Source organism: Rissa tridactyla, chromosome 6 (assembly GCF_028500815.1).
Source record: "Rissa tridactyla isolate bRisTri1 chromosome 6, bRisTri1.patW.cur.20221130, whole genome shotgun sequence".
NCBI lineage: Eukaryota > Metazoa > Chordata > Aves > Charadriiformes > Laridae > Rissa > Rissa tridactyla.
Window position 1 is genome coordinate 244677 of NC_071471.1, and position 72089 is coordinate 316765.

A 72089-nucleotide genomic window follows, 5' to 3' on the forward strand; every position below is an offset into this window, starting at 1 on the left:
GCTTTTGCCTCCCTTTTCTCCTTCGGGTCAGGTATGACAGCTTTTGAGAATTTTGAATATCCTTGGGATACTCAAACTAGCGTGTTCGTAGTGCTATGTCTCCTGAATACGTTCCAGGTCTTGTTTAGGGTTAAGCGACTATTTAAGACTACCACCCGGAGATCTGCTCCGAGGCTGGATAGTCAGGGGTGGCATGGCATGTGGGAGAGCATGGGCAGGTACCTAGAGAACTACTCACCTCCAATGGTCTGGGACTTCACCCCTGAACAATTACAGGACCCTGATAAAGTGGTAGAATATTTGAAGGGAAAATGCTGTGGCTATTCTAGAGAGGCACAACTCACCGCGCTGTGCTGGGCCCTGGCCAGTATCTACCAGGCACTGCTCAGAATTATGCAGCACCCTCAAGGGGAAGAGATGGAAACCAGACCTGCGGCGGCCCCTGCGGCTGCTGCAGCCCCTGCTGCAGCCCCTGCGGCGGCCCCTGCGGCTGCGGCGGCCCCTGCGGCTGCTGCAGCCCCTGCGGCGGCCCCTGCGGCTGCTGCAATCCTTGCGACGGACACTGCGGCTACTGCAATCCTTGCGACAGACACTGCGGCTACTGCAACCCCCGTGGTAGCCACTGCCACTGAACCAGGGAACCAACCCATGCCAGTATCAGTTGCCCCCATACAGAAGAAGAAGTATACAAAGAAATCAGTTCGCTTAGTAAGAGATGATGATGAACCAGGGCCATCACGAGAGCAGGAGGAAGAGGCAGAACCAGAGATAATTACTCGATCCCTATCCTTGAGTGAGCTGCGGGATATGCGAAAAGATTTTAGCCGACTTTCAGGCGAGCACATTGTCACCTGGCTGCTCCGGTGCTGGGATAATGGGGCCAGTAGCCTGGAATTAGAGGGTAGGGAGGCCAGGCAGCTGGGATCCCTGTCTAGGGAAGGCGGCATTGACAAGGCGATCGGGAAAAAGACCCAAGCCCTCAGCCTCTGGAAACGACTCCTGTTAGGCGTGAGGGAGAGGTACCCCTTCAGCGAGGATGTTGTATGTCAGCCAAGCAAGTGGACTACCATGGAAAGAGGTATCCAGTACCTGAGAGAATTAGCCGTGCGGGAGATGATTTATTATGACTTGGACAATGCAGACTTACCCACAGACCCTGATGAGGTGCGATGCACAAGGCCCATGTGGCGGAAGTTTGTACGGAGCGCACCATCGTCATATGCCAACTCCCTGGCAGTAATGGAATGGAAAGGTGAAGAGGGACCAACGGTGGATGAGGTAGCTGGCCGGCTCCGGCGATATGAAGAAAGTCTCTCTTCCCCCCTTGTCTCAGCTGTGGAGAAACTGTCGCGGAAGGTCCAGCAACTTGAAGAGAATATGTCCTACTCCCCACCTGCACGGGCCAGCATCTCAGCTATTAGAAGCAGGCATTTCCCCACTCAAGAGAGAGAGTACAGAGGGTACACACCACGAGGCACCCTGTGGTTCTACCTGCGGGACCACGGAGAGGACATGAGGAAGTGGGACGGACAACCTACTTCGATCCTGCGGACACGGGTACAGGAGTTGCAAGGAAGGACAACCACAAAAGGGGATCCCTCCAGGAAAAGTGCCGCCCCAGTTTCCAGTGGGCCGTTCCCCAGACAAAGCAGAAGGCTTGATCTTGCTTCTGATCCTCTTGAAGGAACTTCCAAGTCATTTATGCAAGAAGTGAGTAATGGATACTATGACCAGTATTAGGGGGGCCCTGCCTCCGGCCAGGTGGAGGAAAGGGACAACCGGGTTTATTGGACGGTGTGGATTCGATGGCCTGGCACATCAGACCCACAGGAGTATAAGGCTCTAGTGGACACGGGTGCGCAGTGTACTTTAATACCATCAAGCTATAGAGGGGCAGAACCCATTTGTATTTCTGGGGTGACAGGGGGATCCCAAGAGTTGACTGTACTGGAGGCAGAAGTGAGCCTAACTGGGAATGAGTGGCAAAAGCATCCCATTGTGACTGGCCCAGAGGCTCCATGCATCCTTGGTATAGATCACCTCAGGAGAGGGTATTTTAAGGACCCAAAAGGGTACCGCTGGGCCTTTGGCATAGCTGCTTTGGAGACAGAGGAAGTTAAACAGTTGTCTGCCTTGCCTGGTCTCTCGGAGGATTCTTCTGTTGTGGGGTTGTTGAGGGTCAAAGAACAACAGGTGCCGATTGCTACCACAACGGTGCATCGGCGGCAGTATCGCACTAACCGAGACTCTCTGATTCCCATCCATGAGCTGATTCGTCAACTAGAGGTTCAAGGAGTGATCAGCAAGACTCGCTCACCCTTTAACAGTCCCATATGGCCGGTGCGAAAATCTAATGGAGAGTGGAGGCTAACTGTAGACTATCGTGGTCTGAATGAAGTCACGCCACCGCTGAGTGCTGCTGTGCCGGACATGCTAGAACTCCAGTACGAACTGGAGTCCAAGGCAGCCAAGTGGTATGCCACGATTGATATAGCGAATGCATTTTTCTCAATCCCTTTGGCAGCAGAGTGCAGGCCACAGTTTGCTTTCACTTGGAGGGGCATCCAATACACCTGGAATCGACTGCCCCAGGGGTGGAAACACAGCCCCACCATTTGCCATGGACTGATCCAGACTGCACTGGAACAGGGTGAAGCTCCAGAACATCTGCAGTACATTGATGACATCATTGTATGGGGAAACACAGCAGAAGAAGTTTTTGAGAAAGGGAGTAAAATAGTCCAAATCCTTCTGAACGCTGGTTTTGCTATAAAGCGAAGTAAGGTCAAGGGACCTGCGCAGGAGATCCAGTTTTTAGGAATAAAATGGCAAGATGGACGCCGTCAGATTCCAATGGATGTGATCAACAAAATAGCAGCTATGTCTCCACCAACTAGTAAAAAGGAAACACAGGCTTTCTTAGGTATTGTGGGTTTTTGGAGAATGCATATCCCAGATTACAGTCAAATTGTAAGCCCTCTGTATCAAGTAACCCGGAAGAAGAATGATTTTAAATGGGGTCCTGAGCAACGACAAGCTTTTGAACAAATCAAACAGGAAATAGTCCATGCAGTGGCCCTGGGGCCAGTCTGGGCAGGACAAGATGTTAAAAATGTGCTCTACACTGCAGCCGGGGAGAACGGCCCTACCTGGAGCCTCTGGCAGAAAGCACCAGGGGAGACTCGAGGTCGACCCCTAGGGTTTTGGAGTCGTGGATACAGAGGATCCGAAGCCCACTACGCTCCAACAGAAAAAGAGATATTGGCAGCATATGAAGGGGTTCGAGCTGCTTCGGAAGTGGTTGGTACAGAAGCACAGCTCCTCTTAGCACCTCGACTGCCGGTGCTGGGTTGGATGTTCAAAGAAAGGGTCCCCACCACACATCATGCAACCGATGCTACATGGAGTAAGTGGATTGCACTGATCACGCAGCGAACTCGAATGGGAAACCCCAGTCGCCCGGGAATTCTGGAAGTGATCATGGACTGGCCAGAAGGCAAGGATTTCGGAATGTCACCAGAGGAGGAGGTGACGCGTGCAGAAGAGGCCCCACCATATAATAAACTGCCAGAAAATGAGAAGAAATATGCCCTGTTCACTGATGGGTCCTGCCGGATTGTGGGAAAGCATCGAAAGTGGAAGGCTGCTGTGTGGAGTCCTACACGACGGGTTGCAGAAGCCAGTGAGGGACAGGGTGAATCGAGCCAGTTTGCAGAGGTGAAGGCTATTCAGCTGGCTTTGGACATTGCTGAGCGAGAAAAATGGCCAGTACTTTATCTCTACACTGACTCATGGATGGTGGCAAATGCTCTGTGGGGATGGTTACAGCAGTGGAAGCAGGGCAACTGGCAGCGCAGAGGCAAACCCATCTGGGCTGCTGACCTATGGCAAGATATTGCTGCCCGGATAGAGAATCTGGTTGTGAAAGTACGCCATGTAGATGCCCACGTACCAAAGAATCGGGCCACGGAGGAACATCAGAACAACCAGCAGGTGGATCGGGCCGCTAGGATTGAAGTGGCTCAGGTGGATCTGGACTGGCAACATAAGGGTGAACTATTCATAGCTCGGTGGGCCCATGACTCCTCAGGCCATCAAGGGAGAGATGCGACATATAGATGGGCTCGTGACCGAGGGGTGGACTTGACCATGGACACTATTGCACAGGTCATCCATGAATGTGAGACATGCGCTGCGATCAAACAAGCCAAGCGTTTGAAGCCTCTTTGGTATGGAGGGCGATGGCTGAAATACAAATATGGGGAGGCCTGGCAGATTGATTATATCACGCTGCCACAAACCCGCCAAGGCAAGCGCTATGTGCTCACAATGGTGGAAGCAACCACTGGATGGCTGGAAACATACCCTGTGCCCCATGCCACTGCCCGGAACACTATCCTGGGCCTTGAAAAGCAAGTCCTGTGGCGACATGGTACCCCAGAGAGAATTGAGTCGGACAATGGGACTCATTTCCGAAACAGCCTCATAGACACCTGGGCCAAAGAGCATGGTATCGAGTGGGTGTATCACATCCCCTATCACGCCCCAGCCTCTGGGAAGATAGAACGATACAATGGACTGTTAAAAACTACACTGAGAGCAATGGGTGGTGGGACTTTCAAACACTGGGATACGCATTTAGCAAAAGCTACCTGGCTAGTTAACACCAGGGGATCTAACAATCGGGCTGGCCCTGCCCAATCAAAACTTCCACATACTGTAGAAGGGGATAAAGTCCCCGTAGTGCACATGAAGAATATGCTAGGGAAGACAGTCTGGGTTAGTCCTGCCTCAGGCAAAGGCAAACCCATCCGTGGGATTGCTTTTGCCCAAGGACCTGGGTGCACTTGGTGGGTGATGCGGAAGGATGGGGAAGTCCGATGTGTACCTCATGGAGATCTGATTTTGGGCGAGAATAGCCAATGAATCAGATTGTGTGCTGTTAATTGCTAAGTAACACTGTCACTGTATGTCCTCATTGCTATCAGTTGTACTACAAGTAAGGCACAGGGATGATGGGATAAGAACTGATCTCAGCAGCCGGCGCCCAGGAGTTTCCTCAAGATCTACATCTTCAGCCTACAGACTGCGTGCATGAGCCACACCAGGTGCACCAGTCACAAGCTCCGAAAAATACAGCATGCAACAGACCAGCACCACCCAGCATCTCACCTGCCCTGAGAGACTGTTCTAACAGATGGAGCCCAAAGCCGTGGATTAAAAGAACTCAACGGACACTTTGGAGGGATGACCCATAAACTAAGGGCATTATATGTGTGTATATATATATATATATAACAGAGGAAAGTGGTGGCAATTCATTGGAACCTGCTGGGCATGGCATAGATGGTATGGAATAAGGGGTGGATAATGTCCTGGTTCCGGTGGGGATAGGGTTAACTTTTCCTGGTATTCCATGCCGTGTGAGCCACGCCCACCCTGAGCTGCCGGGGGAGGGGGCAGGAAGTTGCTGCTTAAAAGCGGGCTGGGGCGGCCCGGGTCCGGCCGGCGAGCGGCGAGCGGCGGGGGGAGCGGCGGTTCTGTAATCGCGTTTGTATATTCCCCTATCCGTGTTGTTGTTGTTGTTGTTTGCCTGTTCCCTTTGCTGTTCTATTAAACTGCCTTTGTCTCAACCCAAGAGTCTTGCCTTTTCTTACGATTCTTCCTGTGTTTGGAAGGCACGAGCGAGCGACACGTGGTTCTTTGTTACCGTCTGAGGCTAAACCACGGCAACGTGACAGCGCTTCACCAGATTGCACGGCCACGTACCCCGGGTTATTTACTGCCTGGGGGCCAGGGTCAGACGAGCTGTCAGGGAGACCCTCCCCTTGAGTCACGAGGCGCGGAAAGGACCCCCTTGCTTTCTAAACTCCTTCTCCGAGAGGAGTCTAGCTGCGGCTGGATCCCATCCTTGCCCCGGCCTTGGGCAACCCTTTCCCTCTAAAGGATTCTATCTGCGCCATCAACCCGTTCTATCACTCAGCTAAGATTGCAAAGCTCTGCATGCTATTAGTCACTTACCCAGATTCTGCTGCGGCAAGGCGTCTCTCAGCCTCGAGGAGCAGAAACTTACGTGAGCGTCCCCGCTCAAGCGGAGGAGGTGGCGAACAGGCCGCTGCCGGGCAGAAAGGCTCCAAGGGCTCTCTTCCTGTCCACTATCTGTAGAGGCAGCTAATTGACTTCTAGTCAGATCAGCCTGGGAACAAAATAGCTCAGTCCCCACTCCAGAAGGAGTGTTGACTCTGTTGCCTGCAGGGAGGAGAGAAAGGGGGCTTGGGGGGGTGACGGGGTGGGAAGCGGCAGGGGGCAGGGCAGCGCACCACCACACTGGTCAAACAAAGAACAACCGATTCAATAATTCACAACACAGTGCAGTACAATCCCAGACAGTCTAAAACAACAGTCGAAACAATGATAGACCAATACAATGCAAGACATAACACACCACGGGGCAGCATGAGGCAATACGCAGCCAAATTAAGAACAACCGATCAACACACCCACGATAGAGTGCAGTCCTGCGACAGAATGTTTCAAGTGACCGTCAAAACAACGATGGGGCAATGCAATGCAACGCCTAACAATACAGGACGCTACGATGGAACACACAACCCAAGAACTCATTCAGAAACTCACAATACAGCGCAGTACAATCCCAGACAAGCTAAAATAACAAGCAAGACAACGTCAGGGCAATACAATGCAAGACAAAGTTACACAGGGCAGTACAACGCCATACACAATCAAATAAAGAACAGCCAAGGAAAGAATTCACGGTACAGTGCCATACAATGACAGACTATCACTCAGACGGCAGTCGAGACAACGACACAGCAACACAACGCAAGGCGTAACACAATACGGGGCACTACAAGACACTGCACGGTCAAAGAAACAACAACCTATTAGAGAAGTCACAATACAGTGCAGTCCTCTGACAGAACGTCTATAAAAAGACTGTCTAGACAATGACAGGGTAATACAACGCAAGAGGAAACACGATACAGGGCACTACAAGGCAAAACACACTCACATCAACAACCGCCCCTTAAAAAAAAACGACAGCTCAGTGCAGCACCCTGCCAGACTATACATCACGTGGCACTCAGGACAATTACATGGCAATACAATGCCAAACGTAACACAACACGGGGCAGCACAATGCAAAACAGAATGAAAGAAAGAACAACCTGACAAAACCCCTACATACCCGTCAGTACCATCCCACAGGGCGTCACGTGGCGGTCGAGACAGTTACGGGACAACAGAATCCGAGACGTAACATTACACAGCGCAGTACAGTGCAATAGTCAGTCAAATAAACAACCCGCGAAGGGACCCACAACACTGCGCGTTCCAACGCCAACAGATGTCAGACAGCAGGCAAGATACCGACAGAGCAATACAGCGCACAACGTAAGACAACAGAGGACGGTCTAATGCTCAGACGCATCAGATGGCAGTCAAAACAATGACGCGGCAATACAATTCGAGACCCAACACAAAGGCGGTAGCATGGCAATACACGGTGGTCAAAGAAAGAGCACCCGGTAAAACCCCCACGATACAGATGGCTACTATCCCAGAGTGTCTACAATGACAGTGAAGAGAACGACAGGGAAATGCAACGCAAGACAGAACGCCATACAGGGCACTGCAAGGCAATACGCAGCCAAATCAAGAACAAACGTTTAAAAAAACCGCAAGACCGAGCGGCACATACCGGAATGGATCAGACGGTCGTCAGGGCGATTACAAGGCAATACAATGCAAGACAAAACACAACACGGGGCAGGACGAGGCAAGAGGCAGTCAAATAACGAACCGCCGATCGAAAACCCACAGACGAGTGCGCTGCAATCCCGGTCGCAGATGGCACTCCATAAAATGACTGAGCAATAGAATCCAAGACATAACATTATACGGTGCGGTAGAACGCAATATGCAGTCAAACAGAGAACAACCCATTACAAAACTGACGAGACAGCGCGCTATAATGAGAGACCATATCAGATATCCATCAAGACGGTTCCAGAGCAATACAATGCAAGACCTAACAGTATACCGGGCAGTACAATCCGATACACGGCGAAATAAAAAGAAAACGAGTCCAGAACTGCATACATAACTGACGAGACAGCACACTGCAATGAGAGACCATATCAGATATCAATCAAGACGGGTCCAGAGCAATACAATGCAAGACCTAACAGTATACCGGGCTCTACAATATGATACACCGTGAAAGAAAAAGAAAACGAGCGCAGAACTGCACGGTCTTGAGAATTTTTTAACACGATGGCTGAAATGACAATCCAAACAATGACAGGGTAATCCAACACCAGACATAGCACTATACGGGTCAGCACAACCCAATACCCGCTCAAATAATCAGCAAACATTTCTAGGACTGCACAGGATGGGGAATTGTTTAACGAATACACAGTTCAATAAACAACAGCCAATTGTCGGACTGCAGTGGACTGTGAAAGTTTTAAACACAAAGTCTAAAGTCACAAACCCGACAATGACAGGACAATACAATGCGAGACAGCGTAACAGCGTACATGGCAGTACAATGCCATACACCGTCAAATAGAAAACAGCTGATGAAGGAAGTGACAATATGGTGGCATACAATGGCAGAATAGATCAGATGACGGTCAAGACAACAACAGAGCCACACAACGCAAGACGTAACACCACACGGCGACAGACAAGGCAAGATGCAGTTGTGGCGGGCAGAGCGATTCACTTCACTCCTAAGAGAGAAGGAAACATTTAGAAACACGCACACAGGGATTCAACAAAGGTAGCAGTGCACGTGACAGCGCTTCACCAGATTGCACGGCCACGTACCCCGGGTTATTTACTGCCTGGGGGCCAGGGTCAGACGAGCTGTCAGGGAGACCCTCCCCTTGAGTCACGAGGCGCGGAAAGGACCCCCTTGCTTTCTAAACTCCTTCTCCGAGAGGAGTCTAGCTGCGGCTGGATCCCATCCTTGCCCCGGCCTTGGGCAACCCTTTCCCTCTAAAGGATTCTATCTGCGCCATCAACCCGTTCTACCACTCAGCTAAGATTGCAAAGCTCTGCATGCTATTAGTCACTTACCCAGATTCTGCTGCGGCAAGGCGTCTCTCAGCCTCGAGGAGCAGAAACTTACGTGAGCGTCCCCGCTCAAGCGGAGGAGGTGGCGAACAGGCCGCTGCCGGGCAGGAAGGCTCCAAGGGCTCTCTTCCTGTCCACTATCTGTAGAGGCAGCTAATTGACTTCTAGTCAGATCAGCCTGGGAACAAAATAGCTCAGTCCCCACTCCAGAAGGAGTGTTGACTCTGTTGCCTGCGGGGAGGAGAGAAAGGGGGGTTGGGGGGGTGACGGGGTGGGAAGCGGCAGGGGGCAGGGCACCGCACCACCACACCGGTCAAACAAAGAACAACCGATTCAATAATTCACAACACAGTTCAGTACAATCCCAGACAGTCTAAAACAACAGTCGAAACAATGATAGACCAATACAATGCAAGACATAACACACCACGGGGCAGCATGAGGCAATACGCAGCCAAATTAAGAACAACCGATCAACACACCCACGATAGAGTGCAGTCCTGCGACAGAATGTTTCAAGTGACCGTCAAAACAACGATGGGGCAATGCAATGCAACGCCTAACAATACAGGACGCTACGATGGAACACACAACCCAAGAACTCATTCAGAAACTCACAATACAGCGCAGTACAATCCCAGACAAGCTAAAATAACAAGCAAGACAACGTCAGGGCAATACAATGCAAGACAAAGTTACACAGGGCAGTACAACGCCATACCCAATCAAATAAAGAACAGTCAAGGAAAGAATTCACGGTACAGTGCCATACAATGCCAGACTATCACTCAGACGGCAGTCGAGACAACGACACAGCAACACAACGCAAGGCGTAACACAATACGGGGCACTACAAGACACTGCACGGTCAAAGAAACAACAACCTATTAGAGAAGTCACAATACAGTGCAGTCCTCTGACAGAACGTCTATAAAAAGACCGTCTAGACAATGACAGGGTAATACAACGCAAGACGAAACACGATACAGGGCACTACAAGGCAAAACACACTCACATCAACAACCGCCCCTTAAAAAAAAACGACAGCTCAGTGCAGCACCCTGCCAGAATATACATCACGTGGCACTCAGGACAATTACATGGCAATACAATGCCAAATGTAACACAACACAGGGCAGCACAATGCAAAACAGAATGAAAGAAAGAACAACCTGACAAAACCCCTACATACCCGTCAGTACCATCCCACAGGGCGTCACGTGGCGGTCGAGACAGTTACGGGACAACAGAATCCGAGACGTAACATTACACAGCGCAGTACAGTGCAATAGTCAGTCAAATAAACAACCCGCGAAGGGACCCACAACACTGCGCGTTCCAACGCCAACAGATGTCAGACAGCAGGCAAGATACCGACAGAGCAATACAGCGCACAACGTAAGACAACAGAGGACGGTCTAATGCTCAGACGCATCAGATGGCAGTCAAAACAACGACGCGGCAATACAATTCGAGACCCAACACAAAGGCGGTAGCATGGCAATACACGGTGGTCAAAGAAAGAGCACCCGGTAAAACCCCCACGATACAGATGGCTACTATCCCAGAGTGTCTACAATGACAGTGAAGAGAACGACAGGGAAATGCAACGCAAGACAGAACGCCATACAGGGCACTGCAAGGCAATACGCAGCCAAATCAAGAACAAACGTTTAAAAAAACCGCAAGACCGAGCGGCACATACCGGAATGGATCAGACGGTCGTCAGGGCAATTACAGGGCAATACAATGCAAGACAAAACACAACACGGGGCAGGACGAGGCAAGAGGCAGTCAAATAATGAACCGCCGATCGAAAACCCACAGACGAGTGCGCTGCAATCCCGGTCACAGATGGCACTCCATAAAATGACTGAGCAATAGAATCCAAGACATAACATTATACGGTGCGGTAGAACGCAATATGCAGTCAAACAGAGAACAACCCATTACAAAACTGACGAGACAGCGCGCTATAAGGAGAGACCATATCAGATATCCATCAAGACGGTTCCAGAGCAATACAATGCAAGACCTAACAGTATACCGGGCAGTACAATCCGATACACGGCGAAATAAAAAGAAAACGAGTCCAGAACTGCATACATAACTGACGAGACAGCGCACTGCAATGAGAGACCATATCAGATATCAATCAAGACGGGTCCAGAGCAATACAATGCAAGACCTAACAGTATACCGGGCTCTACAATATGATACACCGTGAAAGAAAAAGAAAACGAGCGCAGAACTGCACGGTCTTGAGAATTTTTTAACACGATGGCTGAAATGACAATCCAAACAATGACAGGGTAATCCAACACCAGACATAGCACTATACGGGTCAGCACAACCCAATACCCGCTCAAATAATCAGCAAACATTTCTAGGACTGCACAGGATGGGGAATTGTTTAACGAATACACAGTTCAATAAACAACAGCCAATTGTCGGACTGCAGTGGACTGTGAAAGTTTTAAACACAAAGTCTAAAGTCACAAACCCGACAATGACAGGACAATACAATGCGAGACAGCGTAACAGCGTACATGGCAGTACAATGCCATACACCGTCAAATAGAAAACAGCTGATGAAGGAAGTGACAATATGGTGGCATACAATGGCAGAATAGATCAGATGACGGTCAAGACAACAACAGAGCCACACAACGCAAGACGTAACACCACACGGCGACAGACAAGGCAAGATGCAGTTGTGGCGGGCAGAGCGATTCACTTCACTCCTAAGAGAGAAGGAAACATTTAGAAACACGCACACAGGGATTCAACAAAGGTAGCAGTGCACGTGACAGCGCTTCACCAGATTGCACGGCCACGTACCCCGGGTTATTTACTGCCTGGGGGCCAGGGTCAGACGAGCTGTCAGGGAGACCCTCCCCTTGAGTCACGAGGCGCGGAAAGGACCCCCTTGCTTTCTAAACTCCTTCTCCGAGAGGAGTCTAGCTGCGGCTGGATCCCATCCTTGCCCCGGCCTTGGGCAACCCTTTCCCTCTAAAGGATTCTATCTGCGCCATCAACCCGTTCTACCACTCGGCTAAGATTGCAAAGCTCTGCATGCTATTAGTCACTTACCCAGATTCTGCTGCGGCAAGGCGTCTCTCAGCCTCGAGGAGCAGAAACTTACGTGAGCGTCCCCGCTCAAGCGGAGCAGGTGGCGAACAGGCCGCTGCCGGGCAGGAAGGCTCCAAGGGCTCTCTTCCTGTCCACTATCTGTAGAGGCAGCTAATTGACTTCTAGTCAGATCAGCCTGGGAACAAAATAGCTCAGTCCCCACTCCAGAAGGAGTGTTGACTCTGTTGCCTGCGGGGAGGAGAGAAAGGGGGCTTGGGGGGGTGACGGGGTGGGAAGCGGCAGGGGGCAGGGCAGCGCACCACCACACCGGTCAAACAAAGAACAACCGATTCAATAATTCACAACACAGTGCAGTACAATCCCAGACAGTCTAAAACAACAGTCGAAACAATGATAGACCAATACAATGCAAGACATAACACACCACGGGGCAGCATGAGGCAATACGCAGCCAAATTAAGAACAACCGATCAACACACCCACGATAGAGTGCAGTCCTGCGACAGAATGTTTCAAGTGACCGTCAAAACAACGATGGGGCAATGCAATGGAATGCCCAACAATACAGGACGCTACGATGGAACACACAACCCAAGAACTCATTCAGAAACTCACAATACAGCGCAGTACAATCCCAGACAAGCTAAAATAACAAGCAAGACAACGTCAGGGCAACACAATGCAAGACAAAGTTACACAGGGCAGTACAACGCCATACACAATCAAATAAAGAACAGCCAAGGAAAGAATTCACGGTACAGTGCCATACAATGCCAGACTATCACTCAGACGGCAGTCGAGACAACGACACAGCAACACAACGCAAGGCGTAACACAATACGGGGCACTACAAGACACTGCACGGTCAAAGAAACAACAACCTATTAGAGAAGTCACAATACAGTGCAGCCCTCTGACAGAACGTCTATAAAAAGACCGTCTAGACAATGACAGGGTAATACAACGCAAGACGAAACACGATACAGGGCACTACAAGGCAAAACACACTCACATCAACAACCGCCCCTTAAAAAAAAACGACAGCTCAGTGCAGCACCCTGCCAGAATATACATCACGTGGCACTCAGGACAATTACATGGCAATACAATGCCAAACGTAACACAACACAGGGCAGCACAATGCAAAACAGAATGAAAGAAAGAACAACCTGACAAAACCCCTACATACCCGTCAGTACCATCCCACAGGGCGTCACGTGGCGGTCGAGACAGTTACGGGACAACAGAATCCGAGACGTAACATTACACAGCGCAGTACAGTGCAATAGTCAGTCAAATAAACAACCCGCGAAGGGACCCACAACACTGCGCGTTCCAACGCCAACAGATGTCAGACAGCAGGCAAGATACCGACAGAGCAATACAGCGCACAACGTAAGACAACAGAGGACGGTCTAATGCTCAGACGCATCAGATGGCAGTCAAAACAATGACGCGGCAATACAATTCGAGACCCAACACAAAGGCGGTAGCATGGCAATACACGGTGGTCAAAGAAAGAGCACCCGGTAAAACCCCCACGATACAGATGGCTACTATCCCAGAGTGTCTACAATGACAGTGAAGAGAACGACAGGGAAATGCAACGCAAGACAGAACGCCATACAGGGCACTGCAAGGCAATACGCAGCCAAATCAAGAACAAACGTTTAAAAAAACCGCAAGACCGAGCGGCACATACCGGAACGGATCAGACGGTCGTCAGGGCGATTACAGGGCAATACAATGCAAGACAAAACACAACACGGGGCAGGACGAGGCAAGAGGCAGTCAAATAATGAACCGCCGATCGAAAACCCACAGACGAGTGCGCTGCAATCCCGGTCGCAGATGGCACTCCATAAAATGACTGAGCAATAGAATCCAAGACATAACATTATACGGTGCGGTAGAACGCAATATGCAGTCAAACAGAGAACAACCCATTACAAAACTGACGAGACAGCGCGCTATAATGAGAGACCATATCAGATATCCATCAAGACGGTTCCAGAGCAATACAATGCAAGACCTAACAGTATACCGGGCAGTACAGTCCGATACACGGCGAAATAAAAAGAAAACGAGTCCAGAACTGCATACATAACTGACGAGACAGCGCACTGCAATGAGAGACCATATCAGATATCAATCAAGACGGGTCCAGAGCAATACAATGCAAGACCTAACAGTATACCGGGCTCTACAATATGATACACCGTGAAAGAAAAAGAAAACGAGCGCAGAACTGCACGGTCTTGAGAATTTTTTAACACGATGGCTGAAATGACAATCCAAACAATGACAGGGTAATCCAACACCAGACATAGCACTATACGGGTCAGCACAACCCAATACCCGCTCAAATAATCAGCAAACATTTCTAGGACTGCACAGGATGGGGAATTGTTTAACGAATACACAGTTCAATAAACAACAGCCAATTGTCGGACTGCAGTGCACTGTGGAAGTTTTAAACACAAAGTCTAAAGTCACAAACCCGACAATGACAGGACAATGCAATGCGAGACAGCGTAACAGCGTACATGGCAGTACAATGCCATACACCGTCAAATAGAAAACAGCTGATGAAGGAAGTGACAATATGGTGGCATACAATGGCAGAATAGATCAGATGACGGTCAAGACAACAACAGAGCCACACAACGCAAGGCGTAACACCACACGGCGACAGACAAGGCAAGATGCAGTTGTGGCGGGCAGAGCGATTCACTTCACTCCTAAGAGAGAAGGAAACATTTAGAAACACGCACACAGGGATTCAACAAAGGTAGCAGTGCACGTGACAGCGCTTCACCAGATTGCACGGCCACGTACCCCGGGTTATTTACTGCCTGGGGGCCAGGGTCAGACGAGCTGTCAGGGAGACCCTCCCCTTGAGTCACGAGGCGCGGAAAGGACCCCCTTGCTTTCTAAACTCCTTCTCCGAGAGGAGTCTAGCTGCGGCTGGATCCCATCCTTGCCCCGGCCTTGGGCAACCCTTTCCCTCTAAAGGATTCTATCTGCGCCATCAACCCGTTCTACCACTCAGCTAAGATTGCAAAGCTCTGCATGCTATTAGTCACTTACCCAGATTCTGCTGCGGCAAGGCGTCTCTCAGCCTCGAGGAGCAGAAACTTACGTGAGCGTCCCCGCTCAAGCGGAGGAGGTGGCGAACAGGCCGCTGCCGGGCAGGAAGGCTCCAAGGGCTCTCTTCCTGTCCACTATCTGTAGAGGCAGCTAATTGACTTCTAGTCAGATCAGCCTGGGAACAAAATAGCTCAGTCCCCACTCCAGAAGGAGTGTTGACTCTGTTGCCTGCGGGGAGGAGAGAAAGGGGGCTTGGGGGGGTGACGGGGTGGGAAGCGGCAGGGGGCAGGGCAGCGCACCACCACACCGGTCAAACAAAGAACAACCGATTCAATAATTCACAACACAGTGCAGTACAATCCCAGACAGTCTAAAACAACAGTCGAAACAATGATAGACCAATACAATGCAAGACATAACACACCACGGGGCAGCATGAGGCAATACGCAGCCAAATTAAGAACAACCGATCAACACACCCACGATAGAGTGCAGTCCTGCGACAGAATGTTTCAAGTGACCGTCAAAACAACGATGGGGCAATGCAATGCAATGCCCAACAATACAGGACGCTACGATGGAACACACAACCCAAGAACTCATTCAGAAACTCACAATACAGCGCAGTACAATCCCAGACAAGCTAAAATAACAAGCAAGACAACGTCAGGGCAATACAATGCAAGACAAAGTTACACAGGGCAGTACAACGCCATACACAATCAAATAAAGAACAGCCAAGGAAAGAATTCACGGTACAGTGCCATACAATGCCAGACTATCACTCAGATGGCAGTCGAGACAACGACACAGCAACACAACGCAAGGCGTAACACAATACGGGGCACTACAAGACACTGCACGGTCAAAGAAACAACAACCTATTAGAGAAGTCACAATACAGTGCAGTCCTCTGACAGAACGTCTATAAAAAGACCGTCTAGACAACGACAGGGTAATACAACGCAAGACGAAACACGATACAGGGCACTACAAGGCAAAACACACTCACATCAACAACCGCCCCTTAAAAAAAAACGACAGCTCAGTGCAGCACCCTGCCAGAATATACATCACGTGGCACTCAGGACAATTACATGGCAATACAATGCCAAACGTAACACAACACGGGGCAGCACAATGCAAAACAGAATGAAAGAAAGAACAACCTGACAAAACCCCTACATACCCGTCAGTACCATCCCACAGGGCGTCACGTGGCGGTCGAGACAGTTACGGGACAACAGAATCCGAGACGTAACATTACACAGCGCAGTACAGTGCAATAGTCAGTCAAATAAACAACCCGCGAAGGGACCCACAACACTGCGCGTTCCAACGCCAACAGATGTCAGACAGCAGGCAAGATACCGACAGAGCAATACAGCGCACAACATAAGACAACAGAGGACGGTCTAATGCTCAGACGCATCAGATGGCAGTCAAAACAATGACGCGGCAATACAATTCGAGACCCAACACAAAGGCGGTAGCATGGCAATACACGGTGGTCAAAGAAAGAGCACCCGGTAAAACCCCCACGATACAGATGGCTACTATCCCAGAGTGTCTACAATGACAGTGAAGAGAACGACAGGGAAATGCAACGCAAGACAGAACGCCATACAGGGCACTGCAAGGCAATACGCAGCCAAATCAAGAACAAACGTTTAAAAAAACCGCAAGACCGAGCGGCACATACCGGAACGGATCAGACGGTCGTCAGGGCGATTACAGGGCAATACAATGCAAGACAAAACACAACACGGGGCAGGACGAGGCAAGAGGCAGTCAAATAATGAACCGCCGATCGAAAACCCACAGACGAGTGCGCTGCAATCCCGGTCGCAGATGGCACTCCATAAAATGACTGAGCAATAGAATCCAAGACATAACATTATACGGTGCGGTAGAACGCAATATGCAGTCAAACAGACAACAACCCATTGCAAAACTGACGAGACAGCGCGCTATAATGAGAGACCATATCAGATATCCATCAAGACGGTTCCAGAGCAATACAATGCAAGACCTAACAGTATACCGGGCAGTACAATCCGATACACGGCGAAATAAAAAGAAAACGAGTCCAGAACTGCATACATAACTGACGAGACAGCGCACTGCAATGAGAGACCATATCAGATATCAATCAAGGCGGGTCCAGAGCAATACAATGCAAGACCTAACAGTATACCGGGCTCTACAATATGATACACCGTGAAAGAAAAAGAAAACGAGCGCAGAACTGCACGGTCTTGAGAATTTTTTAACACGATGGCTGAAATGACAATCCAAACAATGACAGGGTAATCCAACACCAGACATAGCACTATACGGGTCAGCACAACCCAATACCCGCTCAAATAATCAGCAAACATTTCTAGGACTGCACAGGATGGGGAATTGTTTAACGAATACACAGTTCAATAAACAACAGCCAATTGTCGGACTGCAGTGCACTGTGAAAGTTTTAAACACAAAGTCTAAAGTCACAAACCCGACAATGACAGGACAATACAATGCGAGACGGCGTAACAGCGTACATGGCAGTACAATGCCATACACCGTCAAATAGAAAACAGCTGATGAAGGAAGTGACAATATGGTGGCATACAATGGCAGAATAGATCAGATGACGGTCAAGACAACAACAGAGCCACACAACGCAAGACGTAACACCACACGGCGACAGACAAGGCAAGATGCAGTTGTGGCGGGCAGAGCGATTCACTTCACTCCTAAGAGAGAAGGAAACATTTAGAAACACGCACACAGGGATTCAACAAAGGTAGCAGTGCACGTGACAGCGCTTCACCAGATTGCACGGCCACGTACCCCGGGTTATTTACTGCCTGGGGGCCAGGGTCAGACGAGCTGTCAGGGAGACCCTCCCCTTGAGTCACGAGGCGCGGAAAGGACCCCCTTGCTTTCTAAACTCCTTCTCCGAGAGGAGTCTAGCTGCGGCTGGATCCCATCCTTGCCCCGGCCTTGGGCAACCCTTTTCCTCTAAAGGATTCTATCTGCGCCATCAACCCGTTCTACCACTCAGCTAAGATTGCAAAGCTCTGCATGCTATTAGTCACTTACCCAGATTCTGCTGCGGCAAGGCGTCTCTCAACCTCGAGGAGCAGAAACTTACGTGAGCGTCCCCGCTCAAGCGGAGGAGGTGGCAAACAGGCCGCTGCCGGGCAGGAAGGCTCCAAGGGCTCTCTTCCTGTCCACTATCTGTAGAGGCAGCTAATTGACTTCTAGTCAGATCAGCCTGGGAACAAAATAGCTCAGTCCCCACTCCAGAAGGAGTGTTGACTCTGTTGCCTGCGGGGAGGAGAGAAAGGGGGGTTGGGGGGGTGACGGGGTGGGAAGCGGCAGGGGGCAGGGCAGCGCACCACCACACCGGTCAAACAAAGAACAACCGATTCAATAATTCACAACACAGTGCAGTACAATCCCAGACAGTCTAAAACAACAGTCGAAACAATGATAGACCAATACAATGCAAGACATAACACACCACGGGGCAGCATGAGGCAATACGCAGCCAAATTAAGAACAACCGATCAACACACCCACGATAGAGTGCAGTCCTGCGACAGAATGTTTCAAGTGACCGTCAAAACAACGATGGGGCAATGCAATGCAACGCCTAACAATACAGGACGCTACGATGGAACACACAACCCAAGAACTCATTCAGAAACTCACAATACAGCGCAGTACAATCCCAGACAAGCTAAAATAACAAGCAAGACAACGTCAGGGCAATACAATGCAAGACAAAGTTACACAGGGCAGTACAACGCCATACACAATCAAATAAAGAACAGCCAAGGAAAGAATTCACGGTACAGTGCCATACAATGCCAGACTATCACTCAGATGGCAGTCGAGACAACGACACAGCAACACAACGCAAGGCGTAACACAATACGGGGCACTACAAGACACTGCACGGTCAAAGAAACAACAACCTATTAGAGAAGTCACAATACAGTGCAGTCCTCTGACAGAACGTCTATAAAAAGACCGTCTAGACAATGACAGGGTAATACAACGCAAGACGAAACACGATACAGGGCACTACAAGGCAAAACACACTCACATCAACAACCGCCCCTTAAAAAAAAACGACAGCTCAGTGCAGCACCCTGCCAGAATATACATCACGTGGCACTCAGGACAATTACATGGCAATACAATGCCAAACGTAACACAACACAGGGCAGCACAATGCAAAACAGAATGAAAGAAAGAACAACCTGACAAAACCCCTACATACCCGTCAGTACCATCCCACAGGGCGTCACGTGGCGGTCGAGACAGTTACGGGACAACAGAATCCGAGACGTAACATTACACAGCGCAGTACAGTGCAATAGTCAGTCAAATAAACAACCCGCGAAGGGACCCACAACACTGCGCGTTCCAACGCCAACAGATGTCAGACAGCAGGCAAGATACCGACAGAGCAATACAGCGCACAACGTAAGACAACAGAGGACGGTCTAATGCTCAGACGCATCAGATGGCAGTCAAAACAATGACGCGGCAATACAATTCGAGACCCAACACAAAGGCGGTAGCATGGCAATACACGGTGGTCAAAGAAAGAGCACCCGGTAAAACCCCCACGATACAGATGGCTACTATCCCAGAGTGTCTACAATGACAGTGAAGAGAACGACAGGGAAATGCAACGCAAGACAGAACGCCATACAGGGCACTGCAAGGCAATACGCAGCCAAATCAAGAACAAACGTTTAAAAAAACCGCAAGACCGAGCGGCACATACCGGAACGGATCAGACGGTCGTCAGGGCGATTACAGGGCAATACAATGCAAGACAAAACACAACACGGGGCAGGACGAGGCAAGAGGCAGTCAAATAATGAACCGCCGATCGAAAACCCACAGACGAGTGCGCTGCAATCCCGGTCGCAGATGGCACTCCATAAAATGACTGAGCAATAGAATCCAAGACATAACATTATACGGTGCGGTAGAACGCAATATGCAGTCAAACAGACAACAACCCATTGCAAAACTGACGAGACAGCGCGCTATAATGAGAGACCATATCAGATATCCATCAAGACGGTTCCAGAGCAATACAATGCAAGACCTAACAGTATACCGGGCAGTACAATCCGATACACGGCGAAATAAAAAGAAAACGAGTCCAGAACTGCATACATAACTGACGAGACAGCGCACTGCAATGAGAGACCATATCAGATATCAATCAAGGCGGGTCCAGAGCAATACAATGCAAGACCTAACAGTATACCGGGCTCTACAATATGATACACCGTGAAAGAAAAAGAAAACGAGCGCAGAACTGCACGGTCTTGAGAATTTTTTAACACGATGGCTGAAATGACAATCCAAACAATGACAGGGTAATCCAACACCAGACATAGCACTATACGGGTCAGCACAACCCAATACCCGCTCAAATAATCAGCAAACATTTCTAGGACTGCACAGGATGGGGAATTGTTTAACGAATACACAGTTCAATAAACAACAGCCAATTGTCGGACTGCAGTGCACTGTGAAAGTTTTAAACACAAAGTCTAAAGTCACAAACCCGACAATGACAGGACAATACAATGCGAGACGGCGTAACAGCGTACATGGCAGTACAATGCCATACACCGTCAAATAGAAAACAGCTGATGAAGGAAGTGACAATATGGTGGCATACAATGGCAGAATAGATCAGATGACGGTCAAGACAACAACAGAGCCACACAACGCAAGACGTAACACCACACGGCGACAGACAAGGCAAGATGCAGTTGTGGCGGGCAGAGCGATTCACTTCACTCCTAAGAGAGAAGGAAACATTTAGAAACACGCACACAGGGATTCAACAAAGGTAGCAGTGCACGTGACAGCGCTTCACCAGATTGCACGGCCACGTACCCCGGGTTATTTACTGCCTGGGGGCCAGGGTCAGACGAGCTGTCAGGGAGACCCTCCCCTTGAGTCACGAGGCGCGGAAAGGACCCCCTTGCTTTCTAAACTCCTTCTCCGAGAGGAGTCTAGCTGCGGCTGGATCCCATCCTTGCCCCGGCCTTGGGCAACCCTTTCCCTCTAAAGGATTCTATCTGCGCCATCAACCCGTTCTACCACTCAGCTAAGATTGCAAAGCTCTGCATGCTATTAGTCACTTACCCAGATTCTGCTGCGGCAAGGCGTCTCTCAACCTCGAGGAGCAGAAACTTACGTGAGCGTCCCCGCTCAAGCGGAGGAGGTGGCGAACAGGCCGCTGCCAGGCAGGAAGGCTCCAAGGGCTCTCTTCCTGTCCACTATCTGTAGAGGCAGCTAATTGACTTCTAGTCAGATCAGCCTGGGAACAAAATAGCTCAGACCCCACTCCAGAAGGAGTGTTGACTCTGTTGCCTGCGGGGAGGAGAGAAAGGGGGGTTGGGGGGGTGACGGGGTGGGAAGCGGCAGGGGGCTGGGCAGCGCACCACCACACCGGTCAAACAAAGAACAACCGATTCAATAATTCACAACACAGTGCAGTACAATCCCAGACAGTCTAAAACAACAGTCGAAACAATGATAGACCAATACAATGCAAGACATAACACACCACGGGGCAGCATGAGGCAATACGCAGCCAAATTAAGAACAACCGATCAACACACCCACGATAGAGTGCAGTCCTGCGACAGAATGTTTCAAGTGACCGTCAAAACAACGATGGGGCAATGCAATGCAACGCCTAACAATACAGGACGCTACGATGGAACACACAACCCAAGAACTCATTCAGAAACTCACAATACAGCGCAGTACAATCCCAGACAAGCTAAAATAACAAGCAAGACAACGTCAGGGCAATACAATGCAAGACAAAGTTACACAGGGCAGTACAACGCCATACACAATCAAATAAAGAACAGCCAAGGAAAGAATTCACGGTACAGTGCCATACAATGCCAGACTATCACTCAGATGGCAGTCGAGACAACGACACAGCAACACAACGCAAGGCGTAACACAATACGGGGCACTACAAGACACTGCACGGTCAAAGAAACAACAACCTATTAGAGAAGTCACAATACAGTGCAGTCCTCTGACAGAACGTCTATAAAAAGACCGTCTAGACAACGACAGGGTAATACAACGCAAGACGAAACACGATACAGGGCACTACAAGGCAAAACACACTCACATCAACAACCGCCCCTTAAAAAAAAACGACAGCTCAGTGCAGCACCCTGCCAGAATATACATCACGTGGCACTCAGGACAATTACATGGCAATACAATGCCAAACGTAACACAACACAGGGCAGCACAATGCAAAACAGAATGAAAGAAAGAACAACCTGACAAAACCCCTACATACCCGTCAGTACCATCCCACAGGGCGTCACGTGGCGGTCGAGACAGTTACGGGACAACAGAATCCGAGACGTAACATTACACAGCGCAGTACAGTGCAATAGTCAGTCAAATAAACAACCCGCGAAGGGACCCACAACACTGCGCGTTCCAACGCCAACAGATGTCAGACAGCAGGCAAGATACCGACAGAGCAATACAGCGCACAACGTAAGACAACAGAGGACGGTCTAATGCTCAGACGCATCAGATGGCAGTCAAAACAATGACGCGGCAATACAATTCGAGACCCAACACAAAGGCGGTAGCATGGCAATACACGGTGGTCAAAGAAAGAGCACCCGGTAAAACCCCCACGATACAGATGGCTACTATCCCAGAGTGTCTACAATGACAGTGAAGAGAACGACAGGGAAATGCAACGCAAGACAGAACGCCATACAGGGCACTGCAAGGCAATACGCAGCCAAATCAAGAACAAACGTTTAAAAAAACCGCAAGACCGAGCGGCACATACCGGAACGGATCAGACGGTCGTCAGGGCGATTACAGGGCAATACAATGCAAGACAAAACACAACACGGGGCAGGACGAGGCAAGAGGCAGTCAAATAATGAACCGCCGATCGAAAACCCACAGACGAGTGCGCTGCAATCCCGGTCGCAGATGGCACTCCATAAAATGACTGAGCAATAGAATCCAAGACATAACATTATACGGTGCGGTAGAACGCAATATGCAGTCAAACAGAGAACAACCCATTGCAAAACTGACGAGACAGCGCGCTATAATGAGAGACCATATCAGATATCCATCAAGACGGTTCCAGAGCAATACAATGCAAGACCTAACAGTATACCGGGCAGTACAATCCGATACACGGCGAAATAAAAAGAAAATGAGTCCAGAACTGCATACATAACTGACGAGACAGCGCACTGCAATGAGAGACCATATCAGATATCAATCAAGACGGGTCCAGAGCAATACAATGCAAGACCTAACAGTATACCGGGCTCTACAATATGATACACCGTGAAAGAAAAAGAAAACGAGCGCAGAACTGCACGGTCTTGAGAATTTTTTAACACGATGGCTGAAATGACAATCCAAACAATGACAGGGTAATCCAACACCAGACATAGCACTATACGGGTCAGCACAACCCAATACCCGCTCAAATAATCAGCAAACATTTCTAGGACTGCACAGGATGGGGAATTGTTTAACGAATACACAGTTCAATAAACAACAGCCAATTGTCGGACTGCAGTGGACTGTGAAAGTTTTAAACACAAAGTCTAAAGTCACAAACCCGACAATGACAGGACAATGCAATGCGAGACAGCGTAACAGCGTACATGGCAGTACAATGCCATACACCGTCAAATAGAAAACAGCTGATGAAGGAAGTGACAATATGGTGGCATACAATGGCAGAATAGATCAGATGACGGTCAAGACAACAACAGAGCCACACAACGCAAGACGTAACACCACACGGCGACAGACAAGGCAAGATGCAGTTGTGGCGGGCAGAGCGATTCACTTCACTCCTAAGAGAGAAGGAAACATTTAGAAACACGCACACAGGGATTCAACAAAGGTAGCAGTGCACGTGACAGCGCTTCACCAGATTGCACGGCCACGTACCCCGGGTTATTTACTGCCTGGGGGCCAGGGTCAGACGAGCTGTAAGGGAGACCCTCCCCTTGAGTCACGAGGCGCGGAAAGGACCCCCTTGCTTTCTAAACTCCTTCTCCGAGAGGAGTCTAGCTGCGGCTGGATCCCATCCTTGCCCCGGCCTTGGGCAACCCTTTCCCTCTAAAGGATTCTATCTGCGCCATCAACCCGTTCTACCACTCAGCTAAGATTGCAAAGCTCTGCATGCTATTAGTCACTTACCCAGATTCTGCTGCGGCAAGGCGTCTCTCAGCCTCGAGGAGCAGAAACTTACGTGAGCGTCCCCGCTCAAGCGGAGGAGGTGGCGAACAGGCCGCTGCCGGGCAGGAAGGCTCCAAGGGCTCTCTTCCTGTCCACTATCTGTAGAGGCAGCTAATTGACTTCTAGTCAGATCAGCCTGGGAACAAAATAGCTCAGTCCCCACTCCAGAAGGAGTGTTGACTCTGTTGCCTGCGGGGAGGAGAGAAAGGGGGGTTGGGGGGGTGACGGGGTGGGAAGCGGCAGGGGGCAGGGCACCGCACCACCACACCGGTCAAACAAAGAACAACCGATTCAATAATTCACAACACAGTGCAGTACAATCCCAGACAGTCTAAAACAACAGTCGAAACAATGATAGACCAATACAATGCAAGACATAACACACCACGGGGCAGCATGAGGCAATACGCAGCCAAATTAAGAACAACCGATCAACACACCCACGATAGAGTGCAGTCCTGCGACAGAATGTTTCAAGTGACCGTCAAAACAACGATGGGGCAATGCAATGCAATGCCCAACAATACAGGACGCTACGATGGAACACACAACCCAAGAACTCATTCAGAAACTCACAATACAGCGCAGTACAATCCCAGACAAGCTAAAATAACAAGCAAGACAACGTCAGGGCAATACAATGCAAGACAAAGTTACACAGGGCAGTACAACGCCATACACAATCAAATAAAGAACAGCCAAGGAAAGAATTCACGGTACAGTGCCATACAATGCCAGACTATCACTCAGATGGCAGTCGAGACAACGACACAGCAACACAACGCAAGGCGTAACACAATACGGGGCACTACAAGACACTGCACGGTCAAAGAAACAACAACCTATTAGAGAAGTCACAATACAGTGCAGTCCTCTGACAGAACGTCTATAAAAAGACCGTCTAGACAATGACAGGGTAATACAACGCAAGACGAAACACGATACAGGGCACTACAAGGCAAAACACACTCACATCAACAACCGCCCCTTAAAAAAAAACGACAGCTCAGTGCAGCACCCTGCCAGAATATACATCACGTGGCACTCAGGACAATTACATGGCAATACAATGCCAAACGTAACACAACACAGGGCAGCACAATGCAAAACAGAATGAAAGAAAGAACAACCTGACAAAACCCCTACATACCCGTCAGTACCATCCCACAGGGCGTCACGTGGCGGTCGAGACAGTTACGGGACAACAGAATCCGAGACGTAACATTACACAGCGCAGTACAGTGCAATAGTCAGTCAAATAAACAACCCGCGAAGGGACCCACAACACTGCGCGTTCCAACGCCAACAGATGTCAGACAGCAGGCAAGATACCGACAGAGCAATACAGCGCACAACGTAAGACAACAGAGGACGGTCTAATGCTCAGACGCATCAGATGGCAGTCAAAACAATGACGCGGCAATACAATTCGAGACCCAACACAAAGGCGGTAGCACGGCAATACACGGTGGTCAAAGAAAGAGCACCCGGTAAAACCCCCACGATACAGATGGCTACTATCCCAGAGTGTCTACAATGACAGTGAAGAGAACGACAGGGAAATGCAACGCAAGACAGAACGCCATACAGGGCACTGCAAGGCAATACGCAGCCAAATCAAGAACAAACGTTTAAAAAAACCGCAAGACCGAGCGGCACATACCGGAACGGATCAGACGGTCGTCAGGGCGATTACAGGGCAATACAATGCAAGACAAAACACAACACGGGGCAGGACGAGGCAAGAGGCAGTCAAATAATGAACCGCCGATCGAAAACCCACAGACGAGTGCGCTGCAATCCCGGTCGCAGATGGCACTCCATAAAATGACTGAGCAATAGAATCCAAGACATAACATTATACGGTGCGGTAGAACGCAATATGCAGTCAAACAGAGAACAACCCATTACAAAACTGACGAGACAGCGCGCTATAAGGAGAGACCATATCAGATATCCATCAAGACGGTTCCAGAGCAATACAATGCAAGACCTAACAGTATACCGGGCAGTACAATCCGATACACGGCGAAATAAAAAGAAAACGAGTCCAGAACTGCATACATAACTGACGAGACAGCGCACTGCAATGAGAGACCATATCAGATATCAATCAAGGCGGGTCCAGAGCAATACAATGCAAGACCTAACAGTATACCGGGCTCTACAATATGATACACCGTGAAAGAAAAAGAAAACGAGCGCAGAACTGCACGGTCTTGAGAATTTTTTAACACGATGGCTGAAATGACAATCCAAACAATGACAGGGTAATCCAACACCAGACATAGCACTATACGGGTCAGCACAACCCAATACCCGCTCAAATAATCAGCAAACATTTCTAGGACTGCACAGGATGGGGAATTGTTTAACGAATACACAGTTCAATAAACAACAGCCAATTGTCGGACTGCAGTGGACTGTGAAAGTTTTAAACACAAAGTCTAAAGTCACAAACCCGACAATGACAGGACAATACAATGCGAGACAGCGTAACAGCGTACATGGCAGTACAATGCCATACACCGTCAAATAGAAAACAGCTGATGAAGGAAGTGACAATATGGTGGCATACAATGGCAGAATAGATCAGATGACGGTCAAGACAACAACAGAGCCACACAACGCAAGACGTAACACCACACGGCGACAGACAAGGCAAGATGCAGTTGTGGCGGGCAGAGCGATTCACTTCACTCCTAAGAGAGAAGGAAACATTTAGAAACACGCACACAGGGATTCAACAAAGGTAGCAGTGCACGTGACAGCGCTTCACCAGATTGCACGGCCACGTACCCCGGGTTATTTACTGCCTGGGGGCCAGGGTCAGACGAGCTGTCAGGGAGACCCTCCCCTTGAGTCACGAGGCGCGGAAAGGACCCCCTTGCTTTCTAAACTCCTTCTCCGAGAGGAGTCTAGCTGCGGCTGGATCCCATCCTTGCCCCGGCCTTGGGCAACCCTTTCCCTCTAAAGGATTCTATCTGCGCCATCAACCCGTTCTACCACTCAGCTAAGATTGCAAAGCTCTGCATGCTATTAGTCACTTACCCAGATTCTGCTGCGGCAAGGCGTCTCTCAACCTCGAGGAGCAGAAACTTACGTGAGCGTCCCCGCTCAAGCGGAGGAGGTGGCGAACAGGCCGCTGCCGGGCAGGAAGGCTCCAAGGGCTCTCTTCCTGTCCACTATCTGTAGAGGCAGCTAATTGACTTCTAGTCAGATCAGCCTGGGAACAAAATAGCTCAGTCCCCACTCCAGAAGGAGTGTTGACTCTGTTGCCTGCGGGGAGGAGAGAAAGGGGGGTTGGGGGGGTGACGGGGTGGGAAGCGGCAGGGGGCAGGGCAGCGCACCACCACACCGGTCAAACAAAGAACAACCGATTCAATAATTCACAACACAGTGCAGTACAATCCCAGACAGTCTAAAACAACAGTCGAAACAATGATAGACCAATACAATGCAAGACATAACACACCACGGGGCAGCATGAGGCAATACGCAGCCAAATTAAGAACAACCGATCAACACACCCACGATAGAGTGCAGTCCTGCGACAGAATGTTTCAAGTGACCGTCAAAACAACGATGGGGCAATGCAATGCAACGCCTAACAATACAGGACGCTACGATGGAACACACAACCCAAGAACTCATTCAGAAACTCACAATACAGCGCAGTACAATCCCAGACAAGCTAAAATAACAAGCAAGACAACGTCAGGGCAATACAATGCAAGACAAAGTTACACAGGGCAGTACAACGCCATACACAATCAAATAAAGAACAGCCAAGGAAAGAATTCACGGTACAGTGCCATACAATGCCAGACTATCACTCAGATGGCAGTCGAGACAACGACACAGCAACACAACGCAAGGCGTAACACAATACGGGGCACTACAAGACACTGCACGGTCAAAGAAACAACAACCTATTAGAGAAGTCACAATACAGTGCAGTCCTCTGACAGAACGTCTATAAAAAGACCGTCTAGACAACGACAGGGTAATACAACGCAAGAGGAAACACGATACAGGGCACTACAAGGCAAAACACACTCACATCAACAACCGCCCCTTAAAAAAAAACGACAGCTCAGTGCAGCACCCTGCCAGAATATACATCACGTGGCACTCAGGACAATTACATGGCAATACAATGCCAAACGTAACACAACACAGGGCAGCACAATGCAAAACAGAATGAAAGAAAGAACAACCTGACAAAACCCCTACATACCCGTCAGTACCATCCCACAGGGCGTCACGTGGCGGTCGAGACAGTTACGGGACAACAGAATCCGAGACGTAACATTACACAGCGCAGTACAGTGCAATAGTCAGTCAAATAAACAACCCGCGAAGGGACCCACAACACTGCGCGTTCCAACGCCAACAGATGTCAGACAGCAGGCAAGATACCGACAGAGCAATACAGCGCACAACGTAAGACAACAGAGGACGGTCTAATGCTCAGACGCATCAGATGGCAGTCAAAACAATGACGCGGCAATACAATTCGAGACCCAACACAAAGGCGGTAGCATGGCAATACACGGTGGTCAAAGAAAGAGCACCCGGTAAAACCCCCACGATACAGATGGCTACTATCCCAGAGTGTCTACAATGACAGTGAAGAGAACGACAGGGAAATGCAACGCAAGACAGAACGCCATACAGGGCACTGCAAGGCAATACGCAGCCAAATCAAGAACAAACGTTTAAAAAAACCGCAAGACCGAGCGGCACATACCGGAACGGATCAGACGGTCGTCAGGGCGATTACAGGGCAATACAATGCAAGACAAAACACAACACGGGGCAGGACGAGGCAAGAGGCAGTCAAATAATGAACCGCCGATCGAAAACCCACAGACGAGTGCGCTGCAATCCCGGTCGCAGATGGCACTCCATAAAATGACTGAGCAATAGAATCCAAGACATAACATTATACGGTGCGGTAGAACGCAATATGCAGTCAAACAGAGAACAACCCATTGCAAAACTGACGAGACAGCGCGCTATAATGAGAGACCATATCAGATATCCATCAAGACGGTTCCAGAGCAATACAATGCAAGACCTAACAGTATACCGGGCAGTACAATCCGATACACGGCGAAATAAAAAGAAAATGAGTCCAGAACTGCATACATAACTGACGAGACAGCGCACTGCAATGAGAGACCATATCAGATATCAATCAAGACGGGTCCAGAGCAATACAATGCAAGATCTAACAGTATACCGGGCTCTACAATATGATACACCGTGAAAGAAAAAGAAAACGAGCGCAGAACTGCACGGTCTTGAGAATTTTTTAACACGATGGCTGAAATGACAATCCAAACAATGACAGGGTAATCCAACACCAGACATAGCACTATACGGGTCAGCACAACCCAATACCCGCTCAAATAATCAGCAAACATTTCTAGGACTGCACAGGATGGGGAATTGTTTAACGAATACACAGTTCAATAAACAACAGCCAATTGTCGGACTGCAGTGGACTGTGAAAGTTTTAAACACAAAGTCTAAAGTCACAAACCCGACAATGACAGGACAATGCAATGCGAGACAGCGTAACAGCGTACATGGCAGTACAATGCCATACACCGTCAAATAGAAAACAGCTGATGAAGGAAGTGACAATATGGTGGCATACAATGGCAGAATAGATCAGATGACGGTCAAGACAACAACAGAGCCACACAACGCAAGACGTAACACCACACGGTGACAGACAAGGCAAGATGCAGTTGTGGCGGGCAGAGCGATTCACTTCACTCCTAAGAGAGAAGGAAACATTTAGAAACACGCACACAGGGATTCAACAAAGGTAGCAGTGCACGTGACAGCGCTTCACCAGATTGCACGGCCACGTACCCCGGGTTATTTACTGCCTGGGGGCCAGGGTCAGACGAGCTGTCAGGGAGACCCTCCCCTTGAGTCACGAGGCGCGGAAAGGACCCCCTTGCTTTCTAAACTCCTTCTCCGAGAGGAGTCTAGCTGCGGCTGGATCCCATCCTTGCCCCGGCCTTGGGCAACCCTTTCCCTCTAAAGGATTCTATCTGCGCCATCAACCCGTTCTACCACTCAGCTAAGATTGCAAAGCTCTGCATGCTATTAGTCACTTACCCAGATTCTGCTGCGGCAAGGCGTCTCTCAGCCTCGAGGAGCAGAAACTTACGTGAGCGTCCCCGCTCAAGCGGAGGAGGTGGCGAACAGGCCGCTGCCGGGCAGGAAGGCTCCAAGGGCTCTCTTCCTGTCCACTATCTGTAGAGGCAGCTAATTGACTTCTAGTCAGATCAGCCTGGGAACAAAATAGCTCAGTCCCCACTCCAGAAGGAGTGTTGACTCTGTTGCCTGCGGGGAGGAGAGAAAGGGGGGTTGGGGGGGTGACGGGGTGGGAAGCGGCAGGGGGCAGGGCACCGCACCACCACACCGGTCAAACAAAGAACAACCGATTCAATAATTCACGACACAGTGCAGTACAATCCCAGACAGTCTAAAACAACAGTCGAAACAATGATAGACCAATACAATGCAAGACATAACACACCACGGGGCAGCATGAGGCAATACGCAGCCAAATTAAGAACAACCGATCAACACACCCACGATAGAGTGCAGTCCTGCGACAGAATGTTTCAAGTGACCGTCAAAACAACGATGGGGCAATGCAATGCAATGCCCAACAATACAGGACGCTACGATGGAACACACAACCCAAGAACTCATTCAGAAACTCACAATACAGCGCAGTACAATCCCAGACAAGCTAAAATAACAAGCAAGACAACGTCAGGGCAATACAATGCAAGACAAAGTTACACAGGGCAGTACAACGCCATACACAATCAAATAAAGAACAGCCAAGGAAAGAATTCACGGTACAGTGCCATACAATGCCAGACTATCACTCAGATGGCAGTCGAGACAACGACACAGCAACACAACGCAAGGCGTAACACAATACGGGGCACTACAAGACACTGCACGGTCAAAGAAACAACAACCTATTAGAGAAGTCACAATACAGTGCAGTCCTCTGACAGAACGTCTATAAAAAGACCGTCTAGACAATGACAGGGTAATACAACGCAAGACGAAACACGATACAGGGCACTACAAGGCAAAACACACTCACATCAACAACCGCCCCTTAAAAAAAAACGACAGCTCAGTGCAGCACCCTGCCAGAATATACATCACGTGGCACTCAGGACAATTACATGGCAATACAATGCCAAACGTAACACAACACAGGGCAGCACAATGCAAAACAGAATGAAAGAAAGAACAACCTGACAAAACCCCTACATACCCGTCAGTACCATCCCACAGGGCGTCACGTGGCGGTCGAGACAGTTACGGGACAACAGAATCCGAGACGTAACATTACACAGCGCAGTACAGTGCAATAGTCAGTCAAATAAACAACCCGCGAAGGGACCCACAACACTGCGCGTTCCAACGCCAACAGATGTCAGACAGCAGGCAAGATACCGACAGAGCAATACAGCGCACAACGTAAGACAACAGAGGACGGTCTAATGCTCAGACGCATCAGATGGCAGTCAAAACAATGACGCGGCAATACAATTCGAGACCCAACACAAAGGCGGTAGCACGGCAATACACGGTGGTCAAAGAAAGAGCACCCGGTAAAACCCCCACGATACAGATGGCTACTATCCCAGAGTGTCTACAATGACAGTGAAGAGAACGACAGGGAAATGCAACGCAAGACAGAACGCCATACAGGGCACTGCAAGGCAATACGCAGCCAAATCAAGAACAAACGTTTAAAAAAACCGCAAGACCGAGCGGCACATACCGGAACGGATCAGACGGTCGTCAGGGCGATTACAGGGCAATACAATGCAAGACAAAACACAACACGGGGCAGGACGAGGCAAGAGGCAGTCAAATAATGAACCGCCGATCGAAAACCCACAGACGAGTGCGCTGCAATCCCGGTCGCAGATGGCACTCCATAAAATGACTGAGCAATAGAATCCAAGACATAACATTATACGGTGCGGTAGAACGCAATATGCAGTCAAACAGAGAACAACCCATTACAAAACTGACGAGACAGCGCGCTATAAGGAGAGACCATATCAGATATCCATCAAGACGGTTCCAGAGCAATACAATGCAAGACCTAACAGTATACCGGGCAGTACAATCCGATACACGGCGAAATAAAAAGAAAACGAGTCCAGAACTGCATACATAACTGACGAGACAGCGCACTGCAATGAGAGACCATATCAGATATCAATCAAGACGGGTCCAGAGCAATACAATGCAAGACCTAACAGTATACCGGGCTCTACAATATGATACACCGTGAAAGAAAAAGAAAACGAGCGCAGAACTGCACGGTCTTGAGAATTTTTTAACACGATGGCTGAAATGACAATCCAAACAATGACAGGGTAATCCAACACCAGACATAGCACTATACGGGTCAGCACAACCCAATACCCGCTCAAATAATCAGCAAACATTTCTAGGACTGCACAGGATGGGGAATTGTTTAACGAATACACAGTTCAATAAACAACAGCCAATTGTCGGACTGCAGTGGACTGTGAAAGTTTTAAACACAAAGTCTAAAGTCACAAACCCGACAATGACAGGACAATACAATGCGAGACAGCGTAACAGCGTACATGGCAGTACAATGCCATACACCGTCAAATAGAAAACAGCTGATGAAGGAAGTGACAATATGGTGGCATACAATGGCAGAATAGATCAGATGACGGTCAAGACAACAACAGAGCCACACAACGCAAGACGTAACACCACACGGCGACAGACAAGGCAAGATGCAGTTGTGGCGGGCAGAGCGATTCACTTCACTCCTAAGAGAGAAGGAAACATTTAGAAACACGCACACAGGGATTCAACAAAGGTAGCAGTGCACGTGACAGCGCTTCACCAGATTGCACGGCCACGTACCCCGGGTTATTTACTGCCTGGGGGCCAGGGTCAGACGAGCTGTCAGGGAGACCCTCCCCTTGAGTCACGAGGCGCGGAAAGGACCCCCTTGCTTTCTAAACTCCTTCTCCGAGAGGAGTCTAGCTGCGGCTGGATCCCATCCTTGCCCCGGCCTTGGGCAACCCTTTCCCTCTAAAGGATTCTATCTGCGCCATCAACCCGTTCTACCACTCAGCTAAGATTGCAAAGCTCTGCATGCTATTAGTCACTTACCCAGATTCTGCTGCGGCAAGGCGTCTCTCAGCCTCGAGGAGCAGAAACTTACGTGAGCGTCCCCGCTCAAGCGGAGGAGGTGGCGAACAGGCCGCTGCCGGGCAGGAAGGCTCCAAGGGCTCTCTTCCTGTCCACTATCTGTAGAGGCAGCTAATTGACTTCTAGTCAGATCAGCCTGGGAACAAAATAGCTCAGTCCCCACTCCAGAAGGAGTGTTGACTCTGTTGCCTGCGGGGAGGAGAGAAAGGGGGGTTGGGGGGGTGACGGGGTGGGAAGCGGCAGGGGGCAGGGCAGCGCACCACCACACCGGTCAAACAAAGAACAACCGATTCAATAATTCACAACACAGTGCAGTACAATCCCAGACAGTCTAAAACAACAGTCGAAACAATGATAGACCAATACAATGCAAGACATAACACACCACGGGGCAGCATGAGGCAATACGCAGCCAAATTAAGAACAACCGATCAACACACCCACGATAGAGTGCAGTCCTGCGACAGAATGTTTCAAGTGACCGTCAAAACAACGATGGGGCAATGCAATGCAATGCCCAACAATACAGGACGCTACGATGGAACACACAACCCAAGAACTCATTCAGAAACTCACAATACAGCGCAGTACAACCCCAGACAAGCTAAAATAACAAGCAAGACAACGTCAGGGCAATACAATGCAAGACAAAGTTACACAGGGCAGTACAACGCCATACACAATCAAATAAAGAACAGCCAAGGAAAGAATTCACGGTACAGTGCCATACAATGCCAGACTATCACTCAGATGGCAGTCGAGACAACGACACAGCAACACAACGCAAGGCGTAACACAATACGGGGCACTACAAGACACTGCACGGTCAAAGAAACAACAACCTATTAGAGAAGTCACAATACAGTGCAGTCCTCTGACAGAACGTCTATAAAAAGACCGTCTAGACAATGACAGGGTAATACAACGCAAGACGAAACACGATACAGGGCACTACAAGGCAAAACACACTCACATCAACAACCGCCCCTTAAAAAAAAACGACAGCTCAGTGCAGCACCCTGCCAGAATATACATCACGTGGCACTCAGGACAATTACATGGCAATACAATGCCAAACGTAACACAACACAGGGCAGCACAATGCAAAACAGAATGAAAGAAAGAACAACCTGACAAAACCCCTACATACCCGTCAGTACCATCCCACAGGGCGTCACGTGGCGGTCGAGACAGTTACGGGACAACAGAATCCGAGACGTAACATTACACAGCGCAGTACAGTGCAATAGTCAGTCAAATAAACAACCCGCGAAGGGACCCACAACACTGCGCGTTCCAACGCCAACAGATGTCAGACAGCAGGCAAGATACCGACAGAGCAATACAGCGCACAACGTAAGACAACAGAGGACGGTCTAATGCTCAGACGCATCAGATGGCAGTCAAAACAACGACGCGGCAATACAATTCGAGACCCAACACAAAGGCGGTAGCATGGCAATACACGGTGGTCAAAGAAAGAGCACCCGGTAAAACCCCCACGATACAGATGGCTACTATCCCAGAGTGTCTACAATGACAGTGAAGAGAACGACAGGGAAATGCAACGCAAGACAGAACGCCATACAGGGCACTGCAAGGCAATACGCAGCCAAATCAAGAACAAACGTTTAAAAAAACCGCAAGACCGAGCGGCACATACCGGAACGGATCAGACGGTCGTCAGGGCGATTACAGGGCAATACAATGCAAGACAAAACACAACACGGGGCAGGACGAGGCAAGAGGCAGTCAAATAATGAACCGCCGATCGAAAACCCACAGACGAGTGCGCTGCAATCCCGGTCGCAGATGGCACTCCATAAAATGACTGAGCAATAGAATCCAAGACATAACATTATACGGTGCGGTAGAACGCAATATGCAGTCAAACAGAGAACAACCCATTGCAAAACTGACGAGACAGCGCGCTATAATGAGAGACCATATCAGATATCCATCAAGACGGTTCCAGAGCAATACAATGCAAGACCTAACAGTATACCGGGCAGTACAATCCGATACACGGCGAAATAAAAAGAAAACGAGTCCAGAACTGCATACATAACTGACGAGACAGCGCACTGCAATGAGAGACCATATCAGATATCAATCAAGACGGGTCCAGAGCAATACAATGCAAGACCTAACAGTATACCGGGCTCTACAATATGATACACCGTGAAAGAAAAAGAAAACGAGCGCAGAACTGCACGGTCTTGAGAATTTTTTAACACGATGGCTGAAATGACAATCCAAACAATGACAGGGTAATCCAACACCAGACATAGCACTATACGGGTCAGCACAACCCAATACCCGCTCAAATAATCAGCAAACATTTCTAGGACTGCACAGGATGGGGAATTGTTTAACGAATACACAGTTCAATAAACAACAGCCAATTGTCGGACTGCAGTGGACTGTGAAAGTTTTAAACACAAAGTCTAAAGTCACAAACCCGACAATGACAGGACAATACAATGCGAGACAGCGTAACAGCGTACATGGCAGTACAATGCCATACACCGTCAAATAGAAAACAGCTGATGAAGGAAGTGACAATATGGTGGCATACAATGGCAGAATAGATCAGATGACGGTCAAGACAACAACAGAGCCACACAACGCAAGACGTAACACCACACGGCGACAGACAAGGCAAGATGCAGTTGTGGCGGGCAGAGCGATTCACTTCACTCCTAAGAGAGAAGGAAACATTTAGAAACACGCACACAGGGATTCAACAAAGGTAGCAGTGCACGTGACAGCGCTTCACCAGATTGCACGGCCACGTACCCCGGGTTATTTACTGCCTGGGGGCCAGGGTCAGACGAGCTGTCAGGGAGACCCTCCCCTTGAGTCACGAGGCGCGGAAAGGACCCCCTTGCTTTCTAAACTCCTTCTCCGAGAGGAGTCTAGCTGCGGCTGGATCCCATCCTTGCCCCGGCCTTGGGCAACCCTTTCCCTCTAAAGGATTCTATCTGCGCCATCAACCCGTTCTACCACTCAGCTAAGATTGCAAAGCTCTGCATGCTATTAGTCACTTACCCAGATTCTGCTGCGGCAAGGCGTCTCTCAGCCTCGAGGAGCAGAAACTTACGTGAGCGTCCCCGCTCAAGCGGAGGAGGTGGCGAACAGGCCGCTGCCGGGCAGGAAGGCTCCAAGGGCTCTCTTCCTGTCCACTATCTGTAGAGGCAGCTAATTGACTTCTAGTCAGATCAGCCTGGGAACAAAATAGCTCAGTCCCCACTCCAGAAGGAGTGTTGACTCTGTTGCCTGCGGGGAGGAGAGAAAGGGGGGTTGGGGGGGTGACGGGGTGGGAAGCGGCAGGGGGCAGGGCAGCGCACCACCACACCGGTCAAACAAAGAACAACCGATTCAATAATTCACAACACAGTGCAGTACAATCCCAGACAGTCTAAAACAACAGTCGAAACAATGATAGACCAATACAATGCAAGACATAACACACCACGGGGCAGCATGAGGCAATACGCAGCCAAATTAAGAACAACCGATCAACACACCCACGATAGAGTGCAGTCCTGCGACAGAATGTTTCAAGTGACCGTCAAAACAACGATGGGGCAATGCAATGCAATGCCCAACAATACAGGACGCTACGATGGAACACACAACCCAAGAACTCATTCAGAAACTCACAATACAGCGCAGTACAACCCCAGACAAGCTAAAATAACAAGCAAGACAACGTCAGGGCAATACAATGCAAGACAAAGTTACACAGGGCAGTACAACGCCATACACAATCAAATAAAGAACAGCCAAGGAAAGAATTCACGGTACAGTGCCATACAATGCCAGACTATCACTCAGATGGCAGTCAAGACAACGACACAGCAACACAACGCAAGGCGTAACACAATACGGGGCACTACAAGACACTGCACGGTCAAAGAAACAACAACCTATTAGAGAAGTCACAATACAGTGCAGTCCTCTGACAGAACGTCTATAAAAAGACCGTCTAGACAATGACAGGGTAATACAACGCAAGAGGAAACACGATACAGGGCACTACAAGGCAAAACACACTCACATCAACAACCGCCCCTTAAAAAAAAACGACAGCTCAGTGCAGCACCCTGCCAGAATATACATCACGTGGCACTCAGGACAATTACATGGCAATACAATGCCAAACGTAACACAACACAGGGCAGCACAATGCAAAACAGAATGAAAGAAAGAACAACCTGACAAAACCCCTACATACCCGTCAGTACCATCCCACAGGGCGTCACGTGGCGGTCGAGACAGTTACGGGACAACAGAATCCGAGACGTAACATTACACAGCGCAGTACAGTGCAATAGTCAGTCAAATAAACAACCCGCGAAGGGACCCACAACACTGCGCGTTCCAACGCCAACAGATGTCAGACAGCAGGCAAGATACCGACAGAGCAATACAGCGCACAACGTAAGACAACAGAGGACGGTCTAATGCTCAGACGCATCAGATGGCAGTCAAAACAACGACGCGGCAATACAATTCGAGACCCAACACAAAGGCGGTAGCATGGCAATACACGGTGGTCAAAGAAAGAGCACCCGGTAAAACCCCCACGATACAGATGGCTACTATCCCAGAGTGTCTACAATGACAGTGAAGAGAACGACAGGGAAATGCAACGCAAGACAGAACGCCATACAGGGCACTGCAAGGCAATACGCAGCCAAATCAAGAACAAACGTTTAAAAAAACCGCAAGACCGAGCGGCACATACCGGAACGGATCAGACGGTCGTCAGGGCGATTACAGGGCAATACAATGCAAGACAAAACACAACACGGGGCAGGACGAGGCAAGAGGCAGTCAAATAATGAACCGCCGATCGAAAACCCACAGACGAGTGCGCTGCAATCCCGGTCGCAGATGGCACTCCATAAAATGACTGAGCAATAGAATCCAAGACATAACATTATACGGTGCGGTAGAACGCAATATGCAGTCAAACAGAGAACAACCCATTGCAAAACTGACGAGACAGCGCGCTATAATGAGAGACCATATCAGATATCCATCAAGACGGTTCCAGAGCAATACAATGCAAGACCTAACAGTATACCGGGCAGTACAATCCGATACACGGCGAAATAAAAAGAAAACGAGTCCAGAACTGCATACATAACTGACGAGACAGCGCACTGCAATGAGAGACCATATCAGATATCAATCAAGACGGGTCCAGAGCAATACAATGCAAGACCTAACAGTATACCGGGCTCTACAATATGATACACCGTGAAAGAAAAAGAAAACGAGCGCAGAACTGCACGGTCTTGAGAATTTTTTAACACGATGGCTGAAATGACAATCCAAACAATGACAGGGTAATCCAACACCAGACATAGCACTATACGGGTCAGCACAACCCAATACCCGCTCAAATAATCAGCAAACATTTCTAGGACTGCACAGGATGGGGAATTGTTTAACGAATACACAGTTCAATAAACAACAGCCAATTGTCGGACTGCAGTGGACTGTGAAAGTTTTAAACACAAAGTCTAAAGTCACAAACCCGACAATGACAGGACAATACAATGCGAGACAGCGTAACAGCGTACATGGCAGTACAATGCCATACACCGTCAAATAGAAAACAGCTGATGAAGGAAGTGACAATATGGTGGCATACAATGGCAGAATAGATCAGATGACGGTCAAGACAACAACAGAGCCACACAACGCAAGACGTAACACCACACGGCGACAGACAAGGCAAGATGCAGTTGTGGCGGGCAGAGCGATTCACTTCACTCCTAAGAGAGAAGGAAACATTTAGAAACACGCACACAGGGATTCAACAAAGGTAGCAGTGCACGTGACAGCGCTTCACCAGATTGCACGGCCACGTACCCCGGGTTATTTACTGCCTGGGGGCCAGGGTCAGACGAGCTGTCAGGGAGACCCTCCCCTTGAGTCACGAGGCGCGGAAAGGACCCCCTTGCTTTCTAAACTCCTTCTCCGAGAGGAGTCTAGCTGCGGCTGGATCCCATCCTTGCCCCGGCCTTGGGCAACCCTTTCCCTCTAAAGGATTCTATCTGCGCCATCAACCGTTTCTACCACTCAGCTAAGATTGCAAAGCTCTGCATGCTATTAGTCACTTACCCAGATTCTGCTGCGGCAAGGCGTCTCTCAGCCTCGAGGAGCAGAAACTTACGTGAGCGTCCCCGCTCAAGCGGAGGAGGTGGCGAACAGGCCGCTGCCGGGCAGGAAGGCTCCAAGGGCTCTCTTCCTGTCCACTATCTGTAGAGGCAGCTAATTGACTTCTAGTCAGATCAGCCTGGGAACAAAATAGCTCAGTCCCCACTCCAGAAGGAGTGTTGACTCTGTTGCCTGCGGGGAGGAGAGAAAGGGGGGTTGGGGGGGTGACGGGGTGGGAAGCGGCAGGGGGCAGGGCAGCGCACCACCACACCGGTCAAACAAAGAACAACCGATTCAATAATTCACAACACAGTGCAGTACAATCCCAGACAGTCTAAAACAACAGTCGAAACAATGATAGACCAATACAATGCAAGACATAACACACCACGGGGCAGCATGAGGCAATACGCAGCCAAATTAAGAACAACCGATCAACACACCCACGATAGAGTGCAGTCCTGCGACAGAATGTTTCAAGTGACCGTCAAAACAACGATGGGGCAATGCAATGCAATGCCCAACAATACAGGACGCTACGATGGAACACACAACCCAAGAACTCATTCAGAAACTCACAATACAGCGCAGTACAATCCCAGACAAGCTAAAATAACAAGCAAGACAACGTCAGGGCAATACAATGCAAGACAAAGTTACACAGGGCAGTACAACGCCATACACAATCAAATAAAGAACAGCCAAGGAAAGAATTCACGGTACAGTGCCATACAATGCCAGACTATCACTCAGACGGCAGTCGAGACAACGACACAGCAACACAACGCAAGGCGTAACACAATACGGGGCACTACAAGACACTGCACGGTCAAAGAAACAACAACCTATTAGAGAAGTCACAATACAGTGCAGTCCTCTGACAGAACGTCTATAAAAAGACCGTCTAGACAATGACAGGGTAATACAACGCAAGACGAAACACGATACAGGGCACTACAAGGCAAAACACACTCACATCAACAACCGCCCCTTAAAAAAAAACGACAGCTCAGTGCAGCACCCTGCCAGAATATACATCACGTGGCACTCAGGACAATTACATGGCAATACAATGCCAAACGTAACACAACACAGGGCAGCACAATGCAAAACAGAATGAAAGAAAGAACAACCTGACAAAACCCCTACATACCCGTCAGTACCATCCCACAGGGCGTCACGTGGCGGTCGAGACAGTTACGGGACAACAGAATCCGAGACGTAACATTACACAGCGCAGTACAGTGCAATAGTCAGTCAAATAAACAACCCGCGAAGGGACCCACAACACTGCGCGTTCCAACGCCAACAGATGTCAGACAGCAGGCAAGATACCGACAGAGCAATACAGCGCACAACGTAAGACAACAGAGGACGGTCTAATGCTCAGACGCATCAGATGGCAGTCAAAACAACGACGCGGCAATACAATTCGAGACCCAACACAAAGGCGGTAGCATGGCAATACACGGTGGTCAAAGAAAGAGCACCCGGTAAAACCCCCACGATACAGATGGCTACTATCCCAGAGTGTCTACAATGACAGTGAAGAGAACGACAGGGAAATGCAACGCAAGACAGAACGCCATACAGGGCACTGCAAGGCAATACGCAGCCAAATCAAGAACAAACGTTTAAAAAAACCGCAAGACCGAGCGGCACATACCGGAACGGATCAGACGGTCGTCAGGGCGATTACAGGGCAATACAATGCAAGACAAAACACAACACGGGGCAGGACGAGGCAAGAGGCAGTCAAATAATGAACCGCCGATCGAAAACCCACAGACGAGTGCGCTGCAATCCCGGTCGCAGATGGCACTCCATAAAATGACTGAGCAATAGAATCCAAGACATAACATTATACGGTGCGGTAGAACGCAATATGCAGTCAAACAGAGAACAACCCATTACAAAACTGACGAGACAGCGCGCTATAAGGAGAGACCATATCAGATATCCATCAAGACGGTTCCAGAGCAATACAATGCAAGACCTAACAGTATACCGGGCAGTACAATCCGATACACGGCGAAATAAAAAGAAAACGAGTCCAGAACTGCATACATAACTGACGAGACAGCGCACTGCAATGAGAGACCATATCAGATATCAATCAAGACGGGTCCAGAGCAATACAATGCAAGACCTAACAGTATACCGGGCTCTACAATATGATACACCGTGAAAGAAAAAGAAAACGAGCGCAGAACTGCACGGTCTTGAGAATTTTTTAACACGATGGCTGAAATGACAATCCAAACAATGACAGGGTAGTCCAACACCAGACATAGCACTATACGGGTCAGCACAACCCAATACCCGCTCAAATAATCAGCAAACATTTCTAGGACTGCACAGGATGGGGAATTGTTTAACGAATACACAGTTCAATAAACAACAGCCAATTGTCGGACTGCAGTGGACTGTGAAAGTTTTAAACACAAAGTCTAAAGTCACAAACCCGACAATGACAGGACAATACAATGCGAGACAGCGTAACAGCGTACATGGCAGTACAATGCCATACACCGTCAAATAGAAAACAGCTGATGAAGGAAGTGACAATATGGTGGCATACAATGGCAGAATAGATCAGATGACGGTCAAGACAACAACAGAGCCACACAACGCAAGACGTAACACCACACGGCGACAGACAAGGCAAGATGCAGTTGTGGCGGGCAGAGCGATTCACTTCACTCCTAAGAGAGAAGGAAACATTTAGAAACACGCACACAGGGATTCAACAAAGGTAGCAGTGCACGTGACAGCGCTTCACCAGATTGCACGGCCACGTACCCCGGGTTATTTACTGCCTGGGGGCCAGGGTCAGACGAGCTGTCAGGGAGACCCTCCCCTTGAGTCACGAGGCGCGGAAAGGACCCCCTTGCTTTCTAAACTCCTTCTCCGAGAGGAGTCTAGCTGCGGCTGGATCCCATCCTTGCCCCGGCCTTGGGCAACCCTTTCCCTCTAAAGGATTCTATCTGCGCCATCAACCCGTTCTATCACTCAGCTAAGATTGCAAAGCTCTGCATGCTATTAGTCACTTACCCAGATTCTGCTGCGGCAAGGCGTCTCTCAACCTCGAGGAGCAGAAACTTACGTGAGCGTCCCCGCTCAAGCGGAGGAGGTGGCGAACAGGCCGCTGCCGGGCAGGAAGGCTCCAAGGGCTCTCTTCCTGTCCACTATCTGTAGAGGCAGCTAATTGACTTCTAGTCAGATCAGCCTGGGAACAAAATAGCTCAGTCCCCACTCCAGAAGGAGTGTTGACTCTGTTGCCTGCGGGGAGGAGAGAAAGGGGGGTTGGGGGGGGTGACGGGGTGGGAAGCGGCAGGGGGCAGGGCAGCGCACCACCACACCGGTCAAACAAAGAACAACCGATTCAATAATTCACAACACAGTGCAGTACAATCCCAGACAGTCTAAAACAACAGTCGAAACAATGATAGACCAATAATACAATGCAAGACATAACACACCACGGGGCAGCATGAGGCAATACGCAGCCAAATTAAGAACAACCGATCAACACACCCACGATAGAGTGCAGTCCTGCGACAGAATGTTTCAAGTGACCGTCAAAACAACGATGGGGCAATGCAATGCAATGCCCAACAATACAGGACGCTACGATGGAACACACAACCCAAGAACTCATTCAGAAACTCACAATACAGCGCAGTACAATCCCAGACAAGCTAAAATAACAAGCAAGACAACGTCAGGGCAATACAATGCAAGACAAAGTTACACAGGGCAGTACAACGCCATACACAATCAAATAAAGAACAGCCAAGGAAAGAATTCACGGTACAGTGCCATACAATGCCAGACTATCACTCAGATGGCAGTCGAGACAACGACACAGCAACACAACGCAAGGCGTAACACAATACGGGGCACTACAAGACACTGCACGGTCAAAGAAACAACAACCTATTAGAGAAGTCACAATACAGTGCAGTCCTCTGACAGAACGTCTATAAAAAGACCGTCTAGACAATGACAGGGTAATACAACGCAAGAGGAAACACGATACAGGGCACTACAAGGCAAAACACACTCACATCAACAACCGCCCCTTAAAAAAAAACGACAGCTCAGTGCAGCACCCTGCCAGAATATACATCACGTGGCACTCAGGACAATTACATGGCAATACAATGCCAAACGTAACACAACACAGGGCAGCACAATGCAAAACAGAATGAAAGAAAGAACAACCTGACAAAACCCCTACATACCCGTCAGTACCATCCCACAGGGCGTCACGTGGCGGTCGAGACAGTTAACGGGACAACAGAATCCGAGACGTAACATTACACAGCGCAGTACAGTGCAATAGTCAGTCAAATAAACAACCCGCGAAGGGACCCACAACACTGCGCGTTCCAACGCCAACAGATGTCAGACAGCAGGCAAGATACCGACAGAGCAATACAGCGCACAACGTAAGACAACAGAGGACGGTCTAATGCTCAGACGCATCAGATGGCAGTCAAAACAACGACGCGGCAATACAATTCGAGACCCAACACAAAGGCGGTAGCATGGCAATACACGGTGGTCAAAGAAAGAGCACCCGGTAAAACCCCCACGATACAGATGGCTACTATCCCAGAGTGTCTACAATGACAGTGAAGAGAACGACAGGGAAATGCAACGCAAGACAGAACGCCATACAGGGCACTGCAAGGCAATACGCAGCCAAATCAAGAACAAACGTTTAAAAAAACCGCAAGACCGAGCGGCACATACCGGGACGGATCAGACGGTCGTCAGGGCGATTACAGGGCAATACAATGCAAGACAAAACACAACACGGGGCAGGACGAGGCAAGAGGCAGTCAAATAATGAACCGCCGATCGAAAACCCACAGACGAGTGCGCTGCAATCCCGGTCGCAGATGGCACTCCATAAAATGACTGAGCAATAGAATCCAAGACATAACATTATACGGTGCGGTAGAACGCAATATGCAGTCAAACAGAGAACAACCCATTACAAAACTGACGAGACAGCGCGCTATAAGGAGAGACCATATCAGATATCCATCAAGACGGTTCCAGAGCAATACAATGCAAGACCTAACAGTATACCGGGCAGTACAATCCGATACACGGCGAAATAAAAAGAAAACGAGTCCAGAACTGCATACATAACTGACGAGACAGCGCACTGCAATGAGAGACCATATCAGATATCAATCAAGACGGGTCCAGAGCAATACAATGCAAGACCTAACAGTATACCGGGCTCTACAATATGATACACCGTGAAAGAAAAAGAAAACGAGCGCAGAACTGCACGGTCTTGAGAATTTTTTAACACGATGGCTGAAATGACAATCCAAACAATGACAGGGTAATCCAACACCAGACATAGCACTATACGGGTCAGCACAACCCAATACCCGCTCAAATAATCAGCAAACATTTCTAGGACTGCACAGGATGGGGAATTGTTTAACGAATACACAGTTCAATAAACAACAGCCAATTGTCGGACTGCAGTGGACTGTGAAAGTTTTAAACACAAAGTCTAAAGTCACAAACCCGACAATGACAGGACAATACAATGCGAGACAGCGTAACAGCGTACATGGCAGTACAATGCCATACACCGTCAAATAGAAAACAGCTGATGAAGGAAGTGACAATATGGTGGCATACAATGGCAGAATAGATCAGATGACGGTCAAGACAACAACAGAGCCACACAACGCAAGACGTAACACCACACGGCGACAGACAAGGCAAGATGCAGTTGTGGCGGGCAGAGCGATTCACTTCACTCCTAAGAGAGAAGGAAACATTTAGAAACACGCACACAGGGATTCAACAAAGGTAGCAGTGCACGTGACAGCGCTTCACCAGATTGCACGGCCACGTACCCCGGGTTATTTACTGCCTGGGGGCCAGGGTCAGACGAGCTGTCAGGGAGACCCTCCCCTTGAGTCACGAGGCGCGGAAAGGACCCCCTTGCTTTCTAAACTCCTTCTCCGAGAGGAGTCTAGCTGCGGCTGGATCCCATCCTTGCCCCGGCCTTGGGCAACCCTTTCCCTCTAAAGGATTCTATCTGCGCCATCAACCCGTTCTATCACTCAGCTAAGATTGCAAAGCTCTGCATGCTATTAGTCACTTACCCAAATTCTGCTGCGGCAAGGCGTCTCTCAACCTCGAGGAGCAGAAACTTACGTGAGCGTCCCCGCTCAAGCGGAGGAGGTGGCGAACAGGCCGCTGCCGGGCAGGAAGGCTCCAAGGGCTCTCTTCCTGTCCACTATCTGTAGAGGCAGCTAATTGACTTCTAGTCAGATCAGCCTGGGAACAAAATAGCTCAGTCCCCACTCCAGAAGGAGTGTTGACTCTGTTGCCTGCGGGGAGGAGAGAAAGGGGGCTTGGGGGGGTGACGGGGTGGGAAGCGGCAGGGGGCAGGGCAGCGCACCACCACACCGGTCAAACAAAGAACAACCGATTCAATAATTCACAACACAGTGCAGTACAATCCCAGACAGTCTAAAACAACAGTCGAAACAATGATAGACCAATAATACAATGCAAGACATAACACACCACGGGGCAGCATGAGGCAATACGCAGCCAAATTAAGAACAACCGATCAACACACCCACGATAGAGTGCAGTCCTGCGACAGAATGTTTCAAGTGACCGTCAAAACAACGATGGGGCAATGCAATGCAATGCCCAACAATACAGGACGCTACGATGGAACACACAACCCAAGAACTCATTCAGAAACTCACAATACAGCGCAGTACAATCCCAGACAAGCTAAAATAACAAGCAAGACAACGTCAGGGCAATACAATGCAAGACAAAGTTACACAGGGCAGTACAACGCCATACCCAATCAAATAAAGAACAGCCAAGGAAAGAATTCACGGTACAGTGCCATACAATGCCAGACTATCACTCAGATGGCAGTCGAGACAACGACACAGCAACACAACGCAAGGCGTAACACAATACGGGGCACTACAAGACACTGCACGGTCAAAGAAACAACAACCTATTAGAGAAGTCACAATACAGTGCAGTCCTCTGACAGAACGTCTATAAAAAGACCGTCTAGACAATGACAGGGTAATACAACGCAAGAGGAAACACGATACAGGGCACTACAAGGCAAAACACACTCACATCAACAACCGCCCCTTAAAAAAAAACGACAGCTCAGTGCAGCACCCTGCCAGAATATACATCACGTGGCACTCAGGACAATTACATGGCAATACAATGCCAAACGTAACACAACACAGGGCAGCACAATGCAAAACAGAATGAAAGAAAGAACAACCTGACAAAACCCCTACATACCCGTCAGTACCATCCCACAGGGCGTCACGTGGCGGTCGAGACAGTTACGGGACAACAGAATCTGAGACGTAACATTACACAGCGCAGTACAGTGCAATAGTCAGTCAAATAAACAACCCGCGAAGGGACCCACAACACTGCGCGTTCCAACGCCAACAGATGTCAGACAGCAGGCAAGATACCGACAGAGCAATACAGCGCACAACGTAAGACAACAGAGGACGGTCTAATGCTCAGACGCATCAGATGGCAGTCAAAACAATGACGCGGCAATACAATTCGAGACCCAACACAAAGGCGGTAGCATGGCAATACACGGTGGTCAAAGAAAGAGCACCCGGTAAAACCCCCACGATACAGATGGCTACTATCCCAGAGTGTCTACAATGACAGTGAAGAGAACGACAGGGAAATGCAACGCAAGACAGAATGCCATACAGGGCACTGCAAGGCAATACGCAGCCAAATCAAGAACAAACGTTTAAAAAAACCGCAAGACCGAGCGGCACATACCGGAACGGATCAGACGGTCGTCAGGGCGATTACAGGGCAATACAATGCAAGACAAAACACAACACGGGGCAGGACGAGGCAAGAGGCAGTCAAATAATGAACCGCCGATCGAAAACCCACAGACGAGTGCGCTGCAATCCCGGTCGCAGATGGCACTCCATAAAATGACTGAGCAATAGAATCCAAGACATAACATTATACGGTGCGGTAGAACGCAATATGCAGTCAAACAGAGAACAACCCATTGCAAAACTGACGAGACAGCGCGCTATAATGAGAGACCATATCAGATATCCATCAAGACGGTTCCAGAGCAATACAATGCAAGACCTAACAGTATACCGGGCAGTACAATCCGATACACGGCGAAATAAAAAGAAAACGAGTCCAGAACTGCATACATAACTGACGAGACAGCGCACTGCAATGAGAGACCATATCAGATATCAATCAAGACGGGTCCAGAGCAATACAATGCAAGACCTAACAGTATACCGGGCTCTACAATATGATACACCGTGAAAGAAAAAGAAAACGAGCACAGAACTGCACGGTCTTGAGAATTTTTTAACACGATGGCTGAAATGACAATCCAAACAATGACAGGGTAATCCAACACCAGACATAGCACTATACGGGTCAGCACAACCCAATACCCGCTCAAATAATCAGCAAACATTTCTAGGACTGCACAGGATGGGGAATTGTTTAACGAATACACAGTTCAATAAACAACAGCCAATTGTCGGACTGCAGTGGACTGTGAAAGTTTTAAACACAAAGTCTAAAGTCACAAACCCGACAATGACAGGACAATACAATGCGAGACAGCGTAACAGCGTACATGGCAGTACAATGCCATACACCGTCAAATAGAAAACAGCTGATGAAGGAAGTGACAATATGGTGGCATACAATGGCAGAATAGATCAGATGACGGTCAAGACAACAACAGAGCCACACAACGCAAGACGTAACACCACACGGCGACAGACAAGGCAAGATGCAGTTGTGGCGGGCAGAGCGATTCACTTCACTCCTAAGAGAGAAGGAAACATTTAGAAACACGCACACAGGGATTCAACAAAGGTAGCAGTGCACGTGACAGCGCTTCACCAGATTGCACGGCCACGTACCCCGGGTTATTTACTGCCTGGGGGCCAGGGTCAGACGAGCTGTCAGGGAGACCCTCCCCTTGAGTCACGAGGCGCGGAAAGGACCCCCTTGCTTTCTAAACTCCTTCTCCGAGAGGAGTCTAGCTGCGGCTGGATCCCATCCTTGCCCCGGCCTTGGGCAACCCTTTTCCTCTAAAGGATTCTATCTGCGCCATCAACCCGTTCTACCACTCAGCTAAGATTGCAAAGCTCTGCATGCTATTAGTCACTTACCCAGATTCTGCTGCGGCAAGGCGTCTCTCAACCTCGAGGAGCAGAAACTTACGTGAGCGTCCCCGCTCAAGCGGAGGAGGTGGCGAACAGGCCGCTGCCGGGCAGGAAGGCTCCAAGGGCTCTCTTCCTGTCCACTATCTGTAGAGGCAGCTAATTGACTTCTAGTCAGATCAGCCTGGGAACAAAATAGCTCAGTCCCCACTCCAGAAGGAGTGTTGACTCTGTTGCCTGCGGGGAGGAGAGAAAGGGGGGTTGGGGGGGTGACGGGGTGGGAAGCGGCAGGGGGCAGGGCACCGCACCACCACACCGGTCAAACAAAGAACAACCGATTCAATAATTCACAACACAGTGCAGTACAATCCCAGACAGTCTAAAACAACAGTCGAAACAATGATAGACCAATACAATGCAAGACATAACACACCACGGGGCAGCATGAGGCAATACGCAGCCAAATTAAGAACAACCGATCAACACACCCACGATAGAGTGCAGTCCTGCGACAGAATGTTTCAAGTGACCGTCAAAACAACGATGGGGCAATGCAATGCCATGCCCAACAATACAGGACGCTACGATGGAACACACAACCCAAGAACTCATTCAGAAACTCACAATACAGCGCAGTACAATCCCAGACAAGCTAAAATAACAAGCAAGACAACGTCAGGGCAATACAATGCAAGACAAAGTTACACAGGGCAGTACAACGCCATACACAATCAAATAAAGAACAGCCAAGGAAAGAATTCACGGTACAGTGCCATACAATGCCAGACTATCACTCAGACGGCAGTCGAGACAACGACACAGCAACACAACGCAAGGCGTAACACAATACGGGGCACTACAAGACACTGCACGGTCAAAGAAACAACAGCCTATTAGAGAAGTCACAATACAGTGCAGTCCTCTGACAGAACGTCTATAAAAAGACCGTCTAGACAATGACAGGGTAATACAACGCAAGACGAAACACGATACAGGGCACTACAAGGCAAAACACACTCACATCAACAACCGCCCCTTAAAAAAAAACGACAGCTCAGTGCAGCACCCTGCCAGAATATACATCACGTGGCACTCAGGACAATTACATGGCAATACAATGCCAAACGTAACACAACACAGGGCAGCACAATGCAAAACAGAATGAAAGAAAGAACAACCTGACAAAACCCCTACATACCCGTCAGTACCATCCCACAGGGCGTCACGTGGCGGTCGAGACAGTTAACGGGACAACAGAATCCGAGACGTAACATTACACAGCGCAGTACAGTGCAATAGTCAGTCAAATAAACAACCCGCGAAGGGACCCACAACACTGCGCGTTCCAACGCCAACAGATGTCAGACAGCAGGCAAGATACCGACAGAGCAATACAGCGCACAACGTAAGACAACAGAGGACGGTCTAATGCTCAGACGCATCAGATGGCAGTCAAAACAACGACGCGGCAATACAATTCGAGACCCAACACAAAGGCGGTAGCATGGCAATACACGGTGGTCAAAGAAAGAGCACCCGGTAAAACCCCCACGATACAGATGGCTACTATCCCAGAGTGTCTACAATGACAGTGAAGAGAACGACAGGGAAATGCAACGCAAGACAGAACGCCATACAGGGCACTGCAAGGCAATACGCAGCCAAATCAAGAACAAACGTTTAAAAAAACCGCAAGACCGAGCGGCACATACCGGAACGGATCAGACGGTCGTCAGGGCGATTACAGGGCAATACAATGCAAGACAAAACACAACACGGGGCAGGACGAGGCAAGAGGCAGTCAAATAATGAACCGCCGATCGAAAACCCACAGACGAGTGCGCTGCAATCCCGGTCGCAGATGGCACTCCATAAAATGACTGAGCAATAGAATCCAAGACATAACATTATACGGTGCGGTAGAACGCAATATGCAGTCAAACAGAGAACAACCCATTGCAAAACTGACGAGACAGCGCGCTATAATGAGAGACCATATCAGATATCCATCAAGACGGTTCCAGAGCAATACAATGCAAGACCTAACAGTATACCGGGCAGTACAATCCGATACACGGCGAAATAAAAAGAAAACGAGTCCAGAACTGCATACATAACTGACGAGACAGCGCACTGCAATGAGAGACCATATCAGATATCAATCAAGACGGGTCCAGAGCAATACAATGCAAGACCTAACAGTATACCGGGCTCTACAATATGATACACCGTGAAAGAAAAAGAAAACGAGCGCAGAACTGCACGGTCTTGAGAATTTTTTAACACGATGGCTGAAATGACAATCCAAACAATGACAGGGTAATCCAACACCAGACATAGCACTATACGGGTCAGCACAACCCAATACCCGCTCAAATAATCAGCAAACATTTCTAGGACTGCACAGGATGGGGAATTGTTTAACGAATACACAGTTCAATAAACAACAGCCAATTGTCGGACTGCAGTGGACTGTGAAAGTTTTAAACACAAAGTCTAAAGTCACAAACCCGACAATGACAGGACAATACAATGCGAGACAGCGTAACAGCGTACATGGCAGTACAATGCCATACACCGTCAAATAGAAAACAGCTGATGAAGGAAGTGACAATATGGTGGCATACAATGGCAGAATAGATCAGATGACGGTCAAGACAACAACAGAGCCACACAACGCAAGACGTAACACCACACGGCGACAGACAAGGCAAGATGCAGTTGTGGCGGGCAGAGCGATTCACTTCACTCCTAAGAGAGAAGGAAACATTTAGAAACACGCACACAGGGATTCAACAAAGGTAGCAGTGCACGTGACAGCGCTTCACCAGATTGCACGGCCACGTACCCCGGGTTATTTACTGCCTGGGGGCCAGGGTCAGACGAGCTGTCAGGGAGACCCTCCCCTTGAGTCACGAGGCGCGGAAAGGACCCCCTTGCTTTCTAAACTCCTTCTCCGAGAGGAGTCTAGCTGCGGCTGGATCCCATCCTTGCCCCGGCCTTGGGCAACCCTTTCCCTCTAAAGGATTCTATCTGCGCCATCAACCGTTTCTACCACTCAGCTAAGATTGCAAAGCTCTGCATGCTATTAGTCACTTACCCAGATTCTGCTGCGGCAAGGCGTCTCTCAGCCTCGAGGAGCAGAAACTTACGTGAGCGTCCCCGCTCAAGCGGAGGAGGTGGCGAACAGGCCGCTGCCGGGCAGGAAGGCTCCAAGGGCTCTCTTCCTGTCCACTATCTGTAGAGGCAGCTAATTGACTTCTAGTCAGATCAGCCTGGGAACAAAATAGCTCAGTCCCCACTCCAGAAGGAGTGTTGACTCTGTTGCCTGCGGGGAGGAGAGAAAGGGGGCTTGGGGGGGTGACGGGGTGGGAAGCGGCAGGGGGCAGGGCAGCGCACCACCACACCGGTCAAACAAAGAACAACCGATTCAATAATTCACAACACAGTGCAGTACAATCCCAGACAGTCTAAAACAACAGTCGAAACAATGATAGACCAATACAATGCAAGACATAACACACCACGGGGCAGCATGAGGCAATACGCAGCCAAATTAAGAACAACCGATCAACACACCCACGATAGAGTGCAGTCCTGCGACAGAATGTTTCAAGTGACCGTCAAAACAACGATGGGGCAATGCAATGCAATGCCCAACAATACAGGACGCTACGATGGAACACACAACCCAAGAACTCATTCAGAAACTCACAATACAGCGCAGTACAATCCCAGACAAGCTAAAATAACAAGCAAGACAACGTCAGGGCAATACAATGCAAGACAAAGTTACACAGGGCAGTACAACGCCATACACAATCAAATAAAGAACAGCCAAGGAAAGAATTCACGGTACAGTGCCATACAATGCCAGACTATCACTCAGACGGCAGTCGAGACAACGACACAGCAACACAACGCAAGGCGTAACACAATACGGGGCACTACAAGACACTGCACGGTCAAAGAAACAACAACCTATTAGAGAAGTCACAATACAGTGCAGTCCTCTGACAGAACGTCTATAAAAAGACCGTCTAGACAATGACAGGGTAATACAACGCAAGACGAAACACGATACAGGGCACTACAAGGCAAAACACACTCACATCAACAACCGCCCCTTAAAAAAAAACGACAGCTCAGTGCAGCACCCTGCCAGAATATACATCACGTGGCACTCAGGACAATTACATGGCAATACAATGCCAAACGTAACACAACACAGGGCAGCACAATGCAAAACAGAATGAAAGAAAGAACAACCTGACAAAACCCCTACATACCCGTCAGTACCATCCCACAGGGCGTCACGTGGCGGTCGAGACAGTTACGGGACAACAGAATCCGAGACGTAACATTACACAGCGCAGTACAGTGCAATAGTCAGTCAAATAAACAACCCGCGAAGGGACCCACAACACTGCGCGTTCCAACGCCAACAGATGTCAGACAGCAGGCAAGATACCGACAGAGCAATACAGCGCACAACGTAAGACAACAGAGGACGGTCTAATGCTCAGACGCATCAGATGGCAGTCAAAACAACGACGCGGCAATACAATTCGAGACCCAACACAAAGGCGGTAGCATGGCAATACACGGTGGTCAAAGAAAGAGCACCCGGTAAAACCCCCACGATACAGATGGCTACTATCCCAGAGTGTCTACAATGACAGTGAAGAGAACGACAGGGAAATGCAACGCAAGACAGAACGCCATACAGGGCACTGCAAGGCAATACGCAGCCAAATCAAGAACAAACGTTTAAAAAAACCGCAAGACCGAGCGGCACATACCGGAACGGATCAGACGGTCGTCAGGGCGATTACAGGGCAATACAATGCAAGACAAAACACAACACGGGGCAGGACGAGGCAAGAGGCAGTCAAATAATGAACCGCCGATCGAAAACCCACAGACGAGTGCGCTGCAATCCCGGTCGCAGATGGCACTCCATAAAATGACTGAGCAATAGAATCCAAGACATAACATTATACGGTGCGGTAGAACGCAATATGCAGTCAAACAGAGAACAACCCATTACAAAACTGACGAGACAGCGCGCTATAAGGAGAGACCATATCAGATATCCATCAAGACGGTTCCAGAGCAATACAATGCAAGACCTAACAGTATACCGGGCAGTACAATCCGATACACGGCGAAATAAAAAGAAAACGAGTCCAGAACTGCATACATAACTGACGAGACAGCGCACTGCAATGAGAGACCATATCAGATATCAATCAAGACGGGTCCAGAGCAATACAATGCAAGACCTAACAGTATACCGGGCTCTACAATATGATACACCGTGAAAGAAAAAGAAAACGAGCGCAGAACTGCACGGTCTTGAGAATTTTTTAACACGATGGCTGAAATGACAATCCAAACAATGACAGGGTAGTCCAACACCAGACATAGCACTATACGGGTCAGCACAACCCAATACCCGCTCAAATAATCAGCAAACATTTCTAGGACTGCACAGGATGGGGAATTGTTTAACGAATACACAGTTCAATAAACAACAGCCAATTGTCGGACTGCAGTGGACTGTGAAAGTTTTAAACACAAAGTCTAAAGTCACAAACCCGACAATGACAGGACAATACAATGCGAGACAGCGTAACAGCGTACATGGCAGTACAATGCCATACACCGTCAAATAGAAAACAGCTGATGAAGGAAGTGACAATATGGTGGCATACAATGGCAGAATAGATCAGATGACGGTCAAGACAACAACAGAGCCACACAACGCAAGACGTAACACCACACGGCGACAGACAAGGCAAGATGCAGTTGTGGCGGGCAGAGCGATTCACTTCACTCCTAAGAGAGAAGGAAACATTTAGAAACACGCACACAGGGATTCAACAAAGGTAGCAGTGCACGTGACAGCGCTTCACCAGATTGCACGGCCACGTACCCCGGGTTATTTACTGCCTGGGGGCCAGGGTCAGACGAGCTGTCAGGGAGACCCTCCCCTTGAGTCACGAGGCGCGGAAAGGACCCCCTTGCTTTCTAAACTCCTTCTCCGAGAGGAGTCTAGCTGCGGCTGGATCCCATCCTTGCCCCGGCCTTGGGCAACCCTTTCCCTCTAAAGGATTCTATCTGCGCCATCAACCCGTTCTATCACTCAGCTAAGATTGCAAAGCTCTGCATGCTATTAGTCACTTACCCAGATTCTGCTGCGGCAAGGCGTCTCTCAACCTCGAGGAGCAGAAACTTACGTGAGCGTCCCCGCTCAAGCGGAGGAGGTGGCGAACAGGCCGCTGCCGGGCAGGAAGGCTCCAAGGGCTCTCTTCCTGTCCACTATCTGTAGAGGCAGCTAATTGACTTCTAGTCAGATCAGCCTGGGAACAAAATAGCTCAGTCCCCACTCCAGAAGGAGTGTTGACTCTGTTGCCTGCGGGGAGGAGAGAAAGGGGGGTTGGGGGGGTGACGGGGTGGGAAGCGGCAGGGGGCAGGGCAGCGCACCACCACACCGGTCAAACAAAGAACAACCGATTCAATAATTCACAACACAGTGCAGTACAATCCCAGACAGTCTAAAACAACAGTCGAAACAATGATAGACCAATAATACAATGCAAGACATAACACACCACGGGGCAGCATGAGGCAATACGCAGCCAAATTAAGAACAACCGATCAACACACCCACGATAGAGTGCAGTCCTGCGACAGAATGTTTCAAGTGACCGTCAAAACAACGATGGGGCAATGCAATGCAATGCCCAACAATACAGGACGCTACGATGGAACACACAACCCAAGAACTCATTCAGAAACTCACAATACAGCGCAGTACAATCCCAGACAAGCTAAAATAACAAGCAAGACAACGTCAGGGCAATACAATGCAAGACAAAGTTACACAGGGCAGTACAACGCCATACACAATCAAATAAAGAACAGCCAAGGAAAGAATTCACGGTACAGTGCCATACAATGCCAGACTATCACTCAGATGGCAGTCGAGACAACGACACAGCAACACAACGCAAGGCGTAACACAATACGGGGCACTACAAGACACTGCACGGTCAAAGAAACAACAACCTATTAGAGAAGTCACAATACAGTGCAGTCCTCTGACAGAACGTCTATAAAAAGACCGTCTAGACAATGACAGGGTAATACAACGCAAGAGGAAACACGATACAGGGCACTACAAGGCAAAACACACTCACATCAACAACCGCCCCTTAAAAAAAAACGACAGCTCAGTGCAGCACCCTGCCAGAATATACATCACGTGGCACTCAGGACAATTACATGGCAATACAATGCCAAACGTAACACAACACAGGGCAGCACAATGCAAAACAGAATGAAAGAAAGAACAACCTGACAAAACCCCTACATACCCGTCAGTACCATCCCACAGGGCGTCACGTGGCGGTCGAGACAGTTAACGGGACAACAGAATCCGAGACGTAACATTACACAGCGCAGTACAGTGCAATAGTCAGTCAAATAAACAACCCGCGAAGGGACCCACAACACTGCGCGTTCCAACGCCAACAGATGTCAGACAGCAGGCAAGATACCGACAGAGCAATACAGCGCACAACGTAAGACAACAGAGGACGGTCTAATGCTCAGACGCATCAGATGGCAGTCAAAACAACGACGCGGCAATACAATTCGAGACCCAACACAAAGGCGGTAGCATGGCAATACACGGTGGTCAAAGAAAGAGCACCCGGTAAAACCCCCACGATACAGATGGCTACTATCCCAGAGTGTCTACAATGACAGTGAAGAGAACGACAGGGAAATGCAACGCAAGACAGAACGCCATACAGGGCACTGCAAGGCAATACGCAGCCAAATCAAGAACAAACGTTTAAAAAAACCGCAAGACCGAGCGGCACATACCGGGACGGATCAGACGGTCGTCAGGGCGATTACAGGGCAATACAATGCAAGACAAAACACAACACGGGGCAGGACGAGGCAAGAGGCAGTCAAATAATGAACCGCCGATCGAAAACCCACAGACGAGTGCGCTGCAATCCCGGTCGCAGATGGCACTCCATAAAATGACTGAGCAATAGAATCCAAGACATAACATTATACGGTGCGGTAGAACGCAATATGCAGTCAAACAGAGAACAACCCATTACAAAACTGACGAGACAGCGCGCTATAAGGAGAGACCATATCAGATATCCATCAAGACGGTTCCAGAGCAATACAATGCAAGACCTAACAGTATACCGGGCAGTACAATCCGATACACGGCGAAATAAAAAGAAAACGAGTCCAGAACTGCATACATAACTGACGAGACAGCGCACTGCAATGAGAGACCATATCAGATATCAATCAAGACGGGTCCAGAGCAATACAATGCAAGACCTAACAGTATACCGGGCTCTACAATATGATACACCGTGAAAGAAAAAGAAAACGAGCGCAGAACTGCACGGTCTTGAGAATTTTTTAACACGATGGCTGAAATGACAATCCAAACAATGACAGGGTAATCCAACACCAGACATAGCACTATACGGGTCAGCACAACCCAATACCCGCTCAAATAATCAGCAAACATTTCTAGGACTGCACAGGATGGGGAATTGTTTAACGAATACACAGTTCAATAAACAACAGCCAATTGTCGGACTGCAGTGGACTGTGAAAGTTTTAAACACAAAGTCTAAAGTCACAAACCCGACAATGACAGGACAATACAATGCGAGACAGCGTAACAGCGTACATGGCAGTACAATGCCATACACCGTCAAATAGAAAACAGCTGATGAAGGAAGTGACAATATGGTGGCATACAATGGCAGAATAGATCAGATGACGGTCAAGACAACAACAGAGCCACACAACGCAAGACGTAACACCACACGGCGACAGACAAGGCAAGATGCAGTTGTGGCGGGCAGAGCGATTCACTTCACTCCTAAGAGAGAAGGAAACATTTAGAAACACGCACACAGGGATTCAACAAAGGTAGCAGTGCACGTGACAGCGCTTCACCAGATTGCACGGCCACGTACCCCGGGTTATTTACTGCCTGGGGGCCAGGGTCAGACGAGCTGTCAGGGAGACCCTCCCCTTGAGTCACGAGGCGCGGAAAGGACCCCCTTGCTTTCTAAACTCCTTCTCCGAGAGGAGTCTAGCTGCGGCTGGATCCCATCCTTGCCCCGGCCTTGGGCAACCCTTTCCCTCTAAAGGATTCTATCTGCGCCATCAACCCGTTCTATCACTCAGCTAAGATTGCAAAGCTCTGCATGCTATTAGTCACTTACCCAGATTCTGCTGCGGCAAGGCGTCTCTCAACCTCGAGGAGCAGAAACTTACGTGAGCGTCCCCGCTCAAGCGGAGGAGGTGGCGAACAGGCCGCTGCCGGGCAGGAAGGCTCCAAGGGCTCTCTTCCTGTCCACTATCTGTAGAGGCAGCTAATTGACTTCTAGTCAGATCAGCCTGGGAACAAAATAGCTCAGTCCCCACTCCAGAAGGAGTGTTGACTCTGTTGCCTGCGGGGAGGAGAGAAAGGGGGCTTGGGGGGGTGACGGGGTGGGAAGCGGCAGGGGGCAGGGCAGCGCACCACCACACCGGTCAAACAAAGAACAACCGATTCAATAATTCACAACACAGTGCAGTACAATCCCAGACAGTCTAAAACAACAGTCGAAACAATGATAGACCAATAATACAATGCAAGACATAACACACCACGGGGCAGCATGAGGCAATACGCAGCCAAATTAAGAACAACCGATCAACACACCCACGATAGAGTGCAGTCCTGCGACAGAATGTTTCAAGTGACCGTCAAAACAACGATGGGGCAATGCAATGCAATGCCCAACAATACAGGACGCTACGATGGAACACACAACCCAAGAACTCATTCAGAAACTCACAATACAGCGCAGTACAATCCCAGACAAGCTAAAATAACAAGCAAGACAACGTCAGGGCAATACAATGCAAGACAAAGTTACACAGGGCAGTACAACGCCATACACAATCAAATAAAGAACAGCCAAGGAAAGAATTCACGGTACAGTGCCATACAATGCCAGACTATCACTCAGATGGCAGTCGAGACAACGACACAGCAACACAACGCAAGGCGTAACACAATACGGGGCACTACAAGACACTGCACGGTCAAAGAAACAACAACCTATTAGAGAAGTCACAATACAGTGCAGTCCTCTGACAGAACGTCTATAAAAAGACCGTCTAGACAATGACAGGGTAATACAACGCAAGAGGAAACACGATACAGGGCACTACAAGGCAAAACACACTCACATCAACAACCGCCCCTTAAAAAAAAACGACAGCTCAGTGCAGCACCCTGCCAGAATATACATCACGTGGCACTCAGGACAATTACATGGCAATACAATGCCAAACGTAACACAACACAGGGCAGCACAATGCAAAACAGAATGAAAGAAAGAACAACCTGACAAAACCCCTACATACCCGTCAGTACCATCCCACAGGGCGTCACGTGGCGGTCGAGACAGTTACGGGACAACAGAATCTGAGACGTAACATTACACAGCGCAGTACAGTGCAATAGTCAGTCAAATAAACAACCCGCGAAGGGACCCACAACACTGCGCGTTCCAACGCCAACAGATGTCAGACAGCAGGCAAGATACCGACAGAGCAATACAGCGCACAACGTAAGACAACAGAGGACGGTCTAATGCTCAGACGCATCAGATGGCAGTCAAAACAATGACGCGGCAATACAATTCGAGACCCAACACAAAGGCGGTAGCATGGCAATACACGGTGGTCAAAGAAAGAGCACCCGGTAAAACCCCCACGATACAGATGGCTACTATCCCAGAGTGTCTACAATGACAGTGAAGAGAACGACAGGGAAATGCAACGCAAGACAGAATGCCATACAGGGCACTGCAAGGCAATACGCAGCCAAATCAAGAACAAACGTTTAAAAAAACCGCAAGACCGAGCGGCACATACCGGAACGGATCAGACGGTCGTCAGGGCGATTACAGGGCAATACAATGCAAGACAAAACACAACACGGGGCAGGACGAGGCAAGAGGCAGTCAAATAATGAACCGCCGATCGAAAACCCACAGACGAGTGCGCTGCAATCCCGGTCGCAGATGGCACTCCATAAAATGACTGAGCAATAGAATCCAAGACATAACATTATACGGTGCGGTAGAACGCAATATGCAGTCAAACAGAGAACAACCCATTGCAAAACTGACGAGACAGCGCGCTATAATGAGAGACCATATCAGATATCCATCAAGACGGTTCCAGAGCAATACAATGCAAGACCTAACAGTATACCGGGCAGTACAATCCGATACACGGCGAAATAAAAAGAAAACGAGTCCAGAACTGCATACATAACTGACGAGACAGCGCACTGCAATGAGAGACCATATCAGATATCAATCAAGACGGGTCCAGAGCAATACAATGCAAGACCTAACAGTATACCGGGCTCTACAATATGATACACCGTGAAAGAAAAAGAAAACGAGCACAGAACTGCACGGTCTTGAGAATTTTTTAACACGATGGCTGAAATGACAATCCAAACAATGACAGGGTAATCCAACACCAGACATAGCACTATACGGGTCAGCACAACCCAATACCCGCTCAAATAATCAGCAAACATTTCTAGGACTGCACAGGATGGGGAATTGTTTAACGAATACACAGTTCAATAAACAACAGCCAATTGTCGGACTGCAGTGGACTGTGAAAGTTTTAAACACAAAGTCTAAAGTCACAAACCCGACAATGACAGGACAATACAATGCGAGACAGCGTAACAGCGTACATGGCAGTACAATGCCATACACCGTCAAATAGAAAACAGCTGATGAAGGAAGTGACAATATGGTGGCATACAATGGCAGAATAGATCAGATGACGGTCAAGACAACAACAGAGCCACACAACGCAAGACGTAACACCACACGGCGACAGACAAGGCAAGATGCAGTTGTGGCGGGCAGAGCGATTCACTTCACTCCTAAGAGAGAAGGAAACATTTAGAAACACGCACACAGGGATTCAACAAAGGTAGCAGTGCACGTGACAGCGCTTCACCAGATTGCACGGCCACGTACCCCGGGTTATTTACTGCCTGGGGGCCAGGGTCAGACGAGCTGTCAGGGAGACCCTCCCCTTGAGTCACGAGGCGCGGAAAGGACCCCCTTGCTTTCTAAACTCCTTCTCCGAGAGGAGTCTAGCTGCGGCTGGATCCCATCCTTGCCCCGGCCTTGGGCAACCCTTTTCCTCTAAAGGATTCTATCTGCGCCATCAACCCGTTCTACCACTCAGCTAAGATTGCAAAGCTCTGCATGCTATTAGTCACTTACCCAGATTCTGCTGCGGCAAGGCGTCTCTCAACCTCGAGGAGCAGAAACTTACGTGAGCGTCCCCGCTCAAGCGGAGGAGGTGGCGAACAGGCCGCTGCCGGGCAGGAAGGCTCCAAGGGCTCTCTTCCTGTCCACTATCTGTAGAGGCAGCTAATTGACTTCTAGTCAGATCAGCCTGGGAACAAAATAGCTCAGTCCCCACTCCAGAAGGAGTGTTGACTCTGTTGCCTGCGGGGAGGAGAGAAAGGGGGGTTGGGGGGGTGACGGGGTGGGAAGCGGCAGGGGGCAGGGCACCGCACCACCACACCGGTCAAACAAAGAACAACCGATTCAATAATTCACAACACAGTGCAGTACAATCCCAGACAGTCTAAAACAACAGTCGAAACAATGATAGACCAATACAATGCAAGACATAACACACCACGGGGCAGCATGAGGCAATACGCAGCCAAATTAAGAACAACCGATCAACACACCCACGATAGAGTGCAGTCCTGCGACAGAATGTTTCAAGTGACCGTCAAAACAACGATGGGGCAATGCAATGCCATGCCCAACAATACAGGACGCTACGATGGAACACACAACCCAAGAACTCATTCAGAAACTCACAATACAGCGCAGTACAATCCCAGACAAGCTAAAATAACAAGCAAGACAACGTCAGGGCAATACAATGCAAGACAAAGTTACACAGGGCAGTACAACACCATACACAATCAAATAAAGAACAGCCAAGGAAAGAATTCACGGTACAGTGCCATACAATGCCAGACTATCACTCAGACGGCAGTCGAGACAACGACACAGCAACACAACGCAAGGCGTAACACAATACGGGGCACTACAAGACACTGCACGGTCAAAGAAACAACAGCCTATTAGAGAAGTCACAATACAGTGCAGTCCTCTGACAGAACGTCTATAAAAAGACCGTCTAGACAATGACAGGGTAATACAACGCAAGACGAAACACGATACAGGGCACTCCAAGGCAAAACACACTCACATCAACAACCGCCCCTTAAAAAAAAACGACAGCTCAGTGCAGCACCCTGCCAGAATATACATCACGTGGCACTCAGGACAATTACATGGCAATACAATGCCAAACGTAACACAACACAGGGCAGCACAATGCAAAACAGAATGAAAGAAAGAACAACCTGACAAAACCCCTACATACCCGTCAGTACCATCCCACAGGGCGTCACGTGGCGGTCGAGACAGTTAACGGGACAACAGAATCCGAGACGTAACATTACACAGCGCAGTACAGTGCAATAGTCAGTCAAATAAACAACCCGCGAAGGGACCCACAACACTGCGCGTTCCAACGCCAACAGATGTCAGACAGCAGGCAAGATACCGACAGAGCAATACAGCGCACAACGTAAGACAACAGAGGACGGTCTAATGCTCAGACGCATCAGATGGCAGTCAAAACAACGACGCGGCAATACAATTCGAGACCCAACACAAAGGCGGTAGCATGGCAATACACGGTGGTCAAAGAAAGAGCACCCGGTAAAACCCCCACGATACAGATGGCTACTATCCCAGAGTGTCTACAATGACAGTGAAGAGAACGACAGGGAAATGCAACGCAAGACAGAACGCCATACAGGGCACTGCAAGGCAATACGCAGCCAAATCAAGAAAAAACGTTTAAAAAAACCGCAAGACCGAGCGGCACATACCGGAACGGATCAGACGGTCGTCAGGGCGATTACAGGGCAATACAATGCAAGACAAAACACAACACGGGGCAGGACGAGGCAAGAGGCAGTCAAATAATGAACCGCCGATCGAAAACCCACAGACGAGTGCGCTGCAATCCCGGTCGCAGATGGCACTCCATAAAATGACTGAGCAATAGAATCCAAGACATAACATTATACGGTGCGGTAGAACGCAATATGCAGTCAAACAGAGAACAACCCATTGCAAAACTGACGAGACAGCGCGCTATAATGAGAGACCATATCAGATATCCATCAAGACGGTTCCAGAGCAATACAATGCAAGACCTAACAGTATACCGGGCAGTACAATCCGATACACGGCGAAATAAAAAGAAAACGAGTCCAGAACTGCATACATAACTGACGAGACAGCGCACTGCAATGAGAGACCATATCAGATATCAATCAAGACGGGTCCAGAGCAATACAATGCAAGACCTAACAGTATACCGGGCTCTACAATATGATACACCGTGAAAGAAAAAGAAAACGAGCGCAGAACTGCACGGTCTTGAGAATTTTTTAACACGATGGCTGAAATGACAATCCAAACAATGACAGGGTAATCCAACACCAGACATAGCACTATACGGGTCAGCACAACCCAATACCCGCTCAAATAATCAGCAAACATTTCTAGGACTGCACAGGATGGGGAATTGTTTAACGAATACACAGTTCAATAAACAACAGCCAATTGTCGGACTGCAGTGGACTGTGAAAGTTTTAAACACAAAGTCTAAAGTCACAAACCCGACAATGACAGGACAATACAATGCGAGACAGCGTAACAGCGTACATGGCAGTACAATGCCATACACCGTCAAATAGAAAACAGCTGATGAAGGAAGTGACAATATGGTGGCATACAATGGCAGAATAGATCAGATGACGGTCAAGACAACAACAGAGCCACACAACGCAAGACGTAACACCACACGGCGACAGACAAGGCAAGATGCAGTTGTGGCGGGCAGAGCGATTCACTTCACTCCTAAGAGAGAAGGAAACATTTAGAAACACACACACAGGGATTCAACAAAGGTAGCAGTGCACGTGACAGCGCTTCACCAGATTGCACGGCCACGTACCCCGGGTTATTTACTGCCTGGGGGCCAGGGTCAGACGAGCTGTCAGGGAGACCCTCCCCTTGAGTCACGAGGCGCGGAAAGGACCCCCTTGCTTTCTAAACTCCTTCTCCGAGAGGAGTCTAGCTGCGGCTGGATCCCATCCTTGCCCCGGCCTTGGGCAACCCTTTCCCTCTAAAGGATTCTATCTGCGCCATCAACCCGTTCTACCACTCAGCTAAGATTGCAAAGCTCTGCATGCTATTAGTCACTTACCCAGATTCTGCTGCGGCAAGGCGTCTCTCAGCCTCGAGGAGCAGAAACTTACGTGAGCGTCCCCGCTCAAGCGGAGGAGGTGGCGAACAGGCCGCTGCCGGGCAGGAAGGCTCCAAGGGCTCTCTTCCTGTCCACTATCTGTAGAGGCAGCTAATTGACTTCTAGTCAGATCAGCCTGGGAACAAAATAGCTCAGTCCCCACTCCAGAAGGAGTGTTGACTCTGTTGCCTGCGGGGAGGAGAGAAAGGGGGCTTGGGGGGTGACGGGTTGGGAAGCGGCAGGGGGCAGGGCAGCGCACCACCACACCGGTCAAACAAAGAACAACCGATTCAATAATTCACAACACAGTGCAGTACAATCCCAGACAGTCTAAAACAACAGTCGAAACAATGATAGACCAATAATACAATGCAAGACATAACACACCACGGGGCAGCATGAGGCAATACGCAGCCAAATTAAGAACAACCGATCAACACGCCCACGATAGAGTGCAGTCCTGCGACAGAATGTTTCAAGTGACCGTCAAAACAACGATGGGGCAATGCAATGCAATGCCCAACAATACAGGACGCTACGATGGAACACACAACCCAAGAACTCATTCAGAAACTCACAATACAGCGCAGTACAATCCCAGACAAGCTAAAATAACAAGCAAGACAACGTCAGGGCAATACAATGCAAGACAAAGTTACACAGGGCAGTACAACGCCATACACAATCAAATAAAGAACAGCCAAGGAAAGAATTCACGGTACAGTGCCATACAATGCCAGACTATCACTCAGATGGCAGTCGAGACAACGACACAGCAACACAACGCAAGGCGTAACACAATACGGGGCACTACAAGACACTGCACGGTCAAAGAAACAACAACCTATTAGAGAAGTCACAATACAGTGCAGTCCTCTGACAGAACGTCTATAAAAAGACCGTCTAGACAATGACAGGGTAATACAACGCAAGACGAAACACGATACAGGGCACTACAAGGCAAAACACACTCACATCAACAACATCAACAACCGCCCCTTAAAAAAAAACGACAGCTCAGTGCAGCACCCTGCCAGAATATACATCACGTGGCACTCAGGACAATTACATGGCAATACAATGCCAAACGTAACACAACACAGGGCAGCACAATGCAAAACAGAATGAAAGAAAGAACAACCTGACAAAACCCCTACATACCCGTCAGTACCATCCCACAGGGCGTCACGTGGCGGTCGAGACAGTTACGGGACAACAGAATCCGAGACGTAACATTACACAGCGCAGTACAGTGCAATAGTCAGTCAAATAAACAACCCGCGAAGGGACCCACAACACTGCGCGTTCCAACGCCAACAGATGTCAGACAGCAGGCAAGATACCGACAGAGCAATACAGCGCACAACGTAAGACAACAGAGGACGGTCTAATGCTCAGACGCATCAGATGGCAGTCAAAACAACGACGCGGCAATACAATTCGAGACCCAACACAAAGGCGGTAGCATGGCAATACACGGTGGTCAAAGAAAGAGCACCCGGTAAAACCCCCACGATACAGATGGCTACTATCCCAGAGTGTCTACAATGACAGTGAAGAGAACGACAGGGAAATGCAACGCAAGACAGAACGCCATACAGGGCACTGCAAGGCAATACGCAGCCAAATCAAGAACAAACGTTTAAAAAAACCGCAAGACCGAGCGGCACATACCGGAACGGATCAGACGGTCGTCAGGGCGATTACAGGGCAATACAATGCAAGACAAAACACAACACGGGGCAGGACGAGGCAAGAGGCAGTCAAATAATGAACCGCCGATCGAAAACCCACAGATGAGTGCGCTGCAATCCCGGTCGCAGATGGCACTCCATAAAATGACTGAGCAATAGAATCCAAGACATAACATTATACGGTGCAGTAGAACGCAATATGCAGTCAAACAGAGAACAACCCATTACAAAACTGACGAGACAGCGCGCTATAAGGAGAGACCATATCAGATATCCATCAAGACGGTTCCAGAGCAATACAATGCAAGACCTAACAGTATACCGGGCAGTACAATCCGATACACGGCGAAATAAAAAGAAAACGAGTCCAGAACTGCATACATAACTGACGAGACAGCGCACTGCAATGAGAGACCATATCAGATATCAATCAAGACGGGTCCAGAGCAATACAATGCAAGACCTAACAGTATACCGGGCTCTACAATATGATACACCGTGAAAGAAAAAGAAAACGAGCGCAGAACTGCACGGTCTTGAGAATTTTTTAACACGATGGCTGAAATGACAATCCAAACAATGACAGGGTAATCCAACACCAGACATAGCACTATACGGGTCAGCACAACCCAATACCCGCTCAAATAATCAGCAAACATTTCTAGGACTGCACAGGATGGGGAATTGTTTAACGAATACACAGTTCAATAAACAACAGCCAATTGTCGGACTGCAGTGGACTGTGAAAGTTTTAAACACAAAGTCTAAAGTCACAAACCCGACAATGACAGGACAATACAATGCGAGACAGCGTAACAGCGTACATGGCAGTACAATGCCATACACCGTCAAATAGAAAACAGCTGATGAAGGAAGTGACAATATGGTGGCATACAATGGCAGAATAGATCAGATGACGGTCAAGACAACAACAGAGCCACACAACGCAAGACGTAACACCACACGGCGACAGACAAGGCAAGATGCAGTTGTGGCGGGCAGAGCGATTCACTTCACTCCTAAGAGAGAAGGAAACATTTAGAAACACGCACACAGGGATTCAACAAAGGTAGCAGTGCACGTGACAGCGCTTCACCAGATTGCACGGCCACGTACCCCGGGTTATTTACCGCCTGGGGGCCAGGGTCAGACGAGCTGTCAGGGAGACCCTCCCCTTGAGTCACGAGGCGCGGAAAGGACCCCCTTGCTTTCTAAACTCCTTCTCCGAGAGGAGTCTAGCTGCGGCTGGATCCCATCCTTGCCCCGGCCTTGGGCAACCCTTTCCCTCTAAAGGATTCTATCTGCGCCATCAACCCGTTCTATCACTCAGCTAAGATTGCAAAGCTCTGCATGCTATTAGTCACTTACCCAGATTCTGCTGCGGCAAGGCGTCTCTCAACCTCGAGGAGCAGAAACTTACGTGAGCGTCCCCGCTCAAGCGGAGGAGGTGGCGAACAGGCCGCTGCCGGGCAGGAAGGCTCCAAGGGCTCTCTTCCTGTCCACTATCTGTAGAGGCAGCTAATTGACTTCTAGTCAGATCAGCCTGGGAACAAAATAGCTCAGTCCCCACTCCAGAAGGAGTGTTGACTCTGTTGCCTGCGGGGAGGAGAGAAAGGGGGCTTGGGGGGGTGACGGGGTGGGAAGCGGCAGGGGGCAGGGCACCGCACCACCACACCGGTCAAACAAAGAACAACCGATTCAATAATTCACAACACAGTGCAGTACAATCCCAGACAGTCTAAAACAACAGTCGAAACAATGATAGACCAATACAATGCAAGACATAACACACCACGGGGCAGCATGAGGCAATACGCAGCCAAATTAAGAACAACCGATCAACACACCCACGATAGAGTGCAGTCCTGCGACAGAATGTTTCAAGTGACCGTCAAAACAACGATGGGGCAATGCAATGCAATGCCCAACAATACAGGACGCTACGATGGAACACACAACCCAAGAACTCATTCAGAAACTCACAATACAGCGCAGTACAATCCCAGACAAGCTAAAATAACAAGCAAGACAACGTCAGGGCAATACAATGCAAGACAAAGTTACACAGGGCAGTACAACGCCATACACAATCAAATAAAGAACAGCCAAGGAAAGAATTCACGGTACAGTGCCATACAATGCCAGACTATCACTCAGACGGCAGTCGAGACAACGACACAGCAACACAACGCAAGGCGTAACACAATACGGGGCACTACAAGACACTGCACGGTCAAAGAAACAACAACCTATTAGAGAAGTCACAATACAGTGCAGTCCTCTGACAGAACGTCTATAAAAAGACCGTCTAGACAACGACAGGGTAATACAACGCAAGACGAAACACGATACAGGGCACTACAAGGCAAAACACACTCACATCAACAACCACCCCTTAAAAAAAAACGACAGCTCAGTGCAGCACCCTGCCAGAATATACATCACGTGGCACTCAGGACAATTACATGGCAATACAATGCCAAACGTAACACAACACAGGGCAGCACAATGCAAAACAGAATGAAAGAAAGAACAACCTGACAAAACCCCTACATACCCGTCAGTACCATCCCACAGGGCGTCACGTGGCGGTCGAGACAGTTACGGGACAACAGAATCCGAGACGTAACATTACACAGCGCAGTACAGTGCAATAGTCAGTCAAATAAACAACCCGCGAAGGGACCCACAACGCTGCGCGTTCCAACGCCAACAGATGTCAGACAGCAGGCAAGATACCGACAGAGCAATACAGCGCACAACGTAAGACAACAGAGGACGGTCTAATGCTCAGACGCATCAGATGGCAGTCAAAACAATGACGCGGCAATACAATTCGAGACCCAACACAAAGGCGGTAGCATGGCAATACACGGTGGTCAAAGAAAGAGCACCCGGTAAAACCCCCACGATACAGATGGCTACTATCCCAGAGTGTCTACAATGACAGTGAAGAGAACGACAGGGAAATGCAACGCAAGACAGAACGCCATACAGGGCACTGCAAGGCAATACGCAGCCAAATCAAGAACAAACGTTTAAAAAAACCGCAAGACCGAGCGGCACATACCGGAATGGATCAGACGGTCGTCAGGGCGATTACAGGGCAATACAATGCAAGACAAAACACAACACGGGGCAGGACGAGGCAAGAGGCAGTCAAATAATGAACCGCCGATCGAAAACCCACAGACGAGTGCGCTGCAATCCCGGTCACAGATGGCACTCCATAAAATGACTGAGCAATAGAATCCAAGACATAACATTATACGGTGCGGTAGAACGCAATATGCAGTCAAACAGAGAACAACCCATTGCAAAACTGACGAGACAGCGCACTATAATGAGAGACCATATCAGATATCCATCAAGACGGTTCCAGAGCAATACAATGCAAGACCTAACAGTATACCGGGCAGTACAATCCGATACACGGCGAAATAAAAAGAAAACGAGTCCAGAACTGCATACATAACTGACGAGACAGCGCACTGCAATGAGAGACCATATCAGATATCAATCAAGACAGGTCCAGAGCAATACAATGCAAGACCTAACAGTATACCGGGCTCTACAATATGATACACCGTGAAAGAAAAAGAAAACGAGCGCAGAACTGCACGGTCTTGAGAATTTTTTAACACGATGGCTGAAATGACAATCCAAACAATGACAGGGTAATCCAACACCAGACATAGCACTATACGGGTCAGCACAACCCAATACCCGCTCAAATAATCAGCAAACATTTCTAGGACTGCACAGGATGGGGAATTGTTTAACGAATACACAGTTCAATAAACAACAGCCAATTGTCGGACTGCAGTGGACTGTGAAAGTTTTAAACACAAAGTCTAAAGTCACAAACCCGACAATGACAGGACAATACAATGCGAGACAGCGTAACAGCGTACATGGCAGTACAATGCCATACACCGTCAAATAGAAAACAGCTGATGAAGGAAGTGACAATATGGTGGCATACAATGGCAGAATAGATCAGATGACGGTCAAGACAACAACAGAGCCACACAACGCAAGACGTAACACCACACGGCGACAGACAAGGCAAGATGCAGTTGTGGCGGGCAGAGCGATTCACTTCACTCCTAAGAGAGAAGGAAACATTTAGAAACACGCACACAGGGATTCAACAAAGGTAGCAGTGCACGTGACAGCGCTTCACCAGATTGCACGGCCACGTACCCCGGGTTATTTACTGCCTGGGGGCCAGGGTCAGACGAGCTGTCAGGGAGACCCTCCCCTTGAGTCACGAGGCGCGGAAAGGACCCCCTTGCTTTCTAAACTCCTTCTCCGAGAGGAGTCTAGCTGCGGCTGGATCCCATCCTTGCCCCGGCCTTGGGCAACCCTTTCCCTCTAAAGGATTCTATCTGCGCCATCAACCCGTTCTACCACTCAGCTAAGATTGCAAAGCTCTGCATGCTATTAGTCACTTACCCAGATTCTGCTGCGGCAAGGCGTCTCTCAACCTCGAGGAGCAGAAACTTACGTGAGCGTCCCCGCTCAAGCGGAGGAGGTGGCGAACAGGCCGCTGCCGGGCAGGAAGGCTCCAAGGGCTCTCTTCCTGTCCACTATCTGTAGAGGCAGCTAATTGACTTCTAGTCAGATCAGCCTGGGAACAAAATAGCTCAGTCCCCACTCCAGAAGGAGTGTTGACTCTGTTGCCTGCGGGGAGGAGAGAAAGGGGGGTTGGGGGGGTGACGGGGTGGGAAGCGGCAGGGGGCAGGGCACCGCACCACCACACCGGTCAAACAAAGAACAACCGATTCAATAATTCACAACACAGTGCAGTACAATCCCAGACAGTCTAAAACAACAGTCGAAACAATGATAGACCAATACAATGCAAGACATAACACACCACGGGGCAGCATGAGGCAATACGCAGCCAAATTAAGAACAACCGATCAACACACCCACGATAGAGTGCAGTCCTGCGACAGAATGTTTCAAGTGACCGTCAAAACAACGATGGGGCAATGCAATGCAATGCCCAACAATACAGGACGCTACGATGGAACACACAACCCAAGAACTCATTCAGAAACTCACAATACAGCGCAGTACAATCCCAGACAAGCTAAAATAACAAGCAAGACAACGTCAGGGCAATACAATGCAAGACAAAGTTACACAGGGCAGTACAACGCCATACACAATCAAATAAAGAACAGCCAAGGAAAGAATTCACGGTACAGTGCCATACAATGCCAGACTATCACTCAGACGGCAGTCGAGACAACGACACAGCAACACAACGCAAGGCGTAACACAATACGGGGCACTACAAGACACTGCACGGTCAAAGAAACAACAACCTATTAGAGAAGTCACAATACAGTGCAGTCCTCTGACAGAACGTCTATAAAAAGACCGTCTAGACAACGACAGGGTAATACAACGCAAGACGAAACACGATACAGGGCACTACAAGGCAAAACACACTCACATCAACAACCGCCCCTTAAAAAAAAACGACAGCTCAGTGCAGCACCCTGCCAGAATATACATCACGTGGCACTCAGGACAATTACATGGCAATACAATGCCAAACGTAACACAACACAGGGCAGCACAATGCAAAACA